The sequence below is a fragment of the Mobula hypostoma genome, chromosome 1 (assembly GCF_963921235.1).
Source record: "Mobula hypostoma chromosome 1, sMobHyp1.1, whole genome shotgun sequence".
NCBI classification, from domain to species: Eukaryota; Metazoa; Chordata; class Chondrichthyes; order Myliobatiformes; family Myliobatidae; genus Mobula; species Mobula hypostoma.
This window is the reverse complement of record NC_086097.1, coordinates 129529178-129580754: the sequence shown is the minus strand read 5'-3', so window position 1 is coordinate 129580754 and position 51577 is coordinate 129529178. Positions and strand designations below refer to the sequence as shown.

Below are 51577 nucleotides of genomic sequence, written 5' to 3'. Positions count from 1 at the left end.
AATATTTCATCATTCTCGCTCTCTCAGTTTAACTCTTGTCATTTTATCTCCATGCGTGATTTTATCCAATTTAGGCACTGGAATTCTTGCAGAACTTCAAATGTTACATTTTGCACCCATATGTCATCCATTTCTTCTTGTCCGAAGCAGCACCACTCACCCTCAGAGATTTAGAATAACTACACCATAGAAAGAGGAAACTTGCCTATTGTGCCTGTGTTGGTTAGTTGAAAGATTTATCTAATTTGGCACAATCCACGTTGTCTTGCAAGCCTCTCCTTTTTAGATATATTATGTAATCCTTTTAAGAATTGTTTTTGAATTTACTTCAAATGCTTTTTCAGGTAATGTTTTCACACAAATTGTTGTCTAAAATCAAATTCTCATTTCAGAACATCAGCATCACTAACTACCCAACCCATAACCGAGCTGTGTGCAGATATGCCAAGAATTCTCCTGCAGATTACAATGTCTCACTCTTCCAAGTTTTGTATTCATTTTGTGGAATTATTGCATCAATGAAATTACAATCATTAATTTTTTTCTCCAAATTAGTATGACGATTCTAACACACACAAAATTTATTTGATGAAATATTTAGTGAGATCATTAGATGGCGCTATCAACCAATAGATGAGACTATCTGCTATATTTTCGGCAAGAATTTGTTAATGAAAGGATACTGAACACTGCTGATCAGTAATCAGAAAATTTTATAACTCCATACTTCACACTGAAGTCCAATTATAAACAAGATCTGTTTGCAGATTATTTGTCAGAATTGGAGACAAACATTCAATTGTATGTTTTTCAACAGATTCTTTTGGGAAGATGTTTTTTGGAAGGGAGGTGGTTCACGAGTGGAATGAACATCATTGGGTACCTCACGGTCTCATCAACCCACCATTAAATTACTCTATTAAATTTACCACTCGATTGCAAGAGCAGTTTCTTAAGGTTGTCATAGCTCGGGGGTTAGTGGGGATAAGCATCCTCTACCTATTAAATGTTGCCAATGGTGTGCATCTCTGTCAAACAAGTCCATCTCCTGGCCTTCACATGTAGCTTAGTTACTAAGCCTGGTGGAACCGTTTCTACTGACAGCAGAAGGTGCAAAGGTCCCTTAAAACCAGTCACTTTGGGCAGATGAGGCTCATCAGCCTTGATCGGCACCTCATCTAGGAGAAGGAAAAGTCAGATCTCAAACTTCTGCTGCCTTGCGGCTGTACCTACTCATGGGGATGGTTTTGGGGGTAAGCCCTGAGGAAAAACCTGGAGCTGGAATCCCTAGGGCAGTCCTAACGTGAGATCAAAGCTGACTGGCAACTCCTACAACACTGCTGGTGCCAAACTATCGGTCTTTGTCGTCCCTTTGGATTCATCAGCTGTGTGTAGAGGGAGAGCCTTCTGCGTGGGCAACAGTCCTGTCTTGAGTATCAACTTCAGCAGCTAGGATACAACATCCATGGATGAACTCCACCAATGGAGCCATCATTGTAAGAGTTAGACATATTGATGATGACCAACAACTCATGTTTTCAGTATAAAATAGTATAGAACACAGGAGAACCCAGAAATAGGTACACATAATTAAAATTGGAAGGGATGTTTTTAAGAGTCGACAGGAATATGATCGATGTTGATCTCAAACTGGGCTTGGATTAGGATTAGTTTCAGGGTATAGAGTGATACTTCATGCTGTGAAGAGTCTGTAGAAATGCAATTCTTTCAAGTTTTTCTCATTACCACTTCAGTGAATCTTGTTCACTTTATTATAACTCCAGCTTATTTGGTAACACAACTGCTTTCGTGTTGGAAAACAGTGGGTAAGTTTCACTCCAGAGATTTCAAAGTAAAAAGCTAGGCCAACAAAGCGATATAACATGATGAGGTCAGTCTTGTTTAACTGGGACCTAACATTCATTCACACATGGCTGCCATAAAGAATCCTCTGTGTCTATTTGGAAGAAGAACCAAAGAGTAATCCCGGGTGTCTGGGCTCTTCCCTCAAAATCAGAATGGCTCAGAATATAAAAGGTCCATGCTCACTGCTTACTTACAATATATAGTAACCACACTTCTACCTCTTACAGATTCCCCTATTATCAATTTGCATCTAGGTACCAGTCTATTCCTTGGTGGAAACTCCCTATGCAGTGCAATGCAATCCTCCCATGTAAAACAGCAGCTGAAATCTTTGATGGGAGAAGAAAGGAAAGAAAGCAACCAGTGGTTTACTTTGCATTTGCAGCTCTGTTACAAGTTTTCTGAGATGCTTCTATTATTGTTGCCGTTGTCTTGCGCAGACTCGGATCTTGCGATATTTCCCAATGGATTCTGCGCATGTGTCGGACAAGCTGGAGGTGAGTGCCTGCTTGTTGTTGACTGGATAAGGAAATCCATGCTCACTGGTTCAGCTTGCCGTCAATATTCAGAGATATTTAAAACTAATAAAACATACTGAAACAATTTTTTAAAAATCAAGATCAATTCAGTAGGAACTAATAAAGTTTACCTTACCAATTACTTGCCCTACCTGTATATTCATTTTCAGTCATTCAGGAAGGACATGTAGGACTGTCTGAGCACCAACATCATTCACTGTCAGCATTGGTCTTTTTCTACCTCCCACTAAGTGGATGACCGCACATTTTCCACATTGTATTCTATCTGCCATATCCTTTTAAATTCACTTACCTTGTTAATAATTCATTGAAGACTATATGTTCTCCTTAATATCAGGAACAAACTCAGATTTATTAAACTTAGTCCCCTTGTCCAAATAATTGATACAGATTGAACTGCTAGAGCCCCAGCACCGATCCATTTGGCAACCTCTAATCACAGTATTTAAACCTGAAAATGATCTCTTTATTCTTATTCCTTGTTCTTTGCCCAATAGCCAATTCTCAGTCCATACCAATATACTGTATTACAATCACATGTGCTCTAATCTTTTTAATAACATCTTGCAAGGCACTTCATCAAAGGCTTTTATAAAGTCCAAATGCGCCAGATGCACTGATTGTCATCATCTCAAGAAAACAACAGATTTGTCAAACACTTTTCATAAATACATGTTCACTCTTTCCAATCCTACTATTATTTTGTAATTACTATACAACCATGAGTTTCAAGCATTTTCCCTACTACTGATGTCAGACTCCATTACCCTGTCGCTTTTTCTTCATTTCATTTGTTCACCAGTTTTTATGGGTCCACCATAGACAGCATCCTATCCAGATGCATCACTGCTCTGGCAACCATGGCAACTGCTCTGTCCAAGACAGCAAGAAGTGCAGAGATTATGAAAACAGCTCAGACCACCATGAAAACCAGCCTACCTTACATTGACTTTGTATACACTTCCTACTGAATCGGGAAAGCAGCTAACATAATCAAAGATCCCTCCAATCTCAATCATTCTCTCTTCTATTGAGTGTAAGATACCAAATCTTGAAAGCATGCACCATCATGCTCAAGGACAGTTTCTATCCTGCTGTTACAGAACTCTTGAATGGACCTCTTGTATAATTAAGATGAACTTCTGGTCTTTCAATCTTCCTTGGTGTGACCTTTGCACTATTGTCTACCTGCATCCACTGCCTCTGGAACTGTAATATTGTATTCAACATTCTGTTACTGCTTTTGCCTTTGCACTACCTCAATGCATTTTGATTTTTTTTCCTGCTTCGATTGCATGCAAAGCAAAGGTTTTCACTGTATCCCGGCACATTTGACGATAATAAACCAATTACCAATTAAGAAGTGAGATAGATTGGCTGGTTGAATGGTGTTGCAACAATGGTCTCACACTCAACATCAGCAAGATCAAGGAACTGATTGTGGACTTCAAGAAGGAAGTTAAGAGAACAGGCACCAGTAATCACTGAAAGGGATTGGAAAGGATGAGCAGCTTCAAGTTCCTGGATGTTAACATCTTCAAGGATCTATCCCGGGCCCAACCCATTGATGCAATCAGAAAGAAGACACAACAGTGGCTATGCCTCGTTAGAAGTTTGAAGAGATTTTGTTTGTCATTAAAGATACTTGGAAATTCTATAGGTGCATGGTGGAGAGCTTTCTGACAGAATGCATCATAGACTGGTATGCAGGCTCTAATGCACAGGATCGCAAGAGGCTGCAGAGGGTTGTAGATTTAGCCAGCTCTGTCACAGGCACAAAATTCCTCACCATCGAATACATGTTCAAAAAAGCCATCTATGCATTCTGTGCATTCATCAACTTTTTGATAACATGATGTTACACCTGTTAATGCAGCTTTTCACAACTCTTGCCTTAAAGGTTTGTAAGTATCAATCAATGAGGTCTTGGATCTTGCGCCAATTCCTTTAGGGTACAAGAGGAGGTTTTCCCAGAGTAGTTCCCCACGATGAATCCAGCAAAAGAGCAGCTGACAGGTTCAATTCTTCAAATTTATCAATGAGCCTCTGTGTCAAATCTCTGTCTCTAACAGTGCACGTGTGGCTGGAAGTCTCAGATGTACTTCCTTCTCAATGACTGCATGCAAGCAAACCTAATAGGCTCCTCATTAATAGACTCAACAAATAACTTGCAATGTGCAAAATTCTCATGAGATGGTGCTGTTTACCAAGAAATAGATATAAAGCAGGATAGACAAAGGAGAGTCAGTGGATGTTGTTTATTTGGATTTTCAGAAGGCATTTGACAAAGTGCTGCACATGAGGTTACTTAACAAGATAAGAGCTCACGGTATTACAGGAGAGGTACTAGCATGGATAGAAGATTGGTTGACTGACAAGAGGCAAATTGTGGGAATAAAGGGGATTTTTCTAGTTGGCTGCAAGTGACTAGTGGTGTGCTGCAGGGGTCGGTGTTGAGGAACCTTCTTTTCATGTTATATGTCAATGATTTGGACAGGGAATTGATGGCCTTGTGGCCAAGTCTGTGGACAATATGAAGATAAGCAGGTAGTGTTGAGAAAGTGGGGTGTTAGCAGGACTTGGAGGAATGGGCAAAAAAATGGCAGGTAGAATATAGTGTAAGAAAATGCACAGACATGCATTTTGGCAGAAGGAATAAAGGTATGGACTATTTTCTAAATGTAGCGAAAATTCAAAAATCAGAGGTGCAAAAGGACCTGTGAGTCCTTGTGCAGAATTCCCTAAAGGTTAACTTGCAGGTTGAGTTGATAATAAGGAAGCTAATGTTAGCATTTATTTCAAGAGGACTAGAAAGCAAAAGCAAGGATGTAATGCTGAGGCTTTCTAAGGCATTGATCAGAGTGCACATGGAATATTACGAGTACTTTTGGGCCTCTTATGTCAGAAAAGATGTGCTGACATTGGAGAGGATCCAGAGGAAGTTCACAAGAATGATCCCAGGAGTGGAAGGGTTGACATATGAGGAGTGTTTGATGGCTCTGAGCCTGTGCTTGCTGGAGTTTAGAAGATTGAGAGGATCTCATTGAAACATATTGAATATTGAAAGGCCTAGATAGAGTGGATGTGGAGAGGATGTTTCTTATAGTGAGGGAGTCTAGGACCAGAAGGCACACCCTCAGAATTGAGACATGTCCATTTAGAACAGAGATGAGAAAAACCTTCTTTAGCCAGAAGGTAGTGAATCTGTGAAATTTTTTGCCACAGACAGCTGTGTAGGTCAAGTCATTGGGTATATACAAAGCGGAGGCTGATAGGTTATTCATTAATCATGGTATCAAAGGTTACAGGGAGAATGAGATTGAGAGGGATAATAAATCATCCATGAAAGAATGATAAAATGGCCGAGCAGACTGAATGGACTGAATGGCCTAGTTCTGCTCCTATGTCTTATAGTCTTATGGTCTAAATTGTACTGAAAAACCCTAATGTTTGCTTAGCTTAGGTAAGTCAGTTTAACATTTTTCTAACTAATTTCAAATGCATTCTGCATTAAATCAGAATGAAATAGAGGGTAATAATATTGCACATGCAATATACTATAACCCCTTATTTAACCACCTCCATATTTGTTATAATGTTGTGATGATTTGAAAGAAAAAGGAGTCCAATCATAATAAGGATTTATGTAATGAAGCTCACCTGAACAATGGTGTTATCTGAGGTTTGCCATTCCTGTATCCTCATGAGTTTGAGTCTTTTCATAACGTATCTCACAACTTGAATGTCCTACTTCTTTTGAGAAGGGTTTCCAAAATATACAGTAAAGAATGTGAAGTGAGCCACAGTTTAGATAATTGAGTAGTGAAGGCTGGAAGACTGTGGTCATGAGGTACTGCAGATTACAGCTGCAGCATTGATCATAAATCATGGTGTACAAGGTATGTTTTAACTTACCATCCAGTTGTGGATGAATATTTGCTACGGCCCAGTGGTGAAGGGATTAATCTATCTGTTATTGTGCTCACCTTTATAATGACAGATTAAGTGTCTGAAAACTTGAGAACATTTGTTAGATTATACTGTGTGTGTGCTTCTTAAAATCTGTTCATATACCATATCACCAAACAGGACAATATTTGCAGTTGATCCCTAATTATTCTTTAGCAGAATGGTTGTGGTTGAAAGCAGCAGGTGCTACTTCAATGAGTGAAATAGAACAGCTACAGTGTTTAGATAGCAAGAAAATCTACAGAGACACAAGAATCTCAACCCAAAACATCAGCTGTCCATTTCTCTCCACAGATACTACCAGATACACTGAATTCCTCCAGCATCTTGTGAGTTGCAAAAGCGTTTACAGTATTGCTGGTAAAGAAACTTTACTTCAAATCAGTTCCTTTAAATTTTAAATCTAAAACCATATAAAGCTTCAAGCCCATCAAAAAGCACCTTGCAAGAACAATTGTCTGAAACCAATGATTTCTATCAGTAAATGTCTTGCATTCCACTGTTTGAAATTGTAATGCTGTTTAATGTTACACAGACACTGATAAGGGATCACAAGTAGCCCACCTCTCTCCCTTAAACCCTCTGTTATGCTTATTCTGCTAATTTAGACTGTAGAGCAGAAATTATTAAGTAGGACTTTTGAAATGCAAATACCTGCATTAGATGCAGTGTGGCATTCATGAGAAAGGTAATGAAAACATTCCTAAGGCTGAATTTCCAAGTGAACTAGCTTTTGTAGACTTGTTTGTGATGCAATTTTTAAAACAACTAAGCCTTTACATTGAATCACCTTGCAATGGTTTATAAATCTGCTTTTTAAAGAGACCTGGCTGATTTTTACCAACTTTTCGGTAGTTTTCAAATGAACCTTGATGAACCTACCAAGTTGCGGAATGGAATTTTTTCAGCATACAGATGCAGACCAGGTACAGCACAGTTTATGTGTAGACAAACTCCATCTCATTATTATTTCAATTCACAAGCTTGATTTTTAAATACTAAAGAATATTTAAAAAATAAGCAGTGCAAAACTGTTTTATGGTTGATACTGAACATTCCATAATGTTAACATTTTTAAAACCATAGCAACGTTGCTGCTCAGGTGGCACCCTGGTGTGATACAGCTTTTCAGTGTTTGAGAGACTACCCCACCCAGCTCCATCCCTTCATGCCCATTAGTTAGTGGAAAGGTCATAAAATGTTGTCCTCTCTCACAGAGTTTTTGCACTGATTGCACCAAACGTCAATGCATCCCTCAGCATGTACTCCTCCTGCCTGGAATGTGCAAGTTGGCAGCATTCCCTTACGGACGTGTCATGTGCTGGAAGACCAACAAGTTTTGAGAAGACCAAAAGGTGTATTTCACTGAGTTGATGATCTTCCAACAGCACTTGATGCCTGTCTTGGGTGTGTGTCCCAGGAACACTCCATGATCAGAGAGTTCTCTGCTACACAGCTGCTGAGACAAAGACCCTTGCATCCTCCTCCACACCCTCTTAGCAAATCTACAGGCAGCAAAGATGTAGTCTTTCTTAGCCACGTTGCCTCATTTAACAACTTTTCCTGCTTGCAATTTTCTGGCTATATGTACTTACATTACAACTATACCAATACATTATTAAAATAGTTGGCTGGTTGTAGGTTGATATTTTGACATTCTATTTGTAATTCAGCTGCTGATTATTTATTTGTCATAACATCTGAAACTGCTTTACAGAGGTGCAGTCTCAAAAATTATAAAGGCTGATCCTTCAGAAAAAATAATGATTAGAGATTAAAGTCAAAGACTTGCTCAAAGAGGTTACACTTTCTTTATGACCACTGAAGAAAGTGCATTTACAAAATATTAATGTCTATGTACTATATAACACAAACAATAAGCTATTTCCCAATAATTGTATAAGTTGCAACAGAGATATAAACTTGCATAGGTCATATCTTACAGGAAACTCAACCAGTTTTTAGTTTCATTACTATAAGCTGCCGGATCTGTGGTAACACAATGTAATCAGAAATGAAATAAGCACATTAAAAATAAATTTAATCACTCAATTATCCCTATCTTTTTCCCTGCATAAATGAAGAGGAATCAAAATAATTTTAGAATTGACTGACTGGTTGGTAAATTGGTAATACTACTTAAAAGAACCACAGCCTTAATGACTAAATATTTTGCATACCTTTTTCACATATAGATAGATTAAGAATAATGGGTGATTTTCATAAATTACATTTTTCACTGATGACATAGCAATAATTATATATCACTCTTATTGTACAATATTGTTACCTTCATTGTGTTTTTCATCAAAGGACATTATGAAGGTGCAGACAATCCTCCAAGAAATCCGTTGTCTCACAGTTCCAGTGATCTGAATTTAATTCTGAACTTTAGACAGCTGTGTGGAGTTTGTTAGTTCTCCCTATGACTGTGTGGGTATCCTTCAGGTGCTCCTGCATCCCAAGTGAATGTGTATTATTGTCACATGCATTGAGATAGAGTGAAAGGCTTTTATTTTGTGTGCCATATAGTCAGATAATTCCATACTGTACATAATTATATTAAGATAGCAAAAGGAAAATAGTGTGCAGAATCTAGTACAGCTGCTATAGAGAAAGGGCAGTGAAGGCAGACAAGTGAAGTGCAAAGGCCATGATGAGGTAAACTAGGAAATTAAGGCTTCAAAAATTCAGCTTTTAGTGCTTAAGAGGTTCAGCTTGATGAACTTAACAGGTTCCTTGAGTTGGGTGGTTCAGCTTTTCGTCCTTGAGTCTAGTGATACAAGATCTCAGGAGTTTGTTTCTTCAATACCATTTTGTATGGTCCCTAGTGTGGGTGCAAAATATGGACGAGTTCTGGGAATGGGGAGAATAAAATTAGGATAGCAGTATGATTAGGGTAAATGGGTATTGGATGGCCAACATAACCAAAGGACCCATTTCAGTTTTGGATGACCTCCAAAAGAGGCTAACTTACTGGAAAGTAATTTGGTTCAGAATCAAAGAAACAACACCTCTTACCACTGACCTTAAAGAAAGTGATCTCTGTTGTGTTGACTTCTGCTTTTCTGATGCTTTATGTTCTCAGATCATTTTGCTCATGTCAATCGGTTGAGACGTTGCTAAGTTTACAGTGCAGCCAGTCATATAGGACAAACCAGGGTACACAGGGCACAATCTTTAACGTAATGTAAATGTTGTTCAGAGTTGAAACATAATTATAAAATTAGAGGGAAAATGAAAGAAGCTTCCTTAGTGCCAATTACAGTTTTGCATGAAATATACAACTCACTTAAAATTCATGTAACAAAGTATAAGATTTTCAGGCAATGTTCATAAATAACTTAATTCCTGCCAGTTCAAAATATTTTTCTTAACTATGATCAAAAATGTTGTCAACAAATGTGGAAGAGCACTAAAAATGCCAATAGAAACTGTGGGATTTCTGCAGTTAATTGTATTCTGGAAATACTTCAGTAGACATGTATTTCACAAAATCATCATATTTGCTCTTTAGATTGTCATTCTCAATTCTATTAGATATTGGCTAAGAAGCAAATAATAAATACAATTTGAAAGAATTTTAATGTCAAATGGAATTTAAATCTCTTTTAGGACTGTTCTGAATTTTAGGAAAAAAAGGGCTGCATGTCTAAGACTTCTTCTTTGCAACCATTCATTTGCCATTAATTTGAATTTCTTCCACACTACCTGTGCCACCATCATTGGGCAGCACTGCAGTGTAGCAGTTAGCTTAATGCTTTATGGTGCCAATGACCTGGTTTCAATTCCCGCAGCTGTCTGTAAGGAGTTTTCCCTGTGACCATATGTGTTTCCTCTGGGTGCTCCAGTTTGCTCCCACATCCCAAAGGCACATACATGGTTAATTAGTTCCTTGTTGTATTTGGGCAGTGTGGGATTGTTTAGCTAGAAGGGCCTGTTACTGTACTGCATTTCTAATTAAAAATTAAAATATAACTAAAATAATTACTGTGTTGGTAATCTGTTGATTTACATTTAACAAGCCTGAAAATTACAGATTACTGACTCAATAGTTAGAAGAAAAATCTATAAAATGCTGGTCTAGATAGTTTTACAGTGTTACCTGAGACAGTTGAAATGGCCATATGTATGAATGTCTTTATCTTCATGCAATGTGGTAAGTTTAAGATATATTTAACATAGTATGTCAGAATCAATTCTAATATTTCTCAATTGGCCATTTCTTAATATAGCACACTATCCCTCTTATCTATGGCAGCACTAATTGGATTACTTTTGTGCTAATGTACACCATTCAGAAACTACCTATTGGTCAATGGCAGGAGTAGCAACAATATTGTCAAGAATTATTCCTACTCTTGCCACCACAGCAAGTGCAATTACACCCATGATAAATTCATTATTTTCTCCCTCAGAATAAGTCAATTTGAAAGGAATGCAAAGATACTTTACTAAGATATAATTTTAAGGTTTGGTGACACTGATAATGTTGGACCATTGATAAACATGAAGCAGTTCTCAACAATAATAATGTTCTGTCTCCCTCCAGTCTAGGCAACACAATGGCCCAGCAATTGCAATTGGGATTTGGTTCATTCTTGTCACCCATACTAAGGAATAGTGAAAAACTTTGTTTTGCATGCTATCCATACAGATCATTTCACCACATCAGTAAACTGAGGCAGTACAAGGGAAAAGCACTAACAGAATGGTGAGACAATGGTGATGGTCAATCTGCTTACCATCAAGCTAAACTCTAATCAGGAAACTCTGGTACCTGTTGTCAGTTGAATTCTGCTCCCCACACGAAGCATTACTGGGGGTGGGAGGGGGATTTGAAGGAGATGGGAGATGAAAAATGAGATTCATGTAGATAGGTATTTTATGCTAGGCATGGACTAGGTGGGTCAAAGGGCCTTTTTCCATACTAAGACCTTGTATCAAAAAAGTCCTTGTATCAGTTACTTGATGTAATGTCAACTTTTTTAATCTGGTATTTTTGCTGTATAAACATTATGAAGTCTTGTTAAATGAGGTGTAACCAAGCATTATAAAGCATAATTACTCCTAAAGAAATTCTCTGTAGAGCTAATTTAATACCTGAGGGTTGTCATACCTTTGAAAATATTTGAAAATTCCATCATTTTTAACACAACAATGTATTTTCATGATATTTTAGCCTCCACAATATTCCAATTTTTGTTTCTCATTTGTTATTTCACTTACTATTGCATTTATAAAAAATTATAAAAATATAAACTTTTTCATCCTTGTTTATTGTCTGAGAGTGAAGAATTGTCATCAGTTGCTTTGCCAGCTTGATGGCATACTGTTGTTGGATACCAGGGAATCCCTCTGTAGCCTTTGCCTGAATGGTAATCATGTCAGGCACAGCAAAATCACTGCTGGCGAGCCTTCTTAATTTTTGCAGTGAGGTTTCATTGACACAGCATTACCCAAGCACTGGGTCAAACTAAGATTAAGAAGTGCATAGGGAGTTCAATGAACCTCCTGGGTCTTCGCCAACTTGAAGCAGAGTTTATACAAATGCTTTGGGAAGAAGGCCTGGCTTCTCATATGTAATATATTGCAAATTTACTGCATGAAAACAGAGCTCTTTGGCTGTGAGAATTGGATTTATAGCCAGGCATTATAAATAAAAGGCTGCTGGTTGAAAATTGATACTGTAACTACTGACATCAGTAGCTACTGTATAATAGTAGCCCCAGGGTTTCTGACATCACCAAGTCCTTATGATTGAGTTACAGTGTTTTAATAAATACAAGTTACTTTATCTCTTTGCATTTCTGAAAACTATATCCCTATAATCCATGCAGTCATTGGGCACATCATATAAATACAGTTCTCTGTAAATTTCCCTTCTCTGACATTAGATACCTATCATCCTCTTACACCTGTGCCAGCACACACCCATTTCCAGTCACTGTCTGATATGATGATTAAATTTCCTCAAAGAAAATGGGAAAATGTTGGGTGGATGGGTTCACAGCTACTCAAAGTGGAGAAGGAGCATTCGCAATGGTGTTTGAGAACCTCCGGCTGGTGCAGAAACTTAGCGTAAGTAGCACAGGGAGAGCACTATCTCACAAACGTTCATCACATCCACCCCATCAGCTATCTCCTCTACGCCCTGTGGCGAAGAGCCTACAGTTCCCACATTGTGCTCATGAACTCAAGAAACCCACAGAGACAGAATGGAAAGAGTTATTCTCGGGCCCAAGCGACTTCCTAAGAAGCAGAGAAAAGATTTTTTTCCTTCTTTGCATTATTGGCATTTTTTATCTTTTATTTTACTCAAACCAAAACTCTTAAGCTTCTATATAAAGTGTTCCTGGCATGTCTGGCGAGAGGGGTGAAAGTCTAAAGATGTTTTCCACAATGGGAGTGCCTGGAATGGGGCTGCTAGAGGTAGCGTTAGAGCGGATAGGGTAGTGTGGTGATATTTAAGAGGCTTTTGGATAGACACATGAACACACAGGGAATGGGGGTAATATGGATAATGTGCAGGCAGGTAGATTTGATTTAATTTGGCATCGTGAGCCGAAGGGGCTGTTCCTGAGCAGTACTGTTCAATGTTCTATAATTAGCTGCAAGATCACTGGTTGTATAAGGCTCTTTGTCTGAACTATTCTTAATCCTGAATGACGCTTGCCACCACGCTATTTGTGTTGCGCTTCGTTTTTTTTAAATCTCTTAGCCTTGCTCATCCCTGCTTGATTGTCTTTTGCTCCCTCGTTTATCCTTACTGTGTTAAAACATAAATCTCCAGTTTCGGTGGATCGCCTTTCCCCCTTAACTCTCGTCCTTTGTTCTACGTGAACCTCTCCCGGTTCCTTTTCCAGTTAACTGTGAGTTTTCCCCATACTATCTCTCTCATATACTGCGAGGACATCTTATCCGTCAGCATCATCGCTTGTCCAATGTTCTGGAGCATTTGCTCCGTGGGCACGCACATCTGTTGCGCCCCACGTGGATTTCACTGGGTTGCAATGAAAACTCTTCCAAGTTCCCAGCACATCGACACATACTCTGCAAAAGCGATCCACCCTCTGACTGCATCTCACACCTGCGCACATCCTTGCCCTTGTGCACAACTGTTTCTCAGCCTCGACCTTTCCCATAGGGTAAGACTCCGCCATTTCCGAGGGTACCCTCGGCAGGTTCAGAGTTCAGCGGGAATTGGTGACCGTCTCTTTTCATTTGAAAGTCGGTCTTTTAAATGATCACGAAATAGTCCATCTACGCCAAAAGAGAAACAGGGGACTGTTCTCAAGTTTTTACGCCGCGTCCACCCGCTCTATACTTAATAATTGCATTTCCATTGTTTTCAATATGCCCTAAAATGTAGTTAAGCACACAGTTCTGATTGCCAGCATTTTTCTGGTGTGAATTGGTGTTTGGTGCGCTTTCTACATTGCAACATTAAATTCGCTGAAACATTACCTTATTGGCGACAAAGTGCTAAAGAAATGCAAGTTTATATCTTTGAGATGCGATCGCATTGATCGCTCGCTGTGCCGGATTATAATCAGTTTCCAGGTTGTTATCACTAGAGGGCACAGTGTGCTTAAGAAAAATGCGCTCCGCTTGCATCCGGCCGTAGTCAGCAGAAGCTGTTACGTGCCTGTCTGAGAACGCTAGCAAATGGAAATAGATACTTCATCATTTGAAGTGGTTTTCAATCCACAGTGCCTTCCCGCCGCCGAGAAAAAATAGCAGAACTCAAAATAAATTTGACACATCCTTTGTTATCTGTCAGTCCCAGCGTCCTTGCTGAAGAAACCCTATCTTTTATTTCTCTCTCAGAAAAGAGCCCCCTGGGACTGTCGACTTATGAATGTCGCTATCTTCAGATGACGTGCAGATTTTTGCAAGAGGCAGCTACTGTAAGTGTTTATCATCGGGGCAGACGTGTGGCAGAAAAGCTGGTCAATCTTTGCGGGAAGTCTTCCATCCTCCACCCCTTCACCTCCACGCACAATTCTTCACAGGATCATCCATTCTTCCAGGAATGCTACGACAGACTTCATGTTAAATAGGTTCTCTGTCACCTCCCTTTATGCCGTATGCTTACCTGTATGTAAATATACACCTGCGTTCAAAAACAGTGGTGAATACGTGAAGGGTATAGGCGGCAGTGTACCGACTATAATTTTAACCTGGCAAAACGATGATGAGTATGTACATATTTACTTAATGAACAGAGAGATATTTGCACGTTAGACACATATGAGTGAAGCTTACTCACAAGGCATACGCCAACACGCATAGACATATTTAGATCTGTCCTTTCCCACAAAATATGGAAATGTGCTTGTTTTATGTGGATTTAAAAGTCGCCCATACTCTCATCACTCGAAGCACATCTGAGAGGTTAAGATGTTGCCACAGAAAAGCACTCAATGCGCTCGGCGGCTCATTGCTAATACCGTGCACGAGCTTTCGCTATTTTACTAGAGAATGACTTGAATATATGTATTGTTGAATTGTATTAAATATACACTGTATTAAATAAATTCGGACAATTATGAGCGGTGGGAAAATGCATAATGCCGGTCTCCCCTCCCCTCCATCCCCAGGACCGTCTCATCTGTAAAACCGGATGTTACAACTGGGAAAGGCATTGCAGGCGCTATTAAAGTGATTCATTAATGCTTCTTGAAGTACGCATCCACTTCAAAAATATTATTCTAAAACGATTCTTAATAGATCGCGCACCGTGGGGGCGCGTTCCACTGTACTTATTTTTCCTAAATAACATACACAGTGACAAACATTTGAGAACGTTTGCCGTTTGGTTATACAGTATTTTGGCCACTGGCTTCACACCCAACACTTCAAATTAGTGTTCTGACAACATGACGAATCCTTGGCACAGCGAATAGCGGGCACCCGGTTGCTAATGTATATATTCGATATGTCCAAGAAAGAGATCTACTGGAATTACTGTTTCTTTATCTCTTTTACAGGGATTATATTGAGCTGGACATATATTTTGTATTCGTTCGCTGTTTAAAGACCCCAAAAATATATCCCCTAACAATGTTTGAAGTAGCAACTCGCTCGAAGTCTCGATGGCATTTAATCCTCGGTAAGCTAACTTTGTTACAGAAATATCGAAGTGCTTAACTTCTAATCGGCGTTGATACACTCATTTAAGTAACTTCAGAGCATTTCGGGGTATCATTCGCGAGACAGCGATTCAAAAGGGATAACGTAGAACTCAACTGCGTAAACGAACGCGTTGCTTTCCGGACGAATTGCAGTCAGCGTGATATTCTACGGAGAAAAGCACCTCGAGTTTCTACGAATTTGCATCGACAAAATTGGAAACGGAGCAAAGAGACAGTGAAAGAGAAATGTTTCATCAAAATAAAATCCTTAATTATCTGGTTGCGTACTAAAGTGGATAGTTTTGGAAGACACATCCAAATTGACAGTGCCAATCTGATTTTGAAGTTGAACAGTATCATTATCAAAAATATGTTATTTATTGCTGCGTATTTGCAGTTCATAATTATTATTTGCTATTTGATGGTGCAAAGCCATATCACTTAATATCCCGTAAGAATCCACAGTGCTGACTAAAGATGGTTTGAGCGTTTCGTTCCAGAATAAATTCAATTGAGGTATTTATTCGTGAATAAAATGCGCTCAAGCTTGTTTTCCTAGTTTACATTTACATCCTATAATTGCACTATTGAAGGAAAACTGAGAAATAAATGTTTTCTTTATTTAATTTTTTGTTTAGAAAATGAAATCTACTGTGCTCTAACGAAGTTTAATCCAGAATTCAACAAAAAAACTTGCAATAAAGAAATACGGGGGAAAAAACTTTCATTTTCAGAATTGTTAAATTTGTTTTCATTGGATTGAAAGCTTCACGTTGATGTTTACTTTTTGTTTAGGCAATTGCCAGATTTTGGATAGTGCTTTTTAACATTTCTTGAAAAGTCAACGGTAATTCTGAGCAGCGATAATTTTCTATCTTCATCTCTCATCCTGGCTTGCCGATACAGAGGAACGCTGTATTAGTAAAAATGCACCATGTAACTGAAGGTTATAGCTCAAAACATTGTTCAGTTATTGTGACTATGTGTAATTAAACGAGGTGGCATATCTTTACGCACCAATATAACTCAGAATAATTAAAATATTTTGAGCAAATAGTTGGTGTGACAATTTGGGCCAGATCCACTAGCTGTCAATGTTCTGCATTACCTCAGAAAGTTTCCTGTTTGATCACAAACTTTGAACACACTGCCTAGAATCTACACGAGAACATGGGAAGCCAATGGTAATAAAATGTAAACAACGATTCGCTTCCCTGGTTCTTTTTCTTCCTCTCTAAACGCTAACAGAATAAATTGATGCCAGCATAGTAATTAATTTGTGAGCTGTACTAATTCTGGTAACTTGAACCGGCCAGTATAATCTTTCTAAGTGCTGGCAGCTCCGGTGGGGATTCGCACATTTCATGCTTCATTACTTAAGTCAAGCGCCTCCTCTCAGCATATAACCTGCGAGCACGCTGTCCCCTGAAATTAGAAGTGAAGAATAAAACTACTATATACAAAACGTAACTTTTTAATGCCTAGATTTTTAGAAAATAAATACGATTTAATTCTTTCCAGCTCCCGAGAACTCTTTAACTTTATATATCATCAACACAATGATATTCTGTGTTGCAATTTTACTGTTTCAATAGCCATGTATATTGCTCAACATTTACTTCCACAACCAACGTATATTATAGACAGAATTACATCAGTTGTTGCCAGTGAATATTTCTTATTCCATTGACTAAAGTCAGTTCAAATATTGGCTGGTCAGTTGTATTAAACTATCTGAAAAAGAATGGAAGACAAATCCATCTAATCCATTGTTAATAGTTTCGAAGTGAAAAATGATTTTGAAAATGTTGAAAATTCAGGAAATAGGGTACAGTGACGTTTTACATTAGAAATATACACTAAAAAGTTTGAGTCAAATGTTATAAATGGCACTATGATATTTCTGTATTTAATGGTTCTACGCACTTAACCAGGACATACTTTAAGCTGAGTTAAACATAGGCTGAAATGGGTACACATAGTTAATCTATTTTGTTATGTAAAAAGATTTTCCGCTGATCTACACGTGTAATTTATAAGCACCTGTAGACGATGTACCACCGATGTATTTGATCTCGAAAATGCATACATTTTAAATAAAATGAATGACCAATAGAAATATAAGGCTTAATGATGACATACACTGTATTTTAAAAAAAAACCTACCATGGAAGATAGTGGTTATGTAGTGAAAAGAGGCCATCCGTATATTGTAAATACTATGAAGGGGTGTTTGTTTCCGTACACAGAAAGCTATATCTAATACATTCACAAAAGAATAAATGCCAACGATATACACAAATATGTTGTGTGACCTTTTGCATGGCTGTTATAGGCATGGGCCTGATACCATGCGATGAGTTGTAACTGATACTGAAGGGAAACTTTAGAGGAGCTAATAGAATTTTTAAAAGTTGTATCAAGTCAGTCACCCAACATAAGAAAGCTTTGGAATAAGAATGCCCGTATTATGAGGACAATTTAAGGAATTTCCTTCAAAACGTTAGAAAATAACAAACAAAACAAAAGAAAAAGTGGAGTAACAAATGCGCCCACTAGTCCTAACTAGATTAAGTGATTAAGGAATGGCTTCATTCTAATATCCATGGAATCAAGGTATGACACCCAACCATCAATGTATATGTTTTCGTAAGGCGGCCACCGGTGTACCAATAAGTGGACTTATTTTATTCTTAAAGAAAAATTAGTACTAGAGCAACATGAGATTGGTGCCGAACAGTTGTAAAGCTAATGTGAAACACCTGCCACGTGCATTATCGCTTTCATTTAGTTAAAAATTATTAGCAAGGTGGAAGATTAATTTAACTATATTGTAAATGAATACAATTTCTTCTATAGTCATATGACTAATGTGCATAATATGAGAAAAATATCGTGTTTTCATTTAAAACTGATAGTTTCAATGTCTTTATTCGATTGGCTACTCTGCGCTCCAAATCGCGCCTCTGGACTTCTATATATGCAATTGTGTCCCGCAGTGTAACCTTCCTAATTGTTTAAATGCTAATAACATTTTGCCGAGGCAGATTTAAAAAGAAACAAGATGGCAGAAGCAAATCCAGGCTCAAAATTGACGAGCAACAGTAATTCATACAAAATAAAGAACAACCTGCAAATTCTGACGCAACGACCAGACACAAAGAAGATGCACACTAGTTCGATTGTAGAGAGGACGCTGAGGTCGAAGTGGATCTCAATAGGTTCCTTTTGTTATATTCGTATAACAACGGAGTTAACGTAGGAACGAAAAAGGGTCAAAGAGAGAACGAAAAATAAAAAAAGTTTTAACCACTTGTTGAAGTCGATTCCTTCCCCTCTGAGATTTATGATCATTTGTGGCAATCTCGGCATCTTTTATACAAGATTTGACACTCTTCTACCTGAGCTACCTTTCCCTCCCCCTTCACCTGAAAGGCTTCACAACACTCCGAGTAATTGCAGAAGCCTTTTGTAGGGAACAATAAACTCCCCCAAATTCATTGCAGTAGAGTTCCAGTAGTCACGAATAGCTCCGTGTGCGTGTGTGTGTGTGTTGGTCAAGATGAGAATTGGTGGTTGATGGAATCTCTCTACGTAGAGGTACATGCTTGTTATAAATCCATCAATGCTGAGGCTGGCTGTTAGATTCTGACATACCTGATGATTGCGCAGGCGCGGACAGGTGGCACCCAGCATTTTATGACCAGGTGAGATGATTCTGTGGAGGTAAAAGGAGAAATTACTCTAGAGTTCGCAGATCCTTTGACGACACCACGGACCTCTCCAGGCAATATGTCGATACTGGGCAAAATGGGCGACTGGCAGGTATGTGGAGAATCTTATAAACGACACCACTTGAAAATTGCAACTTATGTTTCATTATCTGCTGAAAGTTGCTCTCTAAGAAGTACCTTAGCTGTGCGTTCACATATCATTAATAAATCCAAGCACTTGGGGCCGAAGAGCTGGGTGTACTTGATGTCCTTAAGTCCAAATTTTCTACCAGTCCTTATATTTATGGTTGACGTAGGTGAAATAAACTTAATAAGCAGTTTGCGGTTGAATAAGAGGAGGATTTAATTATTCCGAATAGCTTTAATTATTCAGATTTTTAAAATCCAAGTTTCAGATTCATGAGCAGTTTATGTTTTGCTATAGGCTCTACACATGTTTACTTTAGCACTGTGTCCTAAACCCTTTTGTCTTTGCCTTCTGTGGTTTTGAATTGAATTTGTAGTCAGGTTGTTACGTACCCAGCTTTCTAGGTTTGTAGAAAACACAACATTATAGCCAGAGGTCAAATTACACTGCGATTAAAAACAAGAACTATTAGGGTCGATTTTAACACTTTATCTCAATTCTTGTTTACATTAAAAAGGCAAATTCTTGACACATTGAATAAAATAGAAGTACCATGTTCCTTTTGAATTCTTATTCGCAATGAAAGTACCTAATTTTCAAAATTGATATACATTTCAGAGTAATTGCAAAATATGAAATTAATTTTTAATTTATGAAAGACCTACCTGGCAACCGATTATATTTATAGGGACATAAAGCATTAAATGTTAGTATTTACGCCAAAAATTTGAAGCTTTTTAAAACTCTCGTGAAACATAATCATAGATAAATGCAATTTTGTAAAACATAGTCACACTTTACTCTCTACAAGTGCACTTAATAGTTGTGCATTTCGAAATTTGCCCAGATTTTACAAGGTTGGGATTCAATAGTACGTCGCTGATTCCTGTCTTAAATTGAAAAGTTCCATTCAATTTACACTTGTAAAGTATCCAAACTCTGACTGCTTAAGAGTTGGAATAATAAGATTTAAACTTCGTATTAATGTAATCATTTATAATTTCTATGGTGGGACGGAATGGGAGGTAGAGGTGAGAGTTTATAGCATACTGGCGTGTAACTTGTGGAAGTTCTTAAGAAGTTGTGGGTGGGGGGGGGGGTAGATTCTATCACCTGAAGCGAGGTTACTGCCATTTAAAATGTTTGAGGGATGCTGATTATTAACAATGGAACTAATAACATAGGAATCAATTGAAATCTCTTTTTCCATTGAGCAAACATATAAGGAGTTTTATTTTGTTTTCAAAGAAGAGTATTTCAATGTTATAATCTATCTAGCAATTGTTTATTTAATGTTTTTTCATGCTGGGAAACGAAAACTTCTCAAAATTACCGAAGCACGTCCTCTTCTGAGACCCTATGCTTGTAATACGTTAAAAGAGTCACAGGCCAACTAAGCTTCCAAAATTCCCTCTTTCCCGTGCGCTTTTCAACTATGTGCTCTAATATCACATATTTAAACCACTCGTGGAACAGCCAGTGTGAATGCAATAGATGCGCGGAGCAATCAGAATGAATTTAAAACTAGTAAGAATATGACCTCAATTCAGAACAGTAAAAACGTTTGACTGAATAATCCAATACGCTCCTCTTTTCCTTCCACACCGAAAATCGACGGTCTTTATTTTAACAAGGGACCCGCGCCTCCTTATGGTTAAATGCATAGATTCCCATTTAATTACAATGACGGCAAATTGGGAGGGGAGGGGGAAGGGCGGTTCGAGTGAATTGCACAGTTTTTTAAACTCTCAAATACTTCACAGAATGGAGAACCAAATTATTCATTTGGAGTTGTTTCATCTGGGCTATTATTCATTGCAATTTGATATACTAGTCAATCAGAGGTTAATGTTATATCAAATAAGCCACATAAGTAATTCCTAATGAGTTTTTCGGCAAAAAAGTTAATACAATCAGACTTAAACGACTTTATAATAAATTAATACCATATAAAAATATATTGTTTAAGCAAAAAGTAACAGGTAATTATACATTATTTAAATTAACAGTCATAGATAAAATTGCACTGCCTGATATTGCTTTGACCATTAATTATATCTAATAGGTATCAATTTTAATTCAGAACATTGTATTTCCTCTCGACCTAATGTAAAAAAATACAAACGTATAATGCAAACGTCAGGTCCTGAATAAATACTGAACTACTGGATCCGAGCAGTTAAAAAAAAAACTTTCTAAAATTTGAAAACTAAGTGGCTCTGAGAAACGAAAGTATGAGGAAAGGGTAACAGTAGGTGGACAGAGAGCGTGTGAATGAATTATATTAGCCCCATAGACAAGTGATTATATAGAATATATATATATATATAGAATATATATATAAGCAAACGGCAGAACCTGATTCCGATTCTGATTTACCTCGCTTTAGTCGCATTGCTCACTGTGATTCTCGCACAAGACGAGGGTTGAAATTATTTTTCATCGGGTATCAAAGGATTTGGCCTTTTGGAGCGTGGTATCTTGCGGCGGTTGATATTTCAGGTCTTCTAATTAAAGACAATAGGTCTTGATGACATCTTTATCCCGGAGCTCCACTAAAAATGGTAATGAAGATTAACTAAAAACGACGCCTAAATCTGGCCACACAGATTACCTGTGCTGGGTTTTATCGTTACACACTTTGTCATCTTGCAAGAAAGACCTTGCGTCTCAATTCATAATTCAAAGTCAATTAGCTATTTATTATGATAATAACTTGTGCGTAAAACAGCGAAACGATTTGGAAGACGGCGCTGGTTCGAAATAATTTGCTTTTAAGTCTCTGCTTATGCGTGGCCTTAAATAACTACATAGCAGCCTGATTTCCACATCAATTGATGGTAAAACTACACTTTACTCGCTTGTTATTTAAAGCTTGGAAAAAAAATCAAAGAGAGGTGAATTTCGAATGAAGTTCTTCTGAGCAGACCCACTGTTTATAGCTTGCGACAGAAGACAGCCACCGAAAGCATCTGATTAGCAATGCATTTTAGCACCACTTCATTCCGCCGTCCTAATAGGTTGAAGTCTCCTAGAAATAAATTGTATAGTGATAAAAACAAGATTTTCTTTACCTACTCCATCTAAACTTTCCCCGGGAGATGGTGTAAAGAATAGCAAGGGTAATGAAATTGCCATCAGCGCGTAATCTATTTAAACACACCCACTGTAAAATGGGTAAATGTTAAATTTTTATTTATTATATCACAACACGAAATATAGTTGGGTGCTTGGTGAATAAAGGAGTTTGACATTAAGAGTTGCTTGAAAATACTTAGTTATTACTAATCATTTGGGTATCATTTAACTTGGCGAACATTTAAAATGCATTTAATCGCGGTTAGTTATTCTTATAAAGAATAAAACATAGTACTTTAGATAATTAACAGCCCTCCCCGTGTTTCATTGAGATTATGAGTCACTTGGGAAAGTATTATCGTATAAAGTACTGCTGAATCATCGTCGGTTTATCTATTGGAGAAAGAGTTTCTGCGCATTGACACAATGGCCCATAAGTTAGGATTTAACAATTTGGAATCCCAATTCAATATTAAAAAAATGGTTCGATGTACATATCGAAAGTGCAGTGCAGCTCACTATGTATTTATGCAGACATCCAGTACCAGTCGACAGGGCAAAGCTCTGTACCTGTGTCCATTGGAGCAGTAATGCGGTTGCATGAGTGTTGGCTGGCGTTCATATGCTAATTGGGCTGTTATTAGCGAGTTACTAAAGAGCCGAGAGGCGAACTCGATCGACCATTAGAGGGAGATCTCAGAGCACATACAGAGCTCTAAACCGACACACACTCTCTATACAGGACTGTCCGCTTTCTGATTCACCCAGCCAGCCACTTTTACACCAATCCATGAGAATGCTGTGGAAATTAGCGGACAATATCAAATATGAAGAGTGTGAGGTAAGAAATTTTATATTAGCTTTAAAAAATAAAATGCAATTGTCAATGCACTGCCAATGGAACAAACATCTAGAAATCACATCCAATGTAATTCAAATATTGCAAAGGATTTCTTTAAGCAATAAACAATTTAACATAAATAGATGCAGCGAAAACAAAAAGAAATCGATGCATTCACACATTCGGCTTTATATTGCAACCTCGGACTTTCTGTGCATTCATGTCGTGTGTCAGTAGCTCCCGTTTGTAAACAAAACAAGAAAAACAAAACGAGGTTTAACAAATCTGATCATTAGATTTTAAAAAAATTCTGAAATATCTCTGTCTGATAAATCTGGCTGCAAACTTTCATTTGTATATATTTAAAATAAAATATGCAAAAGGACAGATGGAAAACGACTGTTTCGATGTAGAAATATCATTACACGTTAACAATGTTAAACTGATCACACTACTGCCATAAAGCAATATAGCGAATTCTGACGTAGCTGAATTCAGTGCATGTTTTTGTAGTAAACTTCTGTAGTAAAATTTCCATCTGTCTGCATTTGTTAGTAAACGTTCGTTCCTTTCCCTCCGCCCCATACCGCCCAGTGAAAACATTGAAATCTGCACACAACGAACCCATGTTGCCGTTATGATTGAAGGATTTGCGTAAATATGTGTGTGTGTGTGTGTGTGTGTGTGTGTGTGTGTGTGTGTGTGTATTTGTGTGTGAAAGCGGCACCAGACAGTAAGGTGGTAATGGCTAAAGGCCGCGACTATACCCGGATTGAGAAAGTTGATCTGTAGTTTGCTAGGTATTATTTGGGGAGTTGGTTTTTTGTAGTTGTGCAGCCGGTCCAACGGGTTTACGGAGCTAGGCTGGAAGACAGCTCATTCCAGGAGCTGAACTAGACAGTCCTTGAGTTTCACTCCCCCCCCCCCACCCTCTCCATGGAACTGAAGGCTTTTTTAAAAGTAAAAAAAGAAAGCGGCGAAAAGTATGAAGGATCGGCGTGATCTTCCGGCGAAGAGAGTTAAGGATCAAAGCTGAAATCCGTTTATTTGGAAGTGGCTTCGAGCTGAGTTTAGACAAAAGTGGTGTTTTTCAGGATCGCTGTAGGGAGCAGACTGCATAGAAGTGCGTGGAAGCGAATGAGGGCTCCGGAGACTCCATAGTGTCTCTGTCGCTCCCTCTGTCTCTTAACTTTTAACCCATTGTACGATGGACCAGGCTACTAATGACCCAAGATCAGGGCAGAACGCATCTCCAGGAAAAGATCTCAAAAGGAAGAGAGCTGAGAGCCCGGGTAGCCTCTCGCTAGTCAGGAAACGAGTGCCCGCCGACATGCCTTTAGCATTCTCTGGATTTTCACACGAAAACGAGGTGCAAATTCCTTCTCGTGTCACTCTCTCTTTCTCTCTCCTGCTTGTTCCTTTCTTTCTCTGTCTCTCTGTCTCCATCCCTTTCCCCCTTTCTCTCTCTCTCTCTCTCTCTCTCTCTCTCTCTCTCTCTCACTCACTCACTTTCGCATATCCTCGATCACTTTAAAATGTTCTCCTCTTCACTGTGATTCGTCAGACCCACCGGTGTGTCCCCCTCTTCTCTCTCTCTCTGATTAGATACACTGAATCTTTATTCAATGGACGTCATTTATAACAGACACAGCGTTCAGTTGCTTCCTCGCTTCACGCTTGATTTCCGACCATTCTTCCCTTATTAAGTATTCGTGTAATATTAATAGTCATGAATATTTGCTATTATGTGCGGACTTGAAGCCGCTGCTCCTCGTTAGTGGAGGAGAGAAGGGAAAAGTTTGAAAAAAAATCTATCGACGTGACGCCCTGAAACTAGACACAAATGTGATTTTTTTTATATGTGTGTTATTCCCAATGAAGACATTTTTCAAGTGCTGATGGATTCCGCTCCCTTGTTCCTGCATGTGACTTCCCGGCGTTGTGCTCGTGTTGTAGTTGTATAGTACTGGACTGTTTTTTTCCAATTTTCCACTCTAGGTCTCTCTCTTTTTTCCCCCTGACGAGCTCAGATCAGACTGTCCGCAGATGTTAGTGCACAGTTTCTCGGCTATGGTGAGTTACAGTGAGATGCCACTAGATTTAAGCAACCCCCATATGGTAGCACTTTTGATTTTGAACCCTGTGGAATAATATTTTGCGGAATTCGCCCCCCACTTACCACGTATTCATGTTACGGTTAAAACTTGTGATAGCAAAGATGCAAACAGAACGAATGTGCATATCGAGCAATAATTTTTAAATTGTTTTAATGCCTTGTTAATGTCTGATTTCGTTGCAGGATCGACATGATGGAACCAGTAATGGGACTCCACGTTTGCCCCAGTTAGGGACAGTCAGCCAGTCTCCGTATCCGACCGCCCCGCCGCTGTCTCACACCCCTAACACGGATTTCCAGCCACCTTACTTCCCTCCACCGTACCAACCCATCTACCCGCAATCGCAGGACCCTTATTCCCATGTGAACGACCCCTACTCGCTCAACCCTCTGCACCCGCAGCCGCAGCCGCAGCACCCGACCTGGCCGCAGAGACAGAACCAAGAAGCCGGTATCCTGCACCAGCACCGCGCTCTGCCGCAGCTGGCTGGCTTGGACCCACGGAGGGACTACAGGCGGCCTGAGGTCCTGCTACATAGCACCCACGGACTCGATTCCGGTCTTGGAGATTCATTACCCATCCACAGCATCGGACACGCCATCGAGGATGTGCAGGTAACTTCTTTGCAACCCATGGGAGTTTTATTGTATATTTTATTTCAGACCCCTCTCAATTTCTCCCCCTCCCCCCTGCTGTTTAATGATATATTTTCAAATCTGAGAGGGCGTTAACCCCCCCACCCCACCCCACCACCACACACAAACACAGTTATACAAAATTTGCGTTGGCGAAAAATTGATCTTATTTAGAATTTCAATTATTTGGATATCCGATTTATTTCCAGATATAAGTCAGCATAAATTCAACAAAAATCCAGTAACAACTACTCCATAACACATTTGCTACTAGGCATTAAATAAAAATGGATTATTATTTTCAATAGCTTAAATAGATATTTATGTTCTTCATTTAATTAAATTGAACGTTCCCGTTTCAACTTTTGTTTGCAATTTGTAAACAATTAGCTCCCACCAGAGCACAAGTACTGTGTGCCTTATTCAATCTTTCAACTTGGCAGTAAAGATTTATTTCAAGCTGTACTTTCTGGTCTGCCTCATAGTTGAGAAATGTATATTTTTAAATCTTTCTGATGCTTTAATTTCCCTTCTCCCGAGAAAAAGGGACGTTTTATTACTTGCACTGATTTACTAGAGCTAATTTCATTTCCTTTGCTTACTGTGGAGTTATTATTGTGGTGCATGTAAAATACAAATGGCATATGCTTGCATTGTATAAAATTGACCATTATTCAGTGGAGAGGGAAATTGAATTTATTGGTTATTTCACAATTTGAATTTCTACCTTCAATGATAATCTGAAATATTTATAAGTAGATATTGCTTATCTTGCAAACAAAAGACGGTTAAAATGAAAACCAACCGCTCTGCCGGTCGGCTTAGTTTGAGGCAATGTTGTGTTTCGAAACACTACTTTTAATTTCGTTTTACAAAAATGCAGATCTCAAAGCTCTCGTAAAATATTCATAAGCAAGAAACCATCATGCATTCACTTCCAAACAAATACTCATTATGAATGCTTAGTACGATTGAAAGCTGTTCAACATTCCACTTAATACCTGCGGCCATACTTTGCTTAAATGTGACTGGCTCTTTAACACACATACGCGCGCGCATACACACAAACAAAAATCTGCTGTAAACAAGCATAAAATACGGCTTTAACTGAATGATATGCGGTGTCCTTACTCTAGGAGAACATTTAACGATAAAATCATAATACGTTGCTAAAAAAAAGAGGGAAATCTGTAAAAAAAATAGTCTAAATGGTTCAGCTTATTTTGATGTGACTGTGTGTGAAATAGGAATTAAAAAGTCCTCACTACGGTGAAATATTGCCCAGCATTTGTATTGCATTGGTATAAGGGGAGGGGGCACATGTTTTGGAGTGTAATTATTATAATGAAGCTTCTATAATACTCTGATGTCAATTCTTCAGACTGTCAAAGTAATATGGTTTTGTACATTATTGTAGCAAGGCCAGCGATTAGCGCCTTTAGCCACGATTAACGGAGAAATATATTCTTTTCTAAACCTTTTAAAGTATATCGACTCCTGGATTATAAACCTTTTAAGCAAAACGGTTCTTAGATTTTTTTTCCCAGAAAAAAAAGCACAGTATCTCAGTCGGTCGAGTCATGCTGTTAGATGAATGTTTAATAGAAACAGAGTTCCGGCGTTGGTTTTAGGAACTGGGTTAAAACTAAACCCGCTTAAATAGAAAAACAATTGCGTATGTCTGATTGAACCGCAGTTTGAGAGAAAAACAAAACATAATGAGAAGCCGGGAGATAATGTAGTGGGAAGCTGTAGCTGGAGGTTGCAATAATAAATAACAAAGGGCGAAAATCAAAGCTGAATGAATGACGCTGGGTCCGTTCCTGACATTGCAGCGGCGATTTGGAAGTGACTGGTATTTGTAAATGAACTAGCTGTTGTGCGAAGATTGCCAATCGCTCAGTCTCGGTAGAATTCGTGTCAAATTGGCAAACATATTTCGACACTGTACTGCATGTCAATGTTGAAATGAGCAGATTTGCTCTCACTTAATGGTCCCCATAACTAATAAAAGCTGAGGACAAATGCATTTCTGGTGGGGAAAACTACTGGGGTTGGGCAGTGGATCGATATATACCCCAACCCCTCCCCCCCCCACACACAGATACACACACACACACACACACACACACGCAGATTTTACCTTATAAAGGGAAAAATATCAAATAAACGATTCTCAGGAATCTAGTCTTTTGCCAAACCCTTAAAAATACTACAACGAAAATTAAAATGATGAATTGAACAGGAAACGAGAATTATCACGCTGTGGTTAATGCACGCATTATCATATTTATTCAAAGGAATGTGCCAGGCACTAGGTGGATTTTAACAACTTCTAACGTAACTCAGTTTCATGCAGTTCTTGCCGTGGTAGAGGCTGTCTACCGTCTTTACTTCCATAAGTTTATGGTAATGTTATTTTAATAATTCCGTTTCAGCATGTTGATGATCAAGGTATTAACATCCAGGACCACACCGTTATTAAAAAAGGCAAGTTCTATTTATTTTTCTTTCAAATCCGGCGTTTGTGTAGACATTGGCAGAGGCCAACTGCTTTATTGGCGTTTTGTATGCAGCAATTAATGGGAGACCGGGGGATGGAGACAATTAGGAGAGATACGGATACGATGGGTTGCTACATAACCCTTGGCTGTTTAAATTTTGGTGCAGCGGGACCGCTCACAGAAAAATAATTCTGCCCAGTCTCTGCACGTTGGTGTAGATTTAAGGAATTATTTACAGTTGTGCTCCTTTAATGAGCAGATGAATTAGGGAGCATATAAATCAAATCAAATGCTCGAATTTGCAGAAGCAATTATACTGTCGATTGGCGTTACATACTTTTGAGGGTCTGGTTAGTCATGTGCGTTTGGATTTGGACTGGTATATATTTTTGTGGATCTTTACTTGGGTAGTATGCATTTTGAGCTGAGCCTCCATAAAGAGCTGCCTGCTTCCTTTGCTAAGATGCTTAAAGAGAATGATTTGATCCAAACTGGAGATGCATAGAATAGTGCGCGAGTACACATTAATTCGTAAAACTGCAGTTTACGATTAAATGGTTTAAGTTTCATCTTTCTGCTTCTCCAGGTTTTGTCACGTCAAATTACATGTGCAAGGGATAAATCTTAAGAGATGCTCTTTCCACGTCGACATGATAATTGGCTCTTTTATTAGTAATCTCAAGAGTTCGTTTAACTCCTATTGTCTCTGTTAGCCTCCCCAGAGCTATTAATGTCACAAGTGATCTATCCGGAACTAGGAACTCGACGCCTTCAAAGATCTAGAGTAGATTTCCAGTGGCATAAAGAGAGCCCTAAGCAGTGTAGTTGATTGCGTTGCAAAGGTGCTTTTTTTTAGTGTGTGTGTGTGTGTGTGGGGGGGGGGGGTGTTAGTGCAAAAGCGCTGTGGACCTGTAGTCTACATTTTAGTCGGTCAATAATAAAAATGAATAATTTTGCTGCAGTGGCTCGTTCTCTAAAGTGAGGGGGAAATTCGATGGATGCTTGCATTGTTTAGTCCAATTCGGCCCTAGTGATCAGAATTCCACAATTCTTCATTTCTCTTCCGGACGGTTATAACGGTCCATTGGCTGAATGCAGGTTGTTTCGCGGAAACGGCCACATTAATTTCTTGCCAATTACATCTTTTTTTTCTTGTTGTTGTTGTTGTTGTTGTTGCAATGAGCTGATAAATTGAGGTTAGGAGTTGATGTGTTGGTGTTCCGGTATGTGTCGGCCCATTTTGCCGACAGAAGCAATAATTCCTCCCGTGCTGAGTGTTGTAGGATGTAAGTCCAGATGCGGAGTGGAACGGAATTGAAATGCTATTAGGATGAAACAGTATAATAACAACTAGCTGGTCTCTGTTATATTGTTGCAAAATAAATGCCTCGAAATTAATTTAACAAACAACTAAACACAAATAAGGATGGAACACAATTTAAAACAGTGTTAGCGATTTAAACGTGTGACATAGACATATTAGAATATGAGTTCATTCTTGACTTGCCAAACAAGGAATCTATTTATGTTGTGTTGAATCACAGGAGCATTTTTTCTATTATACAATGGAAATGACTTTACTGTGATATTGACACGTTTGGAAATTGGCCTTGGCAGCAAAATGCAGTTAGCCAGCTAACTTTGGAAAGGGTATGCATATAATAAAGACGTGGTTCACTTCAATTTGGTCTGAATGCACAAATGATCAGGTTTCATTTTATGTTTGTCTTAAAATATACAATCTACAAGTACAATTCAGCTCAGGCGACATTGTATTAACGTGCACTGCCGATGCTGCTTCTAATGACAGTGTGTCCGATGAATAAGACAAAGGCCTGATAGGCTCTTATATAAAATCTAATCCGCAGCAGTGCAGACATGCTTATACAGAGGTCGGAGTTGTGTGTAGGGTTAGTGGGGACCAACACTGCGGAGAGTTGTAAAGTCACCTTTTCCTTAGTTTATGCAGTGCTTGCCATGGGCTGTGTTATTGATCTGAATGATGCTTTTCTTTCAGGTCCCATGTCCCTATCGAAGTCACACAGTGGGGTTGTCACCTCGATCTCAGTCAATAAGGACGGACTCTTTGGCGGGGTTGCGAACCCAAACGAGGTGTTCTGTTCAGTTCCGGGTCGCCTCTCCCTCCTCAGTTCAACATCAAAGTACAAGGTGACGGTGGCGGAAGTGCAGAGACGCCTCTCTCCGCCTGAGTGTCTCAATGCCTCGTTACTGGGAGGAGTGCTTAGGAGGTGAGGGCTATGGGGCATCTTCCTAAACTGTTCAACTTACTGAAAACATAATGCTGCACACACAACAGGGAAAATAACATCTTTTTTCACAGTTAAAATACTTCATCTATGTTGCTGTTCTTTGTTTTCCCCTTTTGTTATTTTAATTCCCACAACCACGATCATATCTGGTTGCTTGTAAAGTATATTGCCTTATTTTGTATCTGCATACGGACACGAATGCCCTGTCACACTCATCAATAGTTTGAAAAGCAGTCACTCTTTACTGAAATAAATGAAGGCCAAAACACCCTTCAGTGAAGAACTTTGCACACATTTTAAGTGTTACGTATAATGACGATATTAAACATTGCATAGAATTTACTGTAGCCGTTTCATACTCTAGATAACACGAGATGGACACGCTAATGGATAAAGGTGTTAACAAATCATTTTTTTAAAAAGTGCAGTTGAAGTTGTTTTAAGATATCAAAGGTTTGCATTAAAGAGAACAGTGATCTTTACTGCACAGTGGAATCGCAGATTTGTTTGAAAACTGCTTTGTAATTCCCAAGTGAGCATATTTCAATTTTTTTTTATTGTGAGTCTTTCCATGTAAAAAGACTTTAGTTGCAGGATGGGTTTGCGGTAGCAATTTAACCAGGAGCTTCTCTTTTTAAAATAGAGCAAAATCTAAAAACGGAGGACGGTCATTAAGAGAAAAATTAGACAAAATTGGATTAAATTTACCAGCCGGTAGACGCAAAGCTGCAAATGTAACGCTACTAACATCACTTGTTGAGGGTAAGTGAATTTCATTGCATTTCCTTATTTAAGATAAAAGTCACAGAATTAACTTGGGATGTTTCTGGAGGGAGCGGGAAATTTTGTTTTTGTGGGACCACGTGTCCTTATGTAATCAGCACCGACATACAGCAGTTATTGCCTGATGTTAACCCTTCAAAGTGCCGGCAGTAAAGAAGGGAGAGTAACAAGAGTCCGCTTTTAGCACTGAACATTGCAACATTTTCTTAGATGTATACAGTAAGTTTCCGCCCGAGTTATTAGAAGAGAGGCCTGACATCACCAGATGTGGTTAGAGGATGTGGTCGGTGTGTTGAGGGAGTGTAGGAAGATTGCAAATCGCTTTTTTTCCCGCGGGTCGGGAGTGTAGAGAAGGTGGTGCCTGGATGGATTGCCTTTGTGCTTTTAGGACTAATGTCTGAAGTAGTATCACACGAATGAAGTGTTAATGATGGACCCTTACGCCTTATTATTGTCTCCAGGAGTGTTCAGCTACAAAATAAGGTGCACCACAGAAAATATTTTAATTTACTGGTTTGGAGAGTGAGATAATCAAAGGTTTATCCCAATGCATTATTTGATAGGGAATAAGTCTAAACCTTGTGACTTATGCTCAGGAACCTCTTATGCTTGTGATTTATTTAGGATTTCCCTTGTTGGATGCACGTATAAAAACAGACCTAGGAATGAAAAGCGTTGGTGTATCTGTCTATAATTGATGTTCATTGTGTCCAAGGTCTAGGTTGTAAAATGGTTACAATAGCCCAGTGTGTCAGGATAGTATGGAGAGAGGTTCTTAAAGAAAATCATTAATCTGATTATCGTTCTGGGTTATAATTAGCCAGGAGTGGATTCACGCGTAGATGCTTTGCTGATGAATGTGTGACCAGTTGGATTTCTAAGGGCCAGGCTGTTGGACTGTGTCTGTTGTTATTGTTTATGATCTGTTCCATTTTATGGAAACGAGTTACTGGACTCTGCCTTTGAAGCACTAATTGGCGCATGCGTCCTTCCGGTGCTGGCTAATAGCAGGAAGCCCTGCAGTAAAACCCAACTGGTTCAGGAAATTAAAACCAAAGGCTTTGAAATCAACAAAAAGACAGGGTTCTAGAAACTAATGTACCGAACTGTTTAAGGGAAACTGAGAAATATGTTTTTTTTTTGCAAGGAGTTCTTCTTATTCCAAAGTGTTTAGTCTGCAATCGTGGGGAACTGTATTTTATTTTATCATCGTATGGAATAATTGTAATGATAAAAACATGGTAAATCGTCCGGAATGCTGATTATTTATGGTGTATTACATCGTATGGCACGTGCATTTGATTTGAGTCATGCTTCCTTTTAAACAAACGGATTTGTTATATTTCTACCTGGCCAATAAACTGCTCCTATATTTTTAAGCGTAGTTAAACTACAGTTCACCCACAGGCAGTTTTTTTTTCTCCACAATTGACAGAAGTTCAAACATATCCACACACGACCCATCTTTGCACAAAGTACTGTCTAAAAGTCAGTCTGGGTCAGGAGAACTATCCCGCTGTAATGTTTATGAGCCAACGTGAAAAATCACACAGGGCATTTCTGCCCTGCATAACTACAATATGTTTTGTTGTTCAGTTGTGTTGGGTTTATGGAACGCAGGCTTATGTGCAAGAGGATGTTGCATAGACAGGGACATAGTCCGCCACTGAATGTATGACAACAAAAGAGATATTGTCAATGTATTTGATATCCTATCCAGTTCACCATTTAGCTCCTGATAATGTCGTTAAATGACTCACAGAAGCTTTCCAAGTTTTTTTATTGTATGCTTCAAATATTTAGTTTGCGACAAATGACAATAGTTCTGAACTATTCCTTACATTAAGCTGCTGAAAAGAGGCTGCACTGTAGTGTAGAAATGTTAGTTATCGTGCAATGAAATCTAAATATTTAAAGAGATCGTGCATTTTTGTGCGGCATTGTACTCAGGATAAAATAATCATTTTAAACAAATCTGCAAACAACATTGAGTCTTCTTTATCTAAGTCCTGCCATTAAATTTAATCGTCTTAATACGTAGCTCCAACCAAATTTCAATAATGCAAGTAAAGAGTCTGCTGCATTTTACGGGATCATAAAATCGGCTTTGAAGCACTTTACACGTAATTTGTAAAACAATTCTATTAAAATTTGGAGAACGGTCACTGTCATCAGTTTGCATGTTATATCAGTCTGCCATCATTAGAATCAATTGCCATATTAAAAAATGGATTTGAAGGATCGACCTACATTGTGGACATGTCATTCACTTCCATGCCCAGGTGAAGCCGTGCACCTTGCCCGGGATTTTGGCTACGTTTGCGAAACAGAGTTCCCAGCCAAAGCAATAGCCGAGTACGTCAACCGACAACACTCCGATCCCAACGAACAAGTGACGCGCAAAAACATGTTACTGGCAACAAAGTGAGTCCTTTTCTTAATGCAAACTTCAACTGAGTTCTTTTTTTCTTCACTCTCCCTCTTCCCCGCATGCATGTTCTGGTCTCCATTAAATTTCGTGTATATAGTTTGCAAGAACTCTTGGGTTTGGATGGGTTTAAGCTCGGACATATGAATATTCTGAATATACCCATTTGGGTTCTGACAAGTGCATAGAAAAAGGTTTAGGAGTAGAGTGTGGATCAGTAGTCGATAACCCTCTCACCTGGTTTGCTTGTGGTGTTATCCTCAGTATTCATTTTAAGACCTCCTGCTATCAGGAGCAGCGCCGGCTCACTCGGCATCCAATGCTTTCACTGTTCGAGCACATGAAGCACCGTAATTTTGTGAAGTCACATATCAGACGGAGTTATTTAAGCCCGTAATATTTTCTCAGCGGCTAATAAGTATTATTTAGCAATTGTGTACAGCCAAACTGCTTGGATGAAAAGGCACGTGTGAAAAGTAAATTATCCGTGCTGAAATGTTGGAGGAAATTTTCAGGCTTGTTTTCTAGCCTTTAATTAAGAATTTGAAATGTCACCGAAGGGCATTGCGGTGTATAGGCACTGGGAGGTTGGTGGAGCAATTTGTATCGATGGTTACACTCCCAGTGAAGTAAGCATTCTTTCAGAAGGTTTGAGATCTTTCCACTTCAGGCGTAGAAGCATATTTTACCTAGTTTCAAAGAGCCTTTGAAAATAGATTCAGCATATTAAGCGATATAGAATACCAAACATTGGTCTAAATTAGCAGACCTAATCCAATGTACACCCTCGTGCACACATTCAGACATGTATACACGTGCTCGCGCACACAGAGGACTAAGCATAGGCGCGCACGCACACGATGCATGACTTGAGCTATATGCATTATAGTGATGATTTCATTCACATTAATTAATCTGATTTTTTCTAAGACAATAGCGCTGGAGGACAATATAGTTGTTACTGCCCTCTGCATTCCATTATGTTAATTTGATTTTTTTGTTATCAGTTTGTCTTTTAACAGTATTTTACACATGAGTACACACTATATATTCAGAAACTCAACGAGGAAGCAATGATCAGTTCAAACTTCAGAGTGAACACTGAATGGTCAGATATTTGCTTTGATTTATTAGCATTCTAAACTTCAAGTATATTCCATGTATTAGAATGCATTGTATAATAAAACCTTTAATTTTAACTTCAGAAATTTAGTTTATATGCACTAAAACGCTGGAAGTATTGATAACTTATGCCAAATGTGCACTTCGATTTTCTTGCCGTTGTTTCAAACGTATCAGGAATTTATAACGATATGCAAATAATTAATTGGAGTAATCGGGATCAATTTAAAATGTTGACAAACATATTTAAAACAATAATCGGCCATGGGTCCATCAAGTAAAGCAGGCAGTAGTGTCTGCTACAGGTAAACCTGAACGAATCCGTCCTGTGAAGCTGTCCATTATTATCTAGGGCAAACATAAATTCCGTGGTAGTGGATTTTGAACCAGAAGCCGTCTTTATGTTAGTCCATTTGTTAAATCCCTACCTTTTCCAGGGTTTTCACATGAGGAAGGGCGAAGCGCTTGGAAAGGAATTCGAACATGATTCTAAAATGTGCTGAATTGAAGTTGTTGCCTTACCAATCCCCCGCTCATCCGCTCCCCCGAATAGATAATACAGCATGAACATTACAACCTGTTATCTTAAATTTCAGACAAATCTGCAAAGAGTTTACAGACTTGCTGACACAAGACCGATCTCCTTTGGGGAACTCACGACCTGCCCCGATCTTGGAACCTGGTATTCAGAGCTGCCTGACCCACTTCAGTTTAATCACACACGGCTTCGGGAGTCCGGCTCTGTGCGCTGCTATAACCGCCTTACAGAACTATCTCACCGAAGCACTGAAAGCCATGGACAAAATGTACATGAACAATACCCCCAACAACCACACGGGTGAAAATCCCAGTAAAAGCGGAGACAAAGACGAGAAACACAGAAAGTAGTTGGATAGCAAACTGCAATTTCCTAAAGAAACAAAACATTTAAAAGTTGTCATATAGGTGTGACTGTTTCCCTCTCAACCCGGAACTCGGAGCCTTAGCGAGCAGAGAAGACGATGAAGAATTTTGAACTGTTTATTAAGAGAGAAAGGGAGAAAAGACGAAGTTTCTAAAACTTTTTACCGAGTTAAACCTTCATCGGACTGCATCTTGATTGACATACCCCGTTGTTTAAGATTTTAAAGATTGTAGTCACAATCATTTAAAGAAGGTAACGAAAGCATATTTTATCAGTATTGTAAGTAAACTGGAGCAGTTCTTCTGTCATTACCATCCTTGTTGACAAAAAGAAATCCTCTAAGCCTAGGTATCAGTCAATTTAAACAACTATTGGAACTTGCAGTTCACGGTATAGTAAGGGAAACGATGTTCATGTATGTATATATTTATTTATGCGTAATTTAATGGGAATTGTAAATATGGTGCGTCTGTTTAAGCCTTTATTTTATTTATCTGGTGATATCGTTTACCTCCTGTAAGTGGGTTTTAATCTTCATCACATACAGTAGATCTTTCCGTGATTTTATGGTACTTAGAAAAATATTGGGGAAACCCTGGGAAAACACATTTTAGCCCTCTGTAGCATGTTGTGGCGATAAACAGTTGAACAAAATCCAAGAAGGGGGGAAGGGAGGGGGGAAAGAAGCGAGTTTTATATGACAAACATCGAATAGTTTATAATACCACAGGAATTCAAATTTAAGAATACCTTTTTTTTAAAAAAAAAGCATCTGTGATGTTTTTTTGTGTTTTAAAATATCCCATGTGTTGTGACAAAGGAATTATCTGACACCATGTCTTCTTTCCCTACTGAAAAAAAAGCAGAGCAATAAACTGATATTGTCTATAGAACGGTTCAGTATTTTATTGTTGAACTGACAGCATTTGGGACGAGCTGATATCTTGTATGACCGGTGGCTAAATTGGAAACAGTTTTTAGCTGTATTATATAGAGTTGTGTTGGCAATAGTTTACATGCCTGTCGATGTATCATAGTCCTTTGTTACCCAGATAAATAAATATTTGATACGCTTTATGTCGATTTTTTTTTATTCAGTGGCTCTGTTTTGCCCAGGCGTATTTTTACTTGGCAGTATTTTCCTGCAGCCTTTCTGTATGGCTTGCAGTAATTGGGTTTAACTCTCCCTTGGCAATTGCTCCCCCGCAATAAGCAGCTGAACCCATTGTTTCCCTCAAGTATAATAAAAAAAACTTGAACTTCAAGTTAGAGTTGAACAGGCTTGCTTTGGTAGTTTATTGAGTCGTAATCAAAATAAATGATAAAAAGGTAGCGGCGTTGGATTGGGAGGATGTGTGGGGGGGTGAGGATCGTGGATTGGTGGGGGCGGAGGCGGGTTGAGGGTGGGACGGAGGGGTGGGGGAGTGTATTGCCCTGGTTTTCGCTGCCCTGAAATAATGTACCTAATGATGTGACAAGTCACTAAATAAACCTCGCAGATTTTCATGATACTGCGGTTATAAAATGTCGATCTGCTGTTTGACTCTTAACACTATTTTCTCAATGACAGCGATTTTTTAAGATAATGATAATCATTTTAATATTTCCTAGCGGATTTCCAGGGAGACGTGCTGAGGAATACTGCATATTGTTTACTGTCTGCTTTAATAAGTCGATCTTCCTACCAACCTCCCTCCCACCCTCCAGATCCAATGTGTGAGGTATTTTTCATTGCTGTAGTACAGTGCAACCAATAGATTTAAAACAATAAGGTTGGAAGCGACATTACCCTTTTTATATTGCATTTTTACAGGCTTGATGATTCGTGAATAAAGTAATGTGCGTGCCATACACACAATAAATTCTCGGCTAAGACATAGGATAAATCTGTGAGATAAGAGAAGTTTAATATATAGTTTATAATAAGGACGTTTGGTTCTTGTTGACTGCAACGTTAAGTTCTTTGTCAAATGCAATTCAGTTTTATGGTATATTATACACGGAAATTCTAATCTGCGCGCGCGCGCGTGTGCGTGTGTGTGTGTGTGTGTGTGTGTGTGTGTGTGTGTGCGTGTGTGCGTGTGTGTGTGTGTGTGTGTGCGCGCGCGTATTTGACACAAATGAAATGCGCAATGTTAGCAGGTGAGGTGAAACGTTGTCTATCAGAGCTGTTTTTTTTCTGGCCGGGTCTCAGAATGTGTGTGGGATATAGTACTTACCTCAGGCACAATGGCATTCATAAACATTATTTCAAGTCTGCTGTTTATACGGGGGGGGGGCGGGGGGTGTGAAGAAACCACTTAAAGAAATATCAAAGTGCATTTATTAAATACCGATCCCAACGTCAAAGGTGTAAATACCTGGGAAGTATATCTTAGTTTTAAATAGCGGGTTTGCAAAATGAACATCTCGGAATTGATTGCAACGGCAATGATATTTTAATGAAATGATATGCATGTCCAAACCGTTCAGTTTAATCTTACAAACGCATTAAAAGTTTTTAAAAAGTTAGAAAGCAAAGATTATGAAGCAGAATTTTGTCACGTCGAGTACGTCTTTTTATGTTGTTGATTCATATGCAGGTAATCGCGTCTCAATCGCGAGACATTAATATTAATGGTAAACGCCTCGTAGAACCCGAAATCTAATCAATCCATTTTGTCTTGTAGCAATAGTTTGTTTTTAAAGATGGATCTTGTTTAGTCATTTTTGGGAATATTTCATAATTGATATTACTTGCTGCACTGTCTCACGAAATATACTGAAATAAGATGATTCTTAAAGTAAGGAACCATTTATCTCCCTGCCTTTCCCCTCTCTCGTGGACTTCTAGTCAGAGTTTTCCTGCGAGGAATTATTTCTGATAAGAACTGCGATTTGCTAATGGGTTCTCCTAGTGGGATGATTTGCTGTGTCTCTCTGGCAGAAATTTGTGCACGGCTTCCTGACTGTGAAAAAACTTACTGGCCGCTGTTATCTAACAATACTGCGTGTGTTTACGGGGAGGGTTAGGGTTAATTAGCGCCATTATCAATCATTAATGCTTGCCTAACATGTCTGAGGTATAATCAGGTTTAGAAGACTGGAATCGACATCTGCTTCGTTCCAATTAAATATTTCATGCTAAATCATTTATTACATACCCAGTCTACCTTCCCCAAAGAGGCCGGTTGTTATTGTACCTGAATTAAAAAATATAAAGGCGTTTAACCATTAAATAGGGACCTCACCCTTGTGCTATCCAAAAATCAAATAGTCGTAAGGCAGTCTGAACAGCAACAATATCGTTTCTGAAATCATTTTTTGTTTAAAGAGCAGTTTTAGCAAAAGCCAGTGATGCTGAAATTTTTAAGGATTGGCTTGTCGGGAAAGATTTGTTGACTGTAGGGAGAAGTAGAGGCAACAGTAGCGAAATAGTTATCAACCCCAGGGCTTTTCGGAACCAACGATTTTCAGCTCTCCCACTTTCTGGGTCATTAACCCTTTCTAGTTTAATCACACCCCGCTCCTCCATTGCAGATAATAAACAGCAAAGTGTAGAGAAGTAGAGAGAACAGGTTGAAGCAAAGTTCCCAATTATTTATAATTGATTAAAATAAATCTGAGCTAGACTCTCGCTGGCAACAGTGAACATAAAAGGCATGAGAGCTAATTCGATACTTCAAGTAATGAAATATTTTCTAGTGTCCAGCTGCCTAGAGTGAGCGATTGACTCGTGTGATCTATAACAAATAATCCCGAGTTACAGTGACCTGGGGCAATCGTTAATCCAAAGAGGCGTGGCGCTGTAGTGTCTGTCCCCGCATTTAATCAGTTTCCCCTGTTTTAAGAACATAAGAATAATCGTCCATTTAACGATTTGGTCAGTCCGATGCTGTGATGTACGAGATAAATTTTCAGATTTGATTAAGGATTAAGTATCTGAATTAGTAACTTGGTTGTCACTTTACAGACGCTGACTGATTTGTGATGTAACCTTAACGCAGTTTAGTTTTCTTATTATCTAATAATACGGCTGTTTATGCGGGTTGGAATTAGATAGCCGATAGAGTGAAAAACTGCCAAAGCTATATTTGATTGCTTGTTGCACCTGCACGGAGCATTTTTCCTTTCTTCCCGCCGTGTATCTATTCTACTATATTCCCAATTGCACTAATTCAAGCGACAATCGGTGGCGTGCGTGTTTTAGTTTAAATGCAGTATGCCATGTATTTCTGGCAATACTGACTGTGGTGTGTTGAGGTTCTGGAGTCGCGGTTTGAGGTCTTCATTGTCTGTTGATTTGTAGGCTCTGGATACAGGTTGGTGCGTTTTATTTGCAACAGGTGATGCGATGCAGTCACCTATGTTAGTGCTAATGTAGTCTTCGTTTAGACAATTCGCGATTAACTATTTCTGACTCTTGATTCGGCTTAATAATCTTTTGAAGAGGTTATGGATTTGTGTTCTATTCAGATCGCTGCTAGTAAATAATTCAGGCCCATTTTTTAATCACCTGAGTCACCACATCCCTGAGTAGTGAGATATGTGCACTCGGCCCTCTTAAAACTGGCCTGGATTCTTTGGTCAATGTTAAAAGTGGAAGGGGAATGTCTTGCTACTGGTGATTTCAAACACCAGAATGAATCCTACACTCTGTCAATGGTCAAGTGAAGGCTCAGAGTATCTTGAACTTACCCATTCCAGTCTCATTCTGTTGACCTAATCCACAAATAAGGACATAGATAGCAAATATTCAATGCACACACTGTATAGAGTGGATGGTTTAATTTGTGTTCCCAGATGATCTAGAAACTCCGAACCTCTCCTCATGGCTTAGCAGAGGGAACTTGGCTCAGTATCTAACCGATGTCAGGAGTAGAGTGACCGTTACTCAATATTAAGTTCTTTCCTATTCTCATCCCCCATTCAATCTTCCAAATTAAAAAAAAGATCATTAATCCCCCCACTCCCCCAAACAAAAACACAAAAGGACCTGGAGAACACTCCATCAATCGAAGAAGGTCTCAAGTCTTCAGTCTCCATTCAACCTGTTGACTGCATACCTCCCTCTACAAGAGAGTTCCTCCGATGGTTGAATTTTTGCTCAGGCCTTCATGTAGATGTACTCTTTCCCTCACCTGGGACTGACTTCTGGGATTCCAACATGGCCTCATCCAGAACAGTCTCTTAAAATGTCAATTAACATCAGCACTTTGAGGTAAATACATAATTAACAGAGACCTGGTCAGTGTACATGCTTAAAAATGTGCCATTTTCAAAGCAAGTGGGGATATGTGCATTGGAGTCTGAAATAAATTAATTTTTAATGAATCACCTGTGCTGGCTCTTTAATGGTAACCACCAAGTGATCGGCAACTCTTTGGAAATCCTGAAAAATGAGAGTGTGAAAGTACTTCAGCATGCAAGAGGAGTAGACTGTTGAAGGCGCAGTTACCTGATCTTAAATATTAGCTCAGGCAGTGACTTCTAATTTAGACAATTACACAGTTGTGTTTGGCACGTATTGAGACACTGCAGCCAATCAGACCAAGGTTCAGCAAGTGTAGAGACTAACTTACAGAAGGATAGTGACACTCACAGGGTTAAGATAACTCAAATAAGAATTCAGACAAAAACTTCATTAAATCCACTGCAGAAGCGATATATAGCAAAATTCTTGGGAAACTGGCGTGATGCCTGGAAGCAGGAGAAGGCTAGGAGTGTACTTAGCAAAGAGCTTGACGTTCATTCCTACCCTTGCTGTTGTCTGTTTTGGGTCAGTATAGACAATGTAGAGGTGGATGCAGTCCACAACCAGGTCTTCGAGGGCTGCAGTTGTTTGAGGTTGTCCACCAGGGCCACCTGTTGTCTACTTCATGGAAACAGCAATACTATGGGCATTGAAGTAGTTCTGTATTGGAGAATTGGGTCAGTCAGTGACACTATGGTGTGCAATACAATCTCATTGACATTTAGTTTGGAATGTTGAACTTGTACTGGTTCCTTGTGTTAGAATAAGGTGGATGTAATGATAGTCAGTGGCAGGGGCAAGGTACAGCATGATGAATGGGGTATTGAAAATGGAGTTACTACACAGACTGAAATAGAATGTGTGAGCAAAGCAGAGTCCATGTTGCCTCCTCACTTCTTCGCCTTATTCTTGTCCTCTTCTTGCTCATTTGTGTCATCATACAGCAAAGGGCAAAGTGGAGGTACATGCAGCAGACCACAATCTGACTTGATGCTGAGTAGCAGAGGGCTCCTCCAGTGGGGTCAGTTTGCTGCTAGGTATAGCCTTTCATTATATGCTTGCTGTCCGTTTGTATATCTACCAAAGTCATCAGCCATTTTATCTGTAGATAACATTTGGCCTATAATCATATGTTGAGGGAATGAAATCCCTCTTACTTTCAATGTGGAGCTGCCATGCATCACCAATAAAGCAATATAAATAAAGCATAGTTACCTTGACAACATTTGGCAATGCAGTCCCTGTCCTGCTCTGATACTTCAGATCGGGCTGCAGCTGGTGGAAGATTGGTAGTGAATGTGGACATCACACATTGCTCCTTGCAGTGGTCTGCATCAGGGAATTTTTCTGTGAGTAAATTGAGTATGTGAAACGACCTCGTGCTGAGAGTGCTTTGTCTCATTCTTATTATTTCGGATTGTCCTGATCCAGCAGCCTGATGGCTAGTCTTCCAGCCAAGTTTTATTCCGAACAGAATGCGAATCAGAGCAGCTGTTTATGCAGAAGTTATGAAAGCAAAAAAAGAATTATTTCAAACCTGGCATACTTCTCCCAACAGAATAAAAACAGAGAATTCTGGAAAATACTTAGTATGTCAGGCAGGATCTGTGGAGGTAGATACAGAAATATATTTTCATCACACCTGTTCTGGGAACTTGTGTAATTCAACAACATCTGTCGAATGCGGATGTAGTATAGCATTGTGCCAAGTTTGAGCAGGAATCTGTCAATAACCAATCTGTAAGTAGTATTGATATGATTCATGACTGTTTAGCATTGCTAGGTTAAGGATGGACACTGGTTAGAGCTCAGTGCTTTCCATACTGATTGAGGTCATGATGTATCTGACTTGCATTCTTCCTGTAGGCATTCTTCCACCGAATCCTGTCACTAATATGACACCAGGCACAATTTGTCCAACAAGTGTTTGTGTGCTGCCAGTAAAAGTTTTGAGTTTTTACTTTATGGCTATGATCCCGGACAACTGCTGAATCTATTTTAGTGTTGGCCAAGAAAAGATTCTTGTCTTAGACAGTGGGGAAAGCCTTGCTCTTCTCTAAAGAGCCCCTGATCTGAAGACTTCTGTTAGTGACATGTGTCCTACGTATTACCAGCTGCCAACCTATGGCATTCATTCACCCCTAGGAATAGTACTTCGATCTCAGCACCTGAATCTGACTCCTGTTATTGAGCCAAGCCAATACTTTTATCAATGGAAGTATTCTCACACCACTGCAGCTGCTGAATCCTAGACCTTTCCTTAATGACTCATGTTCTTCAGAATATGAACTGAATCGACTCAAAAGTATCTATTGTTTGCATTTACAATGCAAATTTAATGTCGGTGGAAAATGATTTAATTTCTCAAAGGACTGTTATAGCAGCCGAAGGCCCCTTGAAGTATAGTCTCTGTTGTAATGTAAGAAGGGTAGCAGCTAATTTAGGCACAGCAAGCTCCCACAAACAGGAATGTGATGATGACCAGACAATCTGTTTTTGTGCTGTTTATTGAGTGATAAATATTGGCAAGGAGATAAGGAGACAGGGATAACTCTTCAGTTTTTTTTATTGAAATTAAAATTTCTGCTCTGAGGAATAATTATGTTCTGGGTTAATTGTTCCATTAATGCTGGACACAAGCATCAGGCATGCTTTTCAAACCAATTACTGTGACACTATGGTCTTCTGACTCATACAGAAGAGCCCTGCCAACTGAGCCAATCATGGCTTTTTGCCAGCTATAAGCTTTGTCACAATGCAAACACAAAAGTATCACTTGGAATATATTGATTGCCATATGCAATAAGTCTTAAGGAAAAACTTGCCCAAAGGACTTCAGTGCCTTTTAATGTGTAAGCACTGTTGCAGTATAGAAAGCTTGCTTCAAATTTGCACAGACAAATCTTCCATAAAGATCAACCTGGTTATCTGTTTCATTGTGTTTGTTGAGAGATAAATAGTGTCCAAGTTACTGGGGCTTGGGAATCATTTACTTTCTCCTGAGTAAATAGGGAAGACTTTGGTTTACATCTCATTTGATGGACATGATTTCTTACAATTCAGTACTCTCTCAGCACCTGTTTAGAACAAGAGCTGAAAGAGTTATGCCCAGCATTTTGGAATGAGTTTGAACTCAATTATTTTGAAGTATAAAACAGCTCCACCAACTGCCGCTAACAATATTGTACAACTTATGTGGAATCTTTTGAGAAATTTGTATCATCAGCCTCGCTTGCTGAGTCTGACTTTTCTGTTACCAATGCAAGGCTTACAATAATATGGCAATTAGAAATGAACCTGCTTAAGCTGGAAATAAAGACAGAACATGCTGGTCAGGTAGCATCTATGGAAAGAGGAAAAATTAACGTTTCAGATCCTTGACCCTTAGTTTCAGTTATTATAACTCTTCCAGAATTTGCAAGTATTCTTAGATTCTGTGAAATGTTTGCCACAAAGGCAGATTGAATGTAAATAATGCCAGTGCAAGAGTGAATGACCTGTTTATTTGAACTTCTTCACGTGTTCATCACTGTTTCATTGCAAACAGAAATCTTATGACTTTATGTGCACAATAATATATTCCCCCCCGACCTTGTACTCTTCCTTGTTTTTAATAAGTATCCATTATTTCATTAAAGGGATATTTCAGTGACTCTTAGGCACACAGATATAAGAAAAATGGAGGGTTATGTGCTGTGTAGGAGGAAAGAGTTAAATTGATTATGGAGTAGGTTTATATTGGTCAAGCAACATCACGGGCTGAAGGGCTTGTACTGTGCTGTACTGCTTTATGTTTCAGGTTCTAAAGAAATTTCCACAACCACTCTCTTCCGAGCTGCATCAGTACTCTCAGGGAAGAAATTTCACCTAGTCTCTCTTTATAGAATTGAATGAATTTCCCATTATCAACAATATTTTGTCTCCAAGAAGTAACTGTGAGAACATTTCTCACAGTGTAACAGACCCTTGTGCCATGTTAGAATCAGAGAAAGATACACCAATATCAAGGGTTATTTTGCCCGACAAGTTCAAGCTGACCAACAACCAATAATGAGCATTAATCCCTTTATTTTATTCTCCCCACATTCTCATCGATTCTCTTCCTAACAATAGTTTATTACATCAATAAAATCTATTCTGAGCACTCACTCCTGTATATGTTTACATCAAGGGGCCGTTCAGAAATTCATACAGTGCAATGGGCAGCAATGCTCTACACTCTTGAGCAGACTCACACAAGGAGGAATAAAGATCCTTATAGTTTTTGAAGAACAGGATATCAACTCAAGTGGCCCATCCAAAATGTGCAGCTCAGTTACCATGACAACAACAGATTATTTGGTCATTTCCATTTTGGTATTTCTGAGAGTCTTCTGCACACAAATCGGCTGCCTGATACGTTGCATTACAACAGTGTTATCTGCAAAAGATTTTGGAAGGTCATTAAAGGGACCTGAAAGGACAGATAGAAAAGCAAGTCCATTTTCTGTTTAGAAAATACCAAATTATATCAGTCTTTATGTGTCTGTTTGCTTGTCTTTCCAATGGCAAGCAATGAGAAACCCATTATGCAGGAAATCACCACCCAGGTTAATGAGGACAGGAGGCAAAGAAGTAGTGGTTAGCTGATAGAAATTCATGTTACTTAAGCATCAAGAAGAAGAAGAGCAAAAAAGAAACTTACAGAAGAATTTACTCAACAGACTTTTTTCAGATTCAGTAAAATACACAGTGGCCATTTTATTAGATATACATGTACACCTGCTTGCAAATGCATATATCTAATCATCCAATCACATCACAGTAACTCAATGCATAAAAGCATGCAGACATGGTCAAGAAGTTCAGTTGTTGCTCATACCAAACATTAGAATGAGGAAGAAATGTGACCTAAGTGACTTTGACCATGGAATGATTATTGGTACCAAATGGGATAGTTTGAGTATTTCAGAATCTGCTGATCTCGGGATATTTTCACGCACAACAGCCTCTAGGGTGTGAAGAACAAAAAAAAAGATCCAGTGAGTGGCAGCTCCATGGGTGAAAACACCTTGTTTATGAGAGAGGTCAGAGGAGAATGGCCAAAACTGGTTCAAGCTGACAGGAAGATGACATTAGCTCAAATAACCCTGTATTATAACAGTGGTGTGTAAAAGAGCCTATTCGAATGCACAGCACATTGAAACTTGAAGTGGATTGGCTACAGCAGCAGAAGACCACACAGGGTCCAATCCTGCAGCCATAGTATTAGGTTCACTCCTGTGCCTAATAAAGTGGCCACTGATTGTATATCTTGTGTAATCTGACAATGGACAAACATTTGTAAATCCTTTATTGCACAGCTAATTAGGACTCCTGTCATGATTTTCAATGTTTAATTTTTTGTTGAGTTTTGGCTTAATTGCAAAATCACTACCCTTTGTCCATTGCTAGTTATGTTTCAAACTGTACCCTTGGTTTGTCTTTTCAGAAACAAGCTTCAGCGATGTCAGCAATATATTCTAATATACTTCTTCTGAAAAAGGCATTTAAAAGAAGAGAAATCATAGGAGATTTTATATATTGTATTTCAATTTGGGACATAAATGTATGATTCTAATAACGTCAATTTAACTTTGAGGAGAATTGGATGATAAGGTTCATCTCAAGTTGTGGACAAAATGCCTTCTTCTATTGCCTGAATATCTAATACCCATGAGATGATGGTTTATGTAATCATTATAGGTCTCCTTTCCCTTATGCCCAATCATAATACTTAAATTCCCAATCACTGTCTCCATGTTCTTTTACTTATTTGCCCTGCTGCAAGCATTTTGATTTCTCTCCTTGTCTCTTGTGTGTTTTTCCGCATTCCTCATGGAGATTTTCATATTTTTCCATTTTGAACATTTGATCCTAATCCTTGACATCTCAGTTCCATATTTTTCACATTATTTCTTTGGAATCATAGTCCACACATCATGTTCCATTCACATTTTATTTCTTCTTTCAAGTGCTTACGTGTCAACTTATTTCTGGTTCAAAATATCCTTTTCATATTTCTTCTGATTAAGGACCTGTTCTGTTTTGGAAATGGAACACAACTGATGTTATATCTTTAATTGCTTCAAATTACATGAACAAACTCAGTGATGAAGGCTGGCTTGCTCTATTGTGACTGTCGTGTAAAAACATGCCCATCAATTACCACCAGATTTACCCTTGTTGCAAATCAAATGATTTACATCAAGGTCTTGAAAACAGGCAAATATGAGCTTCCACTAATTTTATGGCCCTTTCATCCAATGCAACACATGTGCCATGTAGTAACTTGATATCAGTTGATATTTATTCTATTTCTGGAACAGGATGGCATGTAAACACTCAGAGAGATCAAATTCTTTTCTATTTACTGGAATTGAGCAATTTGACTGTTTCTGTAAATAATGCCGTCTATTTTCTGAAGCACTGGCATCTTCAGAGAAGCTTTATTTTAATTTCTTGCTTCATCTCTAGTTTAAAATACCATGCTCCAGTATTTTTTCTCTAAATATTCTCTAAATATTCTTTAAGCAGGGCCCATGTATACCATTCTACACTGTTTGCTGATATTATTTCAGAAAATGTTGCACAATCATTTAAGATTTAAAGGGACTTCCATTCTCTCTGTACCTCTATCCTGGCTGAATAAAAGGACTAGATCAAGATACTGAATTTGCAAAGTATTTTAGTGTTGTGGAAGTCATTTCCTGTGTTTAGTGTAAGCCTGAAGCTAAGTTAAGTGAATAAAGGCATACCATCCATTGTTGTTGCAATTTTCTTCCAAGTGATTGGTCCACCAATTTTTAATAATTAAGTATCTTTGTTATTCTAGGTCCACAATAGTCCAGTTTCAAAATCCCCACAGTTTAATGCATTTATCTGAAACAGAAGCAGATTAGTTGAAGGCATTATGATTAAATAGTTGAAGGCACTATTTTGATTAAATCTTCATTGGACTGTCAGTATTCTGAGACATTTAAAGATACACAGAATGTGAGACAAATTCAAGACAAGTCCTCGGACTCAACTTACAAAGAGACCTAATTCAGCAACTTAGAATGCAAGTAATATTTTTATTTTTTATTTGCCTTTTATAACTTGACACAAGGAATATAATTCTGATAATTCAACAGTGACAGGTTCTAAATACAACTCAGAAGCTACGGCTGGTGCTGGACCCAGGATTGTTATGTGCCTGCAGTCCCAGGTCTGTGTCTCCTCTCTCAGTCTGATCACTCTGCCGCAGCCGGGGGGGTGGGGGGGAGTCTTGCCCCAGGCCAAACATATGCTTCTTTCCAGCAAACTAATACAAATTCACCATGGAGAAATAATTGCTCGAGTGAACATTTTTTCTCTCAGCTTTGTCATTCGCTCACTCAAATCGCTGAGGCACACGCCATTTAAATCAGGGGCTTTGATGCTTGCCTCTCCTTTTTAATGAAAACCTGGACCCTTGTAAATGATGTGAGCGTTTAAAAAGGCTTCATGGTTCTCCATCAAATGCATAACAGTTTGGCAAATGGATGAATCCAGACAGAGAACTTTCAACAACAACTTCAGATGGGCTGACTGAAAGAGGTTCCTGGTAGCTGTGTCGATTTGCAGCTCTTTTTAATTTGATAAAATTGATTCTCTTTCTCATCTCCTCCTATTAAAAAAAACTTAATATATTTCTTTCAAGCCTTCTCATTTTTCTTATTCTGCCAATCAAATAATTATCCAGTTTCCTTCTTGCAGCTTAATATATTGCCTTTTTGTTCTTGCATGTCTCTTAAATTCCTTATTTATTCCTATTTATTGTTTATTTATTCTCACTGTCGCTTTCATTCACACAAAGAAACATCTCCAAATATGAATAATTACTCCAAATATTATGAAAAAATAGTCCTTTATATACTGCATAAGAGAAATAAAAATGAAAGGCAACCAAAAATGTGAAAAGGAGTTAACAGATTTTTTGTTATTTCAATTTGTTTATCTTTAAGAAAGACTTAAAGTTATATATCTGTAAAATGACATAATTTCATACACATGATAAACACAATATCACAATTGTTATCTGTTGTAGGTAAATGAAATTTTTAGCAACTCTGAAATGGGATTTTGAAATACTTAATATTGAAGAATTGAATGAGTTTTGCATTGCTGTTTTCATCCAGAAACCAGATTGCTAAATTTTGTATTTATTTTTAACATTTTGAACAGTCTATGTCTGCTTTAACATTGAACAACAGCTATGCGATGAGCTAGTCTAGAATTAAATAAATGTTGATGGCTTAAGACCACACAAATATATTTACAGTTTCAAAATAATTATGTTAATATAGAAAAGATGGTGGAGTACAGTGGTAATGGATTGGGTGACAGGACGGTGATGGTTTATCCAACAGTGTCTCCAGATGCCTCCTAATTTTTTTCCCCTTTAGATTAGAGCATATCTGCAATCTGATAGAGGGAATTAGAAATGAAACCATTTTATGTTTTTATTTGGAAGTTTGTGGTTAAACATTGACGATGCTGGAAACAAAAAGGAAAGTTAAGTAATATAGATTTCCCACATTAATTTAGGATGTGTTTGTACTGTACAGATATAATTTGTAAAGTGTTAAAGGGGACAGTTGTATGTGATTGCAGTGTATTAGTCGGTAACTACATTTCAGCTCCATTCTCTTCACCAGCACGAACCTATATTTAGGTTTGAATGAACTGACCCTTGAAGGCAATAACCTAGATTTCTGTCCACAACGCTGAATACAGTTTCAATTTAAGCAGCAACATTTTATGCCTGCTTGACACACTGGAAGGCAAGTCCTCACAAAGCAAATGCAAGTAAATAGGAGTTTTACCAATATGACATGCACAATAAGGGTCAAGAAGGAACATGAATTGAACCCCACCCATAATCATCTAATAAATATATATAACATGAAGTTCTGAGTGCACAAATATAAATGCTTATCCACTTAATGTTAGGATACATGTTCCTCTAAAAGCAGTCAAATTTAATTATCAATGCAAACCCCAATGTTCCAACATTATATAATAGTCATTTGCATTTAACACATTTATACAGTATGTACGTTTATCACAGATTTAGAATGTATATTTAATATGCACTTACATATACATAGATAAACTAAGTGCACCTACAACACAGATACACAACATGTAGGTTTAATCTAGCCATACAAAATGTGTACTTATGACAGGCACACAGTACGTGCATTCCAACTAACTGATGAAAGCATTGATATTACGTCTGATGGATCACAAAATATGATGCAGTTATTTTGATGTGGCTTTTCTACTGTGAAATGTCCAGTTCTTGCCATAGAAAAAAACACAGCTAATGAATCTGGCTTTTACTTCTTAAGAAATACATCACTATTCATCAACACAGCACATTTTAAATGATGAGTCAGTACAAGATTATCGCTATAAACACAATCACTGTGTTCTTTGCATCCTTCTACCCAAGACTTATATCCAATTGAACGACACAGTTGATTCTAAATGGATACAAATATAATTGAAGAGAAACAGAAGGAGCTAAAATATGCAGGTAGTGGTTCAGGATTCTCTGCTTGAAGAATGGGTAAATAAGCAATTTAAAATATTATTTTATTTTAACTAAATACTTTATTGATTTGCAAGTACTTTGATGCAATTTAATTAAAGTAACTTTTAAAAAAGATGTAATTATATCTTCTTTAATTGTTTCTAAACATTTATTTTTTTTACAAGTGTGCCAGAGACTTTGATTGGAACAGAACCATTGCCCCAGTTTCCCTTTCAGTGGTCTTCTGAAGGTAGAGCTTCATGTCTACACTGTCTAAGACCCCATTGCAACTTGCAAACTCTTTTGTGTGACGGACAAAATATGACCTTAAGGACAGTGGAACTTGTAGGCACAAAAGTAAAGAAGCACAGTGAATGCAAACAGTGAGCTTGATGGGACATGATACAGGTCAATTGTTCAGCTCAGTTCTGATGAATGGTCATCGACCAGAAGTGTTAACTTTGTTTCTTTCACCACAGATGCTGCCTGACTCTTTGGATATTTGCCTTATTATCTGCTTTTAGTTAACATTTCTAGCAAATATAATTGACTTGAATGTAAAATTAGGCAATTTAAAAGAATTTAATTTGCCAACTATGAATTATCATAGGCTATTTTTCAAAACATTATGAAATAAAAGTTTTCGATATTACTATAATCCAAACTTTAATCCCATACTGCCTTTGATTTGAATCAGACAGAAACAGAAA

General features: G+C 38.4%; 1 protein-coding gene across 3 annotated transcripts; it reads left to right on the top strand.

The window, feature by feature from the left end:
• Nucleotides 1–23150: 23150 nt before the first annotated feature.
• On the top strand, nucleotides 23151–37424 carry tfap2a (transcription factor AP-2 alpha). Of its 3 annotated transcripts, XM_063037319.1 has the most exons (8): nucleotides 24247–24660; nucleotides 25290–25364; nucleotides 25591–26022; nucleotides 28482–28533; nucleotides 30565–30796; nucleotides 31461–31579; nucleotides 33883–34024; nucleotides 35747–37424. In XM_063037319.1, exons 1-8 carry the CDS (start codon nucleotides 24499–24501, stop codon nucleotides 36036–36038), a joined length of 1506 nt encoding a protein of 501 aa, XP_062893389.1. In that variant the 5' UTR covers nucleotides 24247–24498; the 3' UTR covers nucleotides 36039–37424. The 3 variants fall into 3 exon arrangements, with proteins under 3 accessions (XP_062893557.1, XP_062893389.1, XP_062893468.1); XM_063037487.1 differs by lacking the exons at nucleotides 24247–24660; nucleotides 25290–25364 and adding an exon at nucleotides 23151–23291; XM_063037398.1 differs by lacking the exon at nucleotides 25290–25364.
• The last annotated feature ends 14153 nt before the right edge of the window (nucleotides 37425–51577 follow it).

Coding starts and splice junctions, on each gene's coding strand:
- tfap2a (XM_063037319.1), top strand. CDS start 24,499: ATGGACCAGGCTACTAATGACCCAAGATCAGGGCAGAACGCATCTCCA. Junction 24,661..25,289: donor GATTTTCACACGAAAACGAG/GTGCAAATTCCT, acceptor TTTCCACTCTAG/GTCTCTCTCTTTTTTCCCCC. Junction 31,580..33,882: donor ACTAACATCACTTGTTGAGG/GTAAGTGAATTT, acceptor TTCCATGCCCAG/GTGAAGCCGTGCACCTTGCC.